The sequence below is a fragment of the Pan troglodytes genome, chromosome X (genome assembly GCF_028858775.2).
Source record: "Pan troglodytes isolate AG18354 chromosome X, NHGRI_mPanTro3-v2.0_pri, whole genome shotgun sequence".
Taxonomy (NCBI): domain Eukaryota; kingdom Metazoa; phylum Chordata; class Mammalia; order Primates; family Hominidae; genus Pan; species Pan troglodytes.
The window spans coordinates 55763417-55835505 of record NC_072421.2 but is presented as its reverse complement, the minus strand read 5'-3'; the positions used below and the strand labels follow the sequence as shown (position 1 = coordinate 55835505).

General features: G+C 39.8%; 1 protein-coding gene across 4 annotated transcripts; it reads right to left on the bottom strand.

The window, feature by feature from the left end:
- Positions 1 to 32902: 32902 nt before the first annotated feature.
- Positions 32903 to 71805, bottom strand: RRAGB (Ras related GTP binding B). Of its 4 annotated transcripts, none has more exons than XM_003317489.6 (11): positions 70961 to 71805; positions 70033 to 70066; positions 67097 to 67196; positions 61998 to 62081; positions 60030 to 60096; positions 57803 to 58025; positions 40480 to 40575; positions 38162 to 38284; positions 35744 to 35835; positions 34346 to 34461; positions 32903 to 33431 (listed from the first exon to the last, which is right to left on the bottom strand). In XM_003317489.6, the coding sequence occupies exons 1-11, from the start codon at positions 71050 to 71052 to the stop codon at positions 33334 to 33336; spliced, it is 1125 nt and encodes a 374-aa protein (XP_003317537.1). In that variant the 5' UTR covers positions 71053 to 71805; the 3' UTR covers positions 32903 to 33333. The 4 variants fall into 4 exon arrangements, with proteins under 4 accessions (XP_003317537.1, XP_016799255.1, XP_001148126.2 ...); XM_016943766.4 differs by having other exon boundaries at positions 71585 to 71728; XM_001148126.7 differs by lacking the exon at positions 61998 to 62081.
- Between the last annotated feature and the right edge of the window lie 284 nt (positions 71806 to 72089).

Genomic DNA, 72089 nt, shown 5'->3' with positions numbered 1-72089 from the left:
GGCATTCCTCCAGGACCGCCTCCCCCAGGATCTTGCTTCAAGCGCCGGAAATCTGGCCACTGGGCCAAGGAATGCCCACAGCCCGGGATTCCTCCTAAGCCATGTCCCATCTGTGCGGGACCCCACTGGAAATTGGACTGTCCAACTCGCCTGGCAGCCACTCCCAGAGCCCCTGGAACTCTGGCCCAAGGCTCTCTGACTGATTCCTTCCCAGATCTTCTCGGCTTAGCGGCTGAAGACTGACGCTGCCCGATCACCTCGGAAGCCTACAGGACCATCACAGACGCTCTGGGTAACCCTTACAGTGGAGGGTAAGTCCGTCCCCTTCTTAATCAATATGGAGGCTATCTACTCCACATTACCTTCTTTTCAAGGGCGTGTTTCCCTTGCCTCCATAACTGTTGTGGGTATTGATGGCCAGGCTTCTAAACCTCTTAAAACTCCCCAACTCTGATGCCAGCTTGGACAACATTCTTTTATGCACTCTTTTAGTTATCCCCACCTGCCCAGCTCCCTTATTAGGTAGAGACATTTTAACTAAATTATCTGGTTCCCTGACTATTCCTAGGCTACAGCCACACTTCATTGCCACCCTTTTCCCCCAGCTCAAAGCCTCCTTCACATCCTCCCCCTGTATCTCCCCACCTGCCCAGCTCCCTTATTAGGTAGAGACATTTTAACTAAATTATCTGGTTCCCTGACTATTCCTAGGCTACAGCCACACCTCATTGCCACCCTTTTCCCCCAGCTCAAAGCCTCCTTCACATCCTCCCCTTGTATCTCCCCACCTTAATCCACAAGTATAGGACACCTCTACTCCCTCCTTGATGACCGATCACACACCCCTTACCATCCCATTAAAACCTAATCACCCTTACCCTGCCACACTTTAAAAGGATTAAAGCCCGTTATCACTCACCTGTTACAGCATGGCCTTTTAAAGCCTATAAACTCTCCTTAAAATTCCCCATTTTACCTGTCCAAAAACCAGACAAGTCTTACAAGTTAGTTCAGGATCTGCACCTTATCAACCAAATTGTTTTGCCTACTCACCCAGTGGTGCCAAACCCATATACTCTCCTATCCTCAATACCTTCCTCCACAACCCATTATTCTGTTCTAGATAAACCTAGCTGACCCCATAAATCCTAAATCCTTTCCCCACTCCCCTTTCCATTCCTGAAAAAACAGCCCTAAAAGCTGCTCCCACACTAGCTTTCCCTAACTCATCCCAACCCTTTTCATTACACACAGCCAAAGTACAGGGCTGTGCGGTCAGAATTCTTACACAAGAGCCAGGACCGTGCCCTGTAGCCTTTCTGTCCAAACAACTTGACCTTACTGCTTTAGCCTAGCCCTCATGTCTGCGTGCGGCAACTGCTGCTGTTTTAATACTTTTAGAGGCCCTCAAAATCACAAGCTATGCTCCACTTACTCTCTACAGTTCCCATGACTTTCAAAATCTATTTTCCTCCTCATACTTGATGCATATACTTTCTGCCCCCAATCTCCTTCAGCTATACTCACTCTTTGTTGAGTCTCCCACAATTACCATTGTTCCTGGCCCGGACTTCAATCTGGCCTCCCACATTATTCTGGATACCACACCTGACCCCCATGACTATCTCTCTGATCCACCTGACATTCACTCCATTTCCCCATATTTCCTTCTTTCCTGTTCCTCACCCTGGTCACACTTGGTTTAACGATGGCAGTTCCACCAGGCCTAATCGCCACTCACCAGCAAAGGCAGGCCATGCTATAGTATTTTCCACATCTATCATCGAGGCTACTGCTCTGCCCCCCTCCACTACCTCTCAGCAAGCCGAACTCATTGCCTTAATTCAGGCCCTCACTCTTGCAAAGGGACTACATGTCAGTATTTATACTGACTCTAAATATGCCTTCCATAACCTGCACCACCACGCTGTTATATGGACAGAAAGACATTTCCTCACTATACAAGAGTCCTACCATTAATGCCTCTTTAATAAAAACTCTTCTTAAAGCCAGTTTACTTCCAAAGGAAGCTGGAGTCATTCACTGCAACGGCCATCAAAAGGCATCAGATTCCATCGCTTAGGGCAACGCTTATGCTGATAAGGTAGCTAAAGAAGCAGCTAGCGTTCCAACTTCTGTCCCTCATGGCCAGTTTTTCTCCTTCTCATTGGTCACTCCTATTTACTCTCCAAATGAAGTTTCCACCTATCAATCCCTCTCCACTCAAGGCAGATGGTTCTTAGACCAAAAAAAAAAAAAAAAAAAAATCTCCCTCCAGCCTCACAAGCCCATTCTATTCTGTTGTCATTTCACAACCTCTTCCATGTAGGTTACAAGCCGTTTAGCCCACCTCTTAAAACCTCTCATTTCTTTTCCATCGTGAAAATCTATCCCCAATCTGCCACTCTTGACTCCCTCTTGGAGTGGATAGATAATCTTTGCTGACAGGACACACTCCAGTACTTTCACCCTGAGGAAGTCCTATTCTTTACTTTTATACTCATTCTTATTCTCGTTCCCATTCTTATGCCACCCTCTACCTCTCCACAGCTATCTCCACAATACTATCAATCTCATTCACTCTCTCCTAGCCGTTTCTAATCCTTCTTTAACAAACAATTGCTGGCTTTGCATTTCTCTTTCCTCCAAAATAGCTGAGGCCTTGATTTACTCACTGCTGAAAAAGGAGGACTTTGTATATTTTTAAATGAAGAGTGTTGTTTTTACCTAAATCAATCTGGCTTAGTATATGACAACATAAAAAAAAACTCAAGGATAGAGCCCAAAAACTCACCAACCAAAATAATTACGTTGAACCCCCTTGGACACTGTCTAATTGGATGTCCTGGGTACTCCCAATTCTTAGTCCTTTAATACCTATTTTTCTCCTTGTTTTATTCGGACCTTGTGTCTTCCGTTTAGTTTCTCAATTCATACAAAACTGCATCCAGGCCATCACCAATAATTCTATATGACAAATGCTCCTTCTAACAACCCCACAATATCACCCCTTACCCCAAAATCTTTCTCCAGTTTAATCTCTCCCACCGTAGGTTCCCATGCTGCCCCTAATCCCACTCGAAGCAGCCCTGAGAAACATCGCCCATTATCTCTCCATACCACCCCCCAAAAGTTTCGCTGCCCCAACACTTCACCACTATTTTGTTTTGTTTTTCTTATTAATATAAGAAGACAGGAATGTCAGGCCTCTGAGCCCAAGCTAAGCCATCATATTCCCTGTGCCCTGCACATATACATCCAGGTGGCCTGAAGCAACTGAAGATCAACAAAAGAAGTGAAAATAGCCTTAACTGATTACATTCCACCATTGTGATTTGTTCCTGCCCCACCCTAACTGATACAATGTAGTCTCCCCCGCCCTTAAGAAGGTACTTGGTAATATTCTCCCCCACCCTTAAGAATGTACTTTGTACGCCTATCCTAAACCTGTAAGAAGTAATGATAATCCTATCACCCTTTGCTAACTCCTTTTTCGGACTCAGCCCACCTGCACCCAGGTGAAATAAACAGCCTTGCTGCACACACACACACACACACACACAAAGAAATGTGTATACATTACTGTTCCTACAGGTGTGAAGGATAATTTAATAAATTCTACAGTTGAACTTCTATATTGTTTCCAACACTTTACCATCATAATCAGCACCTGAAATAAACATATTTGTACACATTTTAATTAATATTTTATTATCAATAAAATACATTCTTTACAATGAGAAAGACTAAGAAATATTTCTTACTAGCTCTTTTGCTCATTCTAGGTAAATTTTGCAGGCCTTTAATTCCAGTCTATTTTTACATGTCCATTAAAAATAATCTGCTCTCTCATTGTCTTATTTTGTGCCTCCCTGCTACATAGGCTCCCAGAAAAGCTGATTTCACTCCTATTCCTAACCTACTCCTTTTTCAGTCTATTTCTCACTCCCTTCCTCCTTGTTACCCTTGCTTGGTCAGTTTCTGGTTATTGCATCTATCAGAGGCCCCCCCGAGGAAGTGAAAAAGGTCGAATCAGACCTCAAAGGCAAATTCTTTCCAAATATTGCCATCTGGGGAAAAGTTGTTCTACGTAAGATCTAAGATTAACACAATAAACACTTCTTTATGCCATAGATGATGAGCATGAGGATGATAATAAAAGAAGCAAGCATTTATTGCACATTTGCTATGTGCCAAATGCTGGTGTGAAACACTTTATGTGCCTCATCCTGTTTAATCCATACAACAACCCTGTGAGGTAGATACCAATTCAACAGACTAGGAAACTGAAGTGTCTAGAGGGTTAAGGAACTTGCCTAAATTCAATTAAGGCAGAGCCAGTATTAGAAAATAAATACTTATTTGATGTAAAGCCTATTATCTTAAACTTTACTTCACACAGTCTTCCTGGTTTTGTCCACAAGTCATGGTGAACAGCTTTCAGGAAAATTGTCTTTGTAGAGAGAGCTTTAGTGCAGTGGTTTTCTAATTATTTTTCCCCCTTTTTGTCATCAGAACTATTTTTATTTAATGAAAATCTTATTCTTAACTGCTGAATCCATGACCATTATTTATTTTATGTTCATTGGCTCAAATAGCACCATTTGGGCACTAAGTGTAGAGAAGGCACATACATGAGTCACACATACCTCTCTCTCAAGGAGCTGCACTCCAGTGGGAAATACCAAAGTGAAAAGGAAAATCATTCTAATAATGTAGGGTAGGGGTTATGTTAAATATAAGCATAGGATGCTAAAGGAATAAGGGTGGAACAGGGGCAAAGCCTGATTCACTGTGGCAGTGTCATTCAAACTGAGTCTTACACAGCAGTAGGTGTGAGTCAAGCAGAAAATTGGAAGGCATGTCTTTTCACTATCTCAGTTTGCTCCAATCATATTGTTGTTTCTTAAAGCAACATGATGTCTCACACCTCCAGGACTCTTCTTACCAGTGTGCTGGTCTCTTTGCTTGGAATGCCCTTATTTTCTCTTGGAGGCCTTCCTCAATGCCTCCAAGCTGCATTAAAGGTCCCTCCTCTGAGCTTTCTGTTTCCTTCTAGCACAATGCTGCTCACTCTCTGGTCTAATGTCTGCCTTTCTTGTAAAACCACAGAAATTTCAATGGCAGAAATGTCAAAGTCCATGTCCTATCCAATCTATGTACTCCCAGTATCTGGCATGGCATGTAGAAGGTGTTGAATAAATGTTTGTGGGGTTTGCTCATTCATTAAACAAGTATTTACTGAGTCCTTTACTGTATGTCAGATTTTGTTCCAGATGCTGTGGATACAGTGGTGAACAAGGTCCCTGCCCTCATGTGGACCTACAATTCTAGTGAGAGCCAACAGAAAATTATCAAATAAATAAAATAATAATTTCAAGTAATGATAAGTTTTATAAAGAAATTACAACAGGATACTATGTTAGAGCATAACAGGGGGTGAGATAGTAGTAGTTATGATGAGGTGTTCATGGAGAAGATATCTGATGTGGTAATGTGAACAGGGACTTCAATAATGAGAATGAACAAGTCATGGGAAGAACATTACAAGTAGGAACAGTTAGAACAAAGATCCTAAAGTAAGAATAAGCTTGATATGTTAAAATTAGCAAGGCCAGTTATGGCAGGAGCAGAATGAATTGAGAAGAAAATGGTAAGAGATGATGTTGAAGAAGTAGATAGAAGCCAGATCACATAAGATCTTTTTTTTTTAATTTTATAATTATTATACTTGAAGTTTTAGGGTACATGTGCACAATGTGCAGGTTAGTTACATATGTATACATGTGCCATGCTGGTGTGCTGCACCCATTAACTCGTCATTTAGAATTAGGTATATCTCCTAATGCAATCCCTCCCCCCTCCCCCCACCCCACAACAATCCCCAGAGTGTGATGTTCCCCTTCCTGTGTCCATGTGTTCTCATTGTTCAATTCCCACCTATGAGTGAGAATATGCGGTGTTTGGTTTTTTGTTCTTGCGATAGTTTACTGAGAATGATGATTTCCAATTTCATCCATGTCCCTACAAAGGACATGAACTCATCATTTTTTATGGCTGCATAGTATTCCATGGTGTATATGTGCCACATTTTCTTAATCCAGTCTATCATTGTTGGACATTTGGGTTGGTTCCAAGTCTTTGCTATTGTGAATAGTACCACAATAAACATACGTGTGCATGTGTCTTTATAGCAGCAAGATTTACAGTTCTTTGAGTATATACCCAGTAATGGGATGGCTGGGTCAAATGGTATTTCTAGTTCTAGATCCCTGAGGAATCGCCACACTGACTTCCACAAGGGTTGAACTAGTTTCCAGTCCCACCAACAGTGTAAAAGTGTTCCTATTTCTCCACATCCTCTCCAGCACCTGTTGTTTCCTGACTTTTTAATGATCGCCATTCTAACTGGTGTGAGATGCTATCTCATTGTGGTTTTGATTTGCATTTCTCTGATGGCCAGTGATGGTGAGCATTTTTTCATGTGTTTTTTGGCTGCATAAATGTCTTCTTTTGAGAAGTGTCTGTTCATATCCTTTGCCCACTTTTTGATGGGGTTGTTTTTTTCTTGTAAATTTGTTTGAGTTCATTGTAGATTCTGGATATTAGCCCTTTGTCAGATGAGTAGGTTGTGAAAATTTTCTCCCATTTTGTAGGTTGCCTGTTCACTCTGATGGTAGTTTCTTTTGCTGTGCAGAAGCTCTTTAATTAGATCCCATTTGTCAATTATGGCTTTTGTTGCCATTGCTTTTGGTGTTTTAGACATGAAGTCCTTTCCCATGCCTATCTACAACTATCTGATCTTTGACAAACCTGAGAAAAACAAGCAATGGGGAAAGGATTCCCTATTTAATAAATGGTGCTGGGAAAACTGGCTAGCCATATGTAGAAAGCTGAAACTGGATCCCTTCCTTACACCTTATACAAAAATTAATTCAAGATGGATTAAAGACTTAAACGTTAGACCTAAAACCATAAAAACCCTAGAAGAAAACCTAGGCATTACCATTCAGGACACATAAGATCTTATAGGCCACGGTCAGGAGACTGCTTGGTGTAAGGGAAAAACATCTGTGGATTTGAGAAGTAGTATCAAGACGTGGTTAAGTACACAGGCTCCAGTATAAATTTCTTAGATTCAAATTCCATCTCTGCCATTTTATTGGCTACCAAATAAAAGAGGCTTAGTCTCTGTGATGGTTAATATTAGGTGTCAACTTGATTGGATTGAGGGATGACTAGATGGTTGGTAAGGCATTGTTTCTGGGTGTGTCTGTGAGGGTGTTGCCAGAGGAGATCAACATTTAAGTCGTGGGACTGGGAGAGGAAGACCCTCAATGTAAGTGGGCACCATGCAATCAGCTGCCGGCACGGCTAGAACAAAGCAGGTGGAAGAAGGTGGGATAAGCTTGCTTGGTGCATTTTCTGGCTTCCCGTGCTGGACGCTTGCTTCTGTTCCTCCTGCCTTTGGACATTAGACTCCAGGTTCTTCAGCCTTTGTACTGTGGGAGTTGCACCAATGGCTTGCAGGTGTCTCTCAGACCTTCGGCTGCAGACTGAAGGCTACAATATTGGCTTCCCTGGCTTTGAGGCTTTTTTACTCAGACTGAGCCACTACTGGCTTCTTTCTTCCCCCACTTGCAGGTGGCCTATTGTGGACTTTACCTTGTAATCATGTGAACCAATTCTCCCTAATAACCTCCCTTTCATATACATATACATCCTATTTGGCTCTGTCACTCTGGAACCCTGAATATAGCCTCTTCGTATCTCATATAGAAATAGAGGATAATAGTAGCATCAACAGCAAAGGTTTCCTGGGGCAGATTAGATGACACAGTCCAGATAAAGTGCTTAAGCAAATGCCTGGCAGAGTGAATGCTCAATAAGTATTAACTATTATTTTAAGCAGAGAAGTGAACGCAGCCACCAGACCACTGAATGCACTGAGAACCAGACTAAGGTTTTGGATGCCTCTCACACATTCCATTTCCTCCTGGTAGAAAGAACACAGAATGCACACAAGCAGAGTATATCAACAGAGAGAAGAATGACTCAGAATAAATGGTCATCTCTCAGAGAGCAAGACTGTGACCTCAGCCGATTAGTAGAAGCTGCTCTTCCTCAATAAGAACACTGATCTCTGTCAACTTAACAATGAGTTTTGCCTCCTGATACGCTCACTGAAAGCAAAGCAAAGGCCCATCCTAGTGCAGCAGATACCTAGGGGGAATGATGAAGGGATCATTGGTCACTTCCAACAGATTTCTCCTCTACACAGTGGCCTTCCTGCTGGCCTTTCATTCTGGTTCAGCATGTCAATGTATCTACACTGACACCAGTGCCTGATGTGTCATAGGTATTAAATAATCACTTACTAAATTAATAATTCATATTTCCTCTATGTGACAGTGTATTGCTAACATCCTGTGTAGAAGAGCATGGTTGGGATGGAGACCACTAGGGAAGACAACTGCTATGGTAATATTAGTAACCATTTCGTAAGTATTATGCCCACTAAATCTCCAACTTTTCCCCAGATGGTTCTCTCCCACTCTGAACAATGGCTATTTAAACCTTTTCTACCCACCTTAAACCTCAATCTCACCTTTAGGTAGAAACTCAATTCCTTGCAATAAAACTTTCAAATATATCTGCAGACTAAGGATTCCAATCCCAGGATTACACATTTATGTTGGCTTACTGCATACTGTTTTCTTGCCTCTTTGCTCCTGATTAAGGTCTGAGTGGAGCCAGACCCTCTCAGTTCAAATCCTGGTTCTACCACTTACTTGCTGTTGCAAAGTAAAGGCGATTTACTTGTTTTCTGCCTTAATTTTCCCATCTGTGAAATGGAATTTAACACAGCTCACATAGCTACATATGCAAAAAAATGACATAATGACATGCAAATTATTTAGCATAGGACCTGGCAGAGAGAAAACAGTCAAACACATAGCTGCTAATAAAGAGAAAAAAATAGAGCAATTAGAAGTTCACTTGTGTGAAGAGGTCAACAACTAGGACACAAGAGAGGGACAGGAAAATAGTTCTTGAAAATCTGCTTCAGAATACTACAGGTCTCAGTCTCATTCTCCTTCTTCATACAGCTGAATCAGGTGTGGGACCACATGTACCACAGCACAACACCAGAGATGCAGCACAGTATAAACTCACTTCACATTGAGCCAGACACAAAAAGCCACTTATTGTAGGGTTTCATTTCGCATTGGTTGGCCTTAGGCATTAGACAGAGAAGCTAACCATTAAACTGGATCGTGAGGAGGTGAGAAGTGCAAAAGAGACCAGAGCTAATATGCTAAGATCCATATAAGAAACTAAGATGACTATTGCTGATATGAAACTATCCATAAGGTGCAGGGAAGTGTGTATGGTGTGATATTATTTGTGCAAAAATAAAAACTAAAGTTGAAAAAGGACACTTATACATAATTAAATGTAAATGTATGAAGTGTCTCTGGAAGGGTACATAAGAAACCATTAATAGGAGTTGCCTCCTGGAAGAAGAAATGGGTTGCTAGGAACAGATGTGTGAGAGCAATTTAGTTTTATTATATTTTCATTCTTATGGCATGGGCATACAGGACATTTTTGGCAAAGAGGTTTTAATTTAAAATTAAATTAAACTAAAAAATCCTATTTCTTTTGGGAGAATCCAGGGAAATATAAGGATATATTCAATGCCAGTTACTGTACAAAGCCCATGATTGAGGATAGGTAGTAGGTGATGTGTTAGAAAAGTAAGAAATAAAAGACACTCCTCTGCTTGAGGGAAGGATTCTGTCTTAAGATCTTGGAAAGGTAATGGCCCAGATGATGACCTTCTTTGATGCTTCTCTTCAGAACAAAAGGCAGTACTATGAGAAAACCCTAGTCCAAGGGCTCAAGAATTACGTTCGGGAGTACCTGAAGCACCTGGAGACGGAAACTGCAGTGGACTAATGAGGCCAGGATCTTGACATTGAGTGACTGCCTCCAGGAATGGGGTTGGGATGAGAAGTGACAAAAAGGCATTTCTGTAAAATATGGTCTTTACAAATTTTTGCTCACATACCTACCCTAAAACCAGAGCTCTCTACTTTAGCTATTAGATTTACCTGGGGAGCTATAAAAACTTCTGGTGCTCAGGCTGTACCACATACCAATTCCGTCAGAAACTCTGGAAGTGGGACCCAGTCATTCATGTTTCGAAGCTCCCCAGGAAACTCCAATGTGAAGCCAAGGAGGAGAACCATTACAAAAAAAGTTTGCAAACTATATAGGCCCTCATATATTTTTAGGTCGACATCTAAAAATGTTTAAGATAATTTTAAATACTTGCAAAAGATATAATTTTGGGTGTGCTATAAATGTTGACATTTTAAAATTGTTACTTCATGCTTTTGACTTTCACTAAGGGAACTAAATACCACAGAATTTTTTTTTCCCATAAGTTATTGGGGTACAAGTGGTATTTGGTTACATGAGTAAGTTCTTCAGTGGTAACTTGTGAGATTTTGGTGCACCCATCACCCGAGCAGTATACGCTGCACCATATTTGTAGTCTTTTATCCCTCACCCCACTATCACTCTTCCTTCCAAGTCCCCAAAGTCCATTGTATCATTCTTATGCCTTTGTGTCCTCATAGCTTAGCTCCCACATTTCAATGAGAACACATGTTTGGTTTTCCATTCCTGAGTTACTTCACTTAGAATAATAGTCTCCAATCTCATCCAGGTCACTGCAAATGCTGTTAATTCATTCCTTTTTATGGCTGAGTAGTATTCCATCATATATATATGATACATATGATATATATGATACATATGATACATATGATATATATGATACATATGATACATGATACATATGATACATGATACATGTGATATATGATACATACGATACATATTATATATGATACATATATGATACATATATGACATATGTATCATATATAATGATATATATCATACATATATCATATGATATATATGGATATATATCTACATATATCATACCTACATATATATCATATCTACATATGTGTATATATATGTACACATATATGTGTATATACACATATATATATATATCACGGTTTCTTTATCCACTTGTTGATTGATGGGCATTTGGGTTGGTTCCATGATCTTGCAATTGTGAATTGTGCGGCTATAAACGTGTGTGCAATATCTTTTTCAAATAATGACTTCTTTTCCTCTGGGTAGATACCCAGTAGTGGGATTGCTGGATCAAATGGTAGTTCTACTTTTAGTTCTTTAGGGAATCTCCACACTATTTTCCATAGTGGCTGTACTAGTTTACGTTCCCACCAGTAGTGTATAAGTGTTTCCTGATTACCACATCCATGCCAACATCTAGTGTTTTTTGAGTTTTTGATTATGGCCATTCTTGCAGGAGCAAGGTGGTATCACACTGTGGTTTTGATTTGCATTTCCCTGATCATTAGTGATGTTGAGCATTTTTCCATATGTTTGTTGGCCATTTCTATATCTTCTTTTGAGAATTGTCTATTCATGTTCTTAGCCCACTTTTTGATGGGATTGTTTGGTTTTTTCTTACTGACTTGAGTTCATTGTAGATTCTGGATATGAGTCCTTTGTCAGATGTATAGATTGTGAAGATTTTCTCCCACTCTGTGAGTTGTCTGTTTACTTTGCTGACTGTTCCTTTTGCCATGCAAATGCTTTATAGTTTAATTAGATCCCAGCTATTTATCTTTGTTTTCATTGCATTTGCGTTTGGGTTCTTGGTCATTAAATCCTTGCCTAGGCCAATGTCTTGAAGGGTTTTTCCAATGTTGTCTTCTAGAATTTTTATAGTTTCCGGTCTTAGGTTCGACTACTTAATCCATCTTGAGTTGGTTTTTGCATAAGGTGAGAGATGAGCACCCAGTTTCATCCTCCTACATGTTGCTAGCCAATTATCCCAGCACCATTTGTTGAAAAGGGTGTCCTTTCCCCACTTTACGTTTTTGTTTGCTTTGTCAAAGATCAGTTGGCTGTAAGTATTTGGGTTTATTTCTGGATTCTCTATTCTGTTCCATTGGTCTATGTGCCTATTTTTATACCAGTACCACGCTGTTTTGGTGACTATGGCCTTATAGTATAGTTTGAAATCAGGTAGTGTGATGCCTCCAGATTTGTTCTTTTTGCTTAGTCTTGTTTTGGCTATGTGGGCTCTTTTTTGGTTCCATATGAATTTTAGAAATTTTTTTTTCTAATTTTGTGAGGAATGATGGTGGTATTTTGATGGAGATTGCATTGAATTTGTAGATTGCTTTTGGCAGCATGGTCATTTTCACAATATTGATTCTACTGATCCATGAGTATGGGATGTGTTTCCATTTGTTTGTGCCATCTATGATTTCTTTCAGAAGAAACATTTTAAGTAACACTATGGCTTATGGAGGTATCATTGAATAGGCAGGTTCATGACCGTCTTATGTGTTGGTGTGGATATTATTTGCCTCGAAAAAGCAGTTTAATACTAAATTTGAAGAGCTTTAAAAATGTTTCTATCCTTTGATCCAGCCATTTCACTTCAAGAAATCTGCACTAAGAAGGTACAGTTAGATAGACAAAGATTTTTGCTCAAGGAATGTTCATTTCTGTGTATTAAATTTCTGTGGTGGAACTGGAGGCCATCACCCTTAGCAAACTAATGCAGGAACAGAAAACCAAATACCACATGTTCTCACTCATAAGTGGGAGCTAAATGATGACAACACATGGACACAAAGAGGGGAACAACAGACACTGGGGCCTACTTGAAGGTGGAGGGTTGGGGGAGGGAGAGGATCAGAAAACGTAACTATTGAGTACTAGGCTTAGTACCTGGTTGATGAAATAATCTGTACAACCAACCCCTGTGACACAAGTTTACTCATATAACAAACCCACCCATGTACCCCTGAACCTAAAATAAAAGTAAAAAAAAATTAAGCTGCTTTTATGTCCAAATTGTCCATTTACCATGCCCCTCCTTAAGTGGGAATGACCCCACAGCACTAAAAACTCCTTCTCTTGAGAAGCTGAACTGAGTAATACTAAAAGCCAATTAGAGTTAGTTCACTGCAGTCTACCAGGAAAATGCCTTATTTCTTTTAGCAGTAGACAATCCCTGCTAAAGAGGCCCCAGGCTATAGACATGAGGGCAAGAGCCAGGAATGTGAGAGCCCTGTGCTACCAGTATACTCTGAGGGCTGGAGCTCCAAAGCACTGTGGGATGAAAATAAATAGCTTGCATATTTTACTCTAGGCACTGGAGGTACTTTTCTTGTGTTAACTCTTTTAATCTTCACATTACCCTAGGAAGTAGGTACTGTTACTGTCCCCATTTTAAGATAATGAGGCTAAAACCAAGAGATGGGAAGTGACTTGCCAACATCACACATCTATTCAGCCTTAGGCAATCCATCCCCAGAGTCCTTGTTCTTAACCATTTTCCTGCCTGCGTTTTTATGCCAAATAGCATAAGAGAAATAACACAGGTTTTGGATTTGGAAGGATATGGTTTGGAATTTCACTTTCTGGCTCTGTGACCTGGGGAAAGTTACTTTGCCTCTCTGAGCTTCTATTTTCTCATCTTTAAAATGGGAGATATTTAATATCCCTATATCATAGGATTGTTGTGAAGATAAAATGAAATCACATAATATTTGCTTATGAAATAAATGTTAGTTCTCCTTCCCATCACTGCTCCTTCTTAAATTACCCAGCACAGCCCCATTGAAGCAACCTATCAAGGTTTCCAGACAGGAGCCTTGTATTGTTTGCCCAGGGGAGTGAGGCTAAGGCCAGATCACCATTCTCCACACATAAGGCATAATCCATAGAATTTGTGTCTGGAATGAGAAGTGTTACGTGGCAATCACACTGACTCTTGACTGATCACCACCCTCTCAGCCCACACTCCAGTTGCTTTTCTAGATCTTCCTGTTTGGCAGTGAGAAGCTGGTCCTTTGTTCCAAGACAGTGGGAATGGAATAGAGGAAGTCACTTCCTTGGTCAATTAGATGACAGCCTTTTAAAACACTTCGCCTCAGGATATTACTAAACATACTATAGTAATTCTATAATTATTATGCAATTATTACAAACATGTGTGTATGTGTGTGTTTGTGTGCATTTGCTAAAGGGATTATAGACCTCTCTTACATGCAGATACACACATACACACCAAATATTGAACCCTATATACCTTGCCAGACACACTGAAAAGTATCTAAAAGAAAGTGGAACATGGTCATTAGGGATCCAGAAAAAAATATTCACATATTACAGAAAAGTGTTTTACTGAACTGCAGAGAGATCTAAAGATTTAGGCAGAATCCCATAGCATATAAGTAGCAATGTTGGTATTTGAAACCATGATGCCTTGGCCCTCCATATGGCACATTGAGCTTGGGAACTGACACAGAAATGCATTTTCTTAGGTTCTCAGGTGATATTTACCTGTCCCTTGAATGGCTGCAAGGTTTCTCCATTCATGCTGAAAGGACTTAAAGGACAATCCTCAGTGGAAGCTGTGAAAGGATATATATCTTGCACCCCCCAAATCACTAAGGAAAATTCAAGCTGGAAACTGCTTAGGGCAAACCTGCCTCCCATTCTATCCAAAGTCACTCCTCTGCTCACTGAGATAGATGCATATCTGATTGCCTTCTTTGGAAAGGCTAATCAGAAACTCAAAAGAATGCAACCATTTGTGTCTCACCTGTGATCTGGAAGCGCCCTTCCAGCTTCCAGTCTTTCTACCGTTGCTTCAAGATGTCCCGCCTTTCCAGACCAAATTAATGTACTTCTTACATATATTGATTAATGTCTCATGTCTCTCTAAAATGTAGAAAACCAAGCTGTGTCCCAACCACCTTGGGCACATGCCTCAGGACTACCTGAGGCTGTGTCACGGGTGCATCCTCAACCTTGGCAAAATAAACTTTCTAAATTAATTGACACCTGTCTCAGATTTTCTGGGTTCACAAAGCACAAAGCACTTGGTCAGAATGTCCAGGACTGCACAATCTCCAAGAGCTGGGACCATAAGCACCTCACTCTGTCTGAGCAAACCCAAAGGGACAGCACAGAACCAAAAGAAGGCCCAGATCAGAACAGGTGACTACTTATCTGTAAGATCAGTTGGAAGCCTTGAAATGCAAAGTAATGTTAACATAGAGAGATCCTGGTGCTTTTTTTAAAAAAAGAGTAAGCCATGGTCTACTCCAAAAGACATAAAGAGTCAGTCTATCACAACACATTTCCTGGCCCCAGCCCTTTCCTGACTGCTGTCCATTGCAACAGCTGTTTCTAACAAGTAATCAGTCTATTCTCTGCCTTCCGCCTGTACTTCGAAAGTGCCTCCAGTTTTTCTAGTCACTTTGCTGAGGTTATCCACGAGTAAACCATATAATCCTTGCTTTTAGTAACCCTCCAATCCTCACACAGTCAAATGTTTATGCATTCCTAGGGCCCTGCCTCGACAACTTCCATCTGTCATTTTTTGTTCTGATTTTGGACATAATTTTTTGAAGCTGACTATCTGACAGAACACAAAAACCAGGACAGAACCAAAACTGAGAATGACAAACTGCATAAGAACAAGATTAGGCAACAAATGGCTCTTCTAAATGAATAGGTTCAGTTTCTACCTACAGGTTCAGCATGCCCCATGCTTCACAAAGTAGTCTGAGAATATGTCTGGTATTACTTATTCTCTGGCCAGGTTTGCCTAATTTCACTTTTTTAAGTCATGGAGGCATATATGTTTGGACAAAGAATAAGGGTAAATCAGACTACACTTGAGTGCATAATAGAATACACAGAAGAAAATACAGACCACTAATTGTGCGTTGAACACTTACTGAAAGCCTACTACTTGCTAGGCACTATGTTAGTACTAAAGATACAACAGTAAGCAAAACAGGCATAATTTCTGTACTTATCAAGCATACAGTTAAATGTAAGAGATAGATTTTAATCAAATAATCACACTAATGAATATATAATTATGTCACAGGTATGAATCTTATTCCACAAAGTTAGATATGTAAGAAATGTCATATATCTTTTATTTTCTTTAAATCAAAATAAATATGACTTTGAGCATCCCATCCCATGCCCCATCCTATCAGAATGGTAGGAACATCAACACAAATAATTAGTAATGCACCGCATCTACATTCCATGCTCTCCTTACTTCTTCAGCATTGCCTAAAGGCATAATACACCTTTAATTAATTAATTCAGCCTCCTAATGCACATTAACAAAGCCCCTGCTAGACTCTGTTCCATAATGGTAAACCTGTATGATCACTTGATATTAACATTTTAGGGAATGCTCATGGATTTGTTTCCAGACTTAGAAAATTTGAGGTGTGCTGAAGATAATCCTAGTGGAGATATCATGTAAGCATTTGCACATATTACATAGGCAGTTGTAGAGATCATATAGGCATTTGGAAGGCTTAGCATATAATGGAATTTGAAGCATATAAACTTGTCTAGGTAAATAGTATAGCTGAGAGAGGCCTTTACTTTTTTGCAAAGGATGCTGACAAGAGCAGCCAAAGAGGTGGGGACAACTATGCTATTAAGAAAGATAAGGGAACAGAGTGTTCCAAAAACAAGTGAGTGCTCAGTTGGCCGAATAGGAACAGCTCCGGTCTGCAGCTCCCAGTGTGATCAATGCAGAAGATGGGTGATTTCTGCATTTCCAACTGAGGTACCTGGTTCATCTCATTGGGACCGGTAGGACAGTGGGTGCAGCCCACGAAGGGCAAGCCAAAGCAGAGAGGGGCATCGTCTCATCCAGGAAGCGCAAGGGGTCAGGGGATTTCCCTTTCCTAGACAAGGGAAGATGTCACAGACTGTACTGGGAAAATCAGGACACTCAGGACACTCCTGCCTTAATACTGTGCTTTTCCAATGGTCTTAACAAATGGCACACCAGGAGATTATTTCCTGTGCCTGGTTTACTGGCTCCCACACCCACGGAGCCTTGCTCACTGCTAGTGCAGCAGTCCAAGATCAAACTGCGAGGTGGCAGCCTGGCTGGGGGAGGGGCGTCTGACATTGCTGAAGCTTGAGTAGGTAAACAAAGTGGCTAGGAAGCTCGAACTGGGTGGAGCCCACCGCAGCTCAGTGAGGCCTGCCTGCCTCTGTAGACTCCACCTCTGGGGGCACAGCATAGCTGAATAAAAGGCAGGAGAAACTTCTGCAGACTTAAATGTCCCTGTCTGACAGCTCTGAAGAAAGCAGTGGTTCTCCCAGCATGGTGTTTGAGCTCTGAGAACGGACAGACTGCCTCCTCAAGTGGGTCCCTAACCCTCATGTAGCCTAAATGGGAGACACCTCCAAGTAGGGGCCGACAGACACCTCATACAACCGGGTGCCACTCTGAGACAAAGCTTCCAGAGGAAGGATCAGGCAGCAATATTTGCTGTTCTGCAGCCTCCGCTGGTGATACTCAGGCAAACAGGGTCTGGAGTGGACCTCCAGCAAACTCCAACAGACCTGAAGCTGAGGGACGTGACTGTTGGAAGGAAAACTAACAAACATGAAGGAATAGCATCAGCATCAACAAAAAAGAAATCCACATCAAAACCCCATCTGTAGGTCACCATCATCAAAGACCAAAGGTAGATAAAACCACAAAGATGTGGAAAAACCGGAGCAGAGAAGCTGAAAATTCTAAAAATCAGAGTGCGTCTTCTCCTCCAAAGAATCACAGCTCCTCGGCAGCAATGGAACAAAGCTGGACAGAGAATGACTTTGACGAGTTGACACAAGTAGGCTTCAGAAGGTCGGTAATAACAAACTTCTCTGAGCTAAAGGAGGATGTTCAAACCCATCGCAAGGAAGCTAAAAACCTTGAAAAAAAGTTGGATGAATGGCTAACTGAATAAACAGTGTACAGAAGACCTTACATGACCTGATGGAGCTGAAAACCATAGCACGAGAATTACATGACGCATGCACAAGCTTCAGTAGCTGATTCAATTAAGTGGAAGAAAGGGTATCAGTGATTGCAGATCAAATTAATGAAATGAAGTGCGAAGAGAAGTTTAGAGAAAAAAGAGTAAAAAGAAACAGACAAAGCCTCCAAGAAATATGGGAAGATGTCAAAAGACCAAATCTACGTCTGATTGGTGTACCTGAAAGTGACAGGGAGAATGGAACCAAGCTGGAAAACACTCTTCAGGATATTATCCAGGAGAACTTGCCCAACCTAGCAAGGCAGGCCAACATTCAAATTCAGGAAATACAGAGAATACCACAAAGATACTCCTTGAGAAGAGCAACCCCAAGACATGTAATTCTCAGATTCACCAAAGTTGAAATGAAGGAAAAAATGTTAAGGGCAACCAGAGAGAAAGGCTGGGTTACCCACAAAGGGAAGCCCATCAGACTAACAGTGGATCTCTCGGCAGAAACTCTACAAGCCAGAAAAGAGTGGGGGCCAATATTCAACACTCTTAAAGGAAAGAATTTTCAACCCAGAATTTCATATCCAGCCAAACTAAGCTTCATAAGTAAAGGAGAAATAAAATCCTTTACAGACAACCAAATGCTGAGAGATTTTGTCACCACCAGGCCTGCCCTAAAAGAGCTCCTGAAGGAAGCACTAAACACGGAAAGGGACAAGCGGTACCAGCCACTGCAAAAACTTGCCAAACTGTAAAGACCGTCAATGCTAGGAAGAAACTGCATCAACTAACGGGCAAAATAACCAGCTAACATCATAATGACAGGATCAAATTCACACATAACAATATGAACCTTAAATGTAATGGGCTAAATGCCCCAATTGAAAGACACAGACTGGCAAATTGGATAAAGAGTGAAGACCCATCAGTGTGCTCTATTCAGGAGACCCATCTCATATGCAGAGACACACATAGGCTCAAAATAAAGGGATGGAGGAAGATCTACCAAGAAAACGGAAAGCGAAAAAAAAAGCAGGGGTTGCAATCCTAGTCTCTGATAAAACAGACTTTAAACCAACAAAGATCAAAAGAGACAAAAAAGGCCATTACATAATGGTAAAGGGACCAATTCAACAAGAAGAGCTATCATAAATATATATGCACCCAATACAGGAGCACCCAGATTCATAAAGGAAGTCCTTGGATACCTCCAAAGAGACTTAGACTCCCACACAATAATAATGGGAGACTTTAGCACCCCACTGTCAACATTAGACAGATCAATGAGACAGAAGGTTAAGAAGGATATCCAGGACTTGAACTCAGCTCTGCACCAAGCAGACCTAGTAGACATCTACAGAAGTCTCCACCTCAAATCAACAGAATATATACATTCTTCTCAGCACCACATCGCACTTATTACAAAACTGACCACATAGTTGGAAGTAAAGCACTCCTCAGCAAATGTAAAAGAACAGAAATCACAACCAACTGTCTCTCAGACCACAGTGCAATCAAATTAGAACTCAGGATTCAGAAACTCACTCAAAACTGCACACAACTACATGGAAACTGAACAACCTGCTCCTGAATGACTACTGGGTAAATAACGAAATGAAGGCTGAAATAAAGACATTCTTTGAAACCAATGAGAACAAAGACACAATGTACCAGAATCTTGGGGACACATTTAAAGCAGTGTGTAGAGGGAAATTTATAGCACTTAATGCCCATAAGAGAAAGCAGGAAAGATCTAAAATTGACACCCTAACATCACAATTAAAAGAACTAGAGAAGCAAGAGCAAACAAATTCAAAAGCTAGCAGAAGGCAAGAAATAACTAAGAGCAGAACTGAAGGAGACAGAGACACAAAAAACCCTTCAAACAATCAATGAATCCAGGAGCTGGTTTTTTGAAAACATCAAGAAAATAGACTACCAGCAAGACTAATAAAGAAGAAAAGAGAGAAGAATCAAATAGATGCAATAAAAAATGATAAAGGGGATATCACCAATGATCCCACAGAAATACAAACTACCATCAGAGAATACTACAAACACCTCTATGCAAATAAACTAGAAAATCTAGAAGAAATAGATAAATTCCCAGACACATACACCCACCCAAGACTAAACAGGAAGAAGTTGAATCCCTGAATAGACCAAAAAAAGGCTCTGAAATTGACGCAATAATTAATAGCCTACCAACCAAAAAAAGGCCATGACCAGATGGATTCAGAAGAATTCTACCAGAGGTATGAAGAGGAGCTGGTACCATTCCTTCTGAAACTATTCCAATCAATAGAAAAAGAGGGAATCCTCCCTAACTCATTTTATGAGGCCAGCATCATCCTGATAGCAAAGCCTGGCAGAGACACAACAAAAAAAGAGAATTATAGACCAATATCCCTGATGAACATTGATCCAAAAATCCTCAATAAAATACTGGGAAACCGAATCCAGCAGCACATCAAAAAGCTTATCCACCACGATCAAGTTGGGTTCATCCCTGGGATGCAAGGCTGGTTCAACATATGCAAATCAATAAACGTAACCCATCACATAAACAGAACCAAGGACAAAAACCACATGATTATCTCAATAGATGCAGAAAAGGCCTTCAACAAAATTCAACAGCCCTTCATGCTAAAAACTCTCAATAAACTAGGTATGGATGGAACGTATCTCAAAATAATAAGAGCTATCTATGGCAAACCCACAGCCAATATCATACTGAATGGGCAAAAACTGGAAGCATTCCCTTTGAAAACTGGCACAAGACAGTGATGCCCTCTCTCACCACTCCTATACTGTTGGAAGTTCTGGCCACAGCAATCGGGCAGAAGAAAGAAATAAAGGATATTCAGTTAGGAAAAGAGGAAGTCAAATTGTCCCTGTTTGCAGATGACATGATTGTATATTTAGAAAACCCCATCATCTCAGCCCAAAATCTCCTTAAGCTGATAAGCAACTTCAGCAAAGTCTCAGGATACAAAATCAATATGCAAAAATCACAAGCATTCCTATACACCAATAACAGACAAACAGAGAGCCAAATCATGAGTGAACTCCCATTCACAATTGCTTCAAAGAGAATAAAATACCTAGGAATCCAACTTACCATGGATGTGAAGGACGTCTTCAAGGAGAACTACAAACCACTGCTCAATGAAATAAAAGGGGGCACAAACAAATGGAAGAACATTCCATGCTCATGGATAGGGAGAGTCAGTATCGGGAAAATGGCCATACTGCCCAAGATAATTTATAGATTCAATGCCATCCCCATCAAGCTACCAATGACTTTCTTCACTGAATTGAAAAAAACTATTTTAAAGTTCATATGGAACCAAAAAAGAACCCACATTGCCAAGACAATCCTAAACAAAAAGAACAAAGCTGGAGGCATCACAGGACCTGACTTCAAACTATACTACAAGGCTACAGTAACCAAAACAGCATGGTACTGATACCAAAACAGAGATATAGACCAATGGAACAGAACAGAGGCCTCAGAAATAATACCACCTATCTACAACCATCTAGTCTTTGACAAACCTGACAAAAACAAGAAATGGGGAAAGGATTCCCTATTTAATAAATGGTGCTGGGAAAACTGGGTAGCCATATGTAGAAAGCTGAAACTGGATCCCTTCCTTACACCTTATACAAAAATTAATTCAAGATGGATTAAAGACTTAAATATTAGACCTGAAACCATAAAAACCCTAGAAGAAAACCTAGGCAATACCATTTAGGACACAGGCATGGGCAAGGACTTCATGACTAAAACACCAAAAGCAATGGCAACAAAAGCCAAAATAGACAAATGAGATCTAATTAAACTAAAGAGCTTCTGCACAGCAAAAGAAACTGTCATCAGAGTGAACAGGCAACCTACAGAATGGGAGATAGTTTTTGCAATCTACCCATCTGACAAAGGGCTAATATACAGAATCTACAAAGAACTCAACACATTTACAAGAAAAAATCAAACCACCCTATCAAAAATTGGGCAAAGGATATGAACAGACACTTTTCAAAAGAAGACATTTATGCAGCCAACAGACACATGAAAAAACACTCATCATCACTGGCCATCAGAGAAATGCAAGTCAAAACCACAATGAGATACCATCTCACACCAGTTAGAATGGCAATCATTAGAAAGTCAGGAAACAACAGGTGCTGGAGAGGATGTGGAGAAATAGAAACACTTTTACACTCTTGGTGGGACTGGAAACTAGTTCAACCATTGTGTGGCAATTCCTCAAGTATCTACAACTAGAAATACCATCCAGCAATCCCATTACTGTGTATATACCCAAAGGATTATAAATCATGCTACTATAAAGACACATGCACATGTATGTTCATTGTGGCACTATTCACAATAGCAAAGACTTGGAACCAACCCAAATGTCCATCAATGATAGACTGGATTAAGAAAATGTGGCACATATACACCATGGAATACTATGCAGCCATAAAAAGGATGAGTTCATGTCCTTTGTAGGGACATGGATGAAGCTGGAAACCATCATTCTCAGCAAACTATCGCAAGGACAGAAAACCAAACACCACACATTCTCACTCATAGGTGGGAATTGAACAATGAGAACACTTGGACACAGGGCAGGGAACATCACACACCAGGGCCTGTCGTGGGTTGGGGTGATGGGGGAGGGATAGCATTAGGAGAAATACCTAATGTAAATGATGAATTAATGAGTACAGCAAACCAGCATGGCACATGTATACATATGTAACAAACTTGCACATTGTGCACATGTACCCTATAACTTAAAGTATAAAAAAAATTTTAAAAAAAGAAGTGAGTGCTCACCAGAGCCAGATATTGCTTTAATAGTCAAATAAGATGAATACTAAAACGTGTCCATTGAATTCCATGGCATGGATGGCACTGGTGTCCTTAACAAGAGCTATTTTGGTGGAATGGTGAGGACAGACGCCAGAATGGAGTAAGTAGAGGAATGAATGAGAGTTGAGGAAATAATTGCTTTTTAATAAAACTAAAAATAAGTTAGCAACTTAATAATGATGTCTTTTAAAAATAATTATTCAAGTCATGTTTTGATCTTTTTCAATGTACATACTTGTGTAATTAGTATTTTCAACTCCCTGAAAGTCTAAGACTTAGTAATTGGTCATTTTCCTCTGGTACAAATTTGAATTATACAAAAGCAAGTCACCCTCCCCTGTTAAAAATAACCAGCATCCCTAATTCTTTTTTTTCCTCTGTACTTGTTGTTATATAGGCAGCACTCTTATCAAGCGAGAAAAATAATTCTTTCTGAAAAATAGTTATCGAGGAAACTTAACGAAATTGAAAGGGATTAACTTGTGTTGTGAGACAAAGCATAGGAAATACATAACTCAACAGAAATGATTCCAGAAAAAAGCCAGGCACTTAAATCAACATTTTCACTTTTACAGATCTAGAACTTTTAAGATCTCTGATGATACCCCCTCATAAATGCCAAGAGTCGGCTATGCATATCTCCATTTATCAACTCAATCCATAGACATAACTATAAGTAGCAGCTTGTGGCAAAATCTATTTTCCTACCACAACATCCATTCTTCCCTTGCTCCTTAGTAACAAAACATTGTTTCATTTGGGGAGGCAATGTACCTAACTAAAAGATGGCAGCTGGGCACAGGGGCTCACTCCTGTAATCCTAATACTTTGGGAGGCCGAGGCAGGTGGATCACTCGAGGTCAGGAGTTTGAGACCAGCCTGGCCAACACAGTGAAACCCCACGTCTACTAAAATACAAAAATTAGCTGGGTGTGGTGGTGTGTGCCTGTAGTCCCAGCTACTTCAGAGGCTGAGGCATGAGAATCGCTTGAACCCAGGAGGCGAAGGTTGCAGTGAGCCGAGATTTCGCCACTGCACTCCAGCCTGGGCGACAGAGTGAGACTCTGTCTCAATAAATAAATAAATGAAATAAAAGATGAAATTTCTGAATCTCCCTTGTAGGTACATATGATCGTGTGACTAGATTCTGGACAGTGAGATATGAATGAGTGCTGTATGTGGTTTTCAGGAAGTCTGCTAAAATATTCTGCTGGCTGAAATGTGGATGTGATGGCTGGAGTTTAAATAGCCATATCGGACCATGAGATAACATTTAAAAGATAACAAAGCAACAACTAGAAGGAGCCTGAGTCTCTGATTTTACCATACAGCCAAATCTTAGAGGATCTATCTCCAAACTTCTATTATTTGAGAAAAAAATAAAGTCTTATTTAAGCTACTCCATTTTGGGTTTTTTGGTTATCTGTAGCCAAACATAATCCTAGACAATATGATACTCTACTGTATTCCATTAAGTTGCTGCATCAGATGTACATCTTTAATCCACTGTTAGGTATTTGAAATGTTCCTATTGTTTGCTATTATTTATAGTGCAGCATTAGTCATATTTAAAAAATTTTCCCTCTAAAACCACATATACTTTGGATATTTTCTTAGGATAGCTTGCCAAAAAGGAATCATCACCACATCAAAGGGTAAGAAAAATTTTGTAATATTATTTTTGCCAGATCCCCTGTCAGAAAGGACCGATTTGGAGCTTTCAGCAATATACAAAGTATATTTCAGCAATATGCTGACAATAGCCCTGTCATTTTTTGCATTTGAATGGTACATAATGGTACCTTAAAAATGTATTTTTGATGGCTACATAGGCAATGCATTTTTTTCTACTTCAGGATCTACTTTGTGTATCACCTCATGCATTCTCCCCTACTTGAAAGGAAGCTCCCTAATGAGGCTGAAGCAAAGCCAGTGCATCTTTGATTTCCCTAGTATATTAGATTTTATTTCTGTGTAACAAATTACACTAAAACTGAATGGCTTAAAACAATAAGCATTTATCATTTCAGTTTCTGCAGGTCAAGAAACTAGGTGAGGCTTAGCTGAGTGTCTCTGCCTCAAGGATTCAAGATCTCTTACAATCTGGCAATCAAGGTGTTGGCTGGGGCTCTGGTCTCATCTGAAGGTTATACTGAGGGAGGATCTGCTTCCAAGCTCACTTATGTGGTTGTTGGAAGAATTCAACAACCTTGTGAGCTATTGGACTGAAGGCCTCAGCTTCTTGCTAGTTTTTGGCCAGAGGCCATCCTCAGTTCCTCAGTTCTTAATGCTAAACATGCAAGAAAAGGCAAGCAAGACAGAAGCGAGTCTTTTTGTAACCTAATCTAAGCGACATCTCATCATTTTTGCAAAATTCTGTTTGTTAGAAGAGAGTCACTATATCCAGTCTACACTTAAGGGGAAGGGATAACACAAATGCATGGAGACTGCCTATCACAACTACTGAGGGTCCTGGAGTAAGCATTTGTTTAATTTGTAAACTGTCAAGTAAAATTTGGATATTAAACAGAGGTGACCATTTAGATTGTTTACCTACTCTAACTTTTACTTGTGTCACACATTATTTGTCCTTTTGGTGTTTTTTTCTATATAGCTAAATTTATATTTATTTTAATAAATATATTTATTATAATTTTAAATAACCACTCTGTTATAACAAATTTAAGCTGAAATTTCTACTTGATGATCATGTGGAATACTTGCAATGTGTGGTTTGCCAAGCCTATTTAGAATGACTGATGTTCATAAGTTATGATCAGCCTGAAATTTTCATTTGTGGTAAAGTTATTTTGGGGTTTGGGGATCAAAACCTTATTTGTCTCATCAACCTAGACAGCATAGCATCCTTTTCTGTATTTTGAAATAGTACAATACAGGATTAACTCTTCTTGAAACAGTTGGAAAAAATTCACCAGGGTCTATTTGTGACACAAAGAGATGTGGAATTCCATAGTAACATTTTCATATAATCTTCATTTGCTAATGATTATTCATATTCTTCAGCTGCACTAGTCACATCTGGCTATATTCATTTAAATTTAATTAAAATTAAATAAAAAATTACTTGCTTAGTTTTGTTAGCCACATTTTTTTAAATTTTATGTTCACTCTTTTTTTAAGTTTTTTTTTTCTTTTATTATTATATTTTTTAAGTTTTAGGTACATGTGCACATTGTGCAGGTTAGTTACATACAATGAGATCACATGGACACAGGAAGGGGAACATCACACTCTGGGGACTGTTGTGGGGTGGGGGGGAGGGGGGAGGGATAGTATTGGGAGATATACCTAATGCTAGATGACAAGTTAGTGGGTGCAGCGCACCAGCATGGCACATGTATACATATGTTAGCCACATTTCAAGTGTTCAATAGCCACATGTGCTGAGTGGCTACCATACTGAACAGCACAGATTAGAAAATTTCCATTTCCATCATCACAGAGACCTCTATTGGACAGTGCTGTCTTAGAGCAAGTTTGTATGGCATGTATAGGTGAGGTTGGCTTGGAATCAGAACTGGGGTTTAAGTGCCAACTACACTCTTCACTAATTTGTGATACTGGATAAATCACAACCTTGTTGATGCTCACTTGCCTTATCTATAAAACTGTGCTACTACCTTTCCTATCCATTTCACAAGATTGTTGGGAAGAACAAAAAAGACAATGTATGAGAAACTAATGTGAGAACTACGAAATATATTCACAAGACAGAATTATAAGTTTAGAGGGATTTTTGATTAAAGTACAAATTGGTCTCTTCATACAAAATAAAGAAATAACAATACCCATTTCATAAGGCTGCTGTGACAGTTAAGTGAGTGAATACATGTAAAAACAATTAGATCCTATGCCTGGCACGTCTTAACAGATCAGTAAATATTATTTGCTATTCTTGTTGTAGGCATTCAGCCAATCAATATTAAGGACATATACAGGCCTGAAAGTAAGCTTAAGGAGTTATCCATTTCAATCCCACAGTTTTTCAGAAAATGACAATATAGTTTTGCATTGCTTAATGATGATATGTTCTGGGAAATGGATCGTTAGACAATTCTGTTATTGTGCAAACATCATAGAGTATACGTACACAAACCTAGGTGGTATAGCCTAGTATACACCTAGACTATATAATATAGCCTATCACCCCTAGGCTACAAACCTGTACAGCATGTGACTGTACTGAATACTGTAGGCAATTGTAACACAATGGCATTTGTGTATCTAAATATAGAAAAGTTAATGTGTCATGCTACAATGTTAGATGGCTACAATGCCACTAGGCAATAGGAATTTTTCAGCTCCATTATAATATTATGAAGCTTCCATCATATATGTGGTCTGTCATTAACCAAAATGTCATTATGTGGCGCACGACCGTATATATACAAGAGTCTGAGATTCTACAACATCAGCTATCTATTCTAATGCTTGTGGCAAGCTATTTCCTCCTTTCTTTATAAATTTTAAATAATTATTTAATTATTTTCTTTATCTACACTTGCCATTGAGTTGATCTCATCCAATGTCAAAACGAAATTTGAATCTGTAGCTCAACCTCTCCTCTAAGTTTGACACTTATGCATCATACTCATATTCATACTCATACTCAGCAACTCCATTTGTGTATTACAGGTATCTCAAGCTTACCATACCATGTGCAAAACTCCCAACCCTTGTTTTCTTCTTCAAGCCAGGTTCTCCCTCAACATTCTCAGTTTCAGGCAGCTTCATTAATCCAGTTGCTCAAGCCAAAAACTTTGAAGTTATCTGATTCCTCTTTCTCCTACACACTTCATTAAGAAACCCTGTTGGCCTGACATTAGAAACTTAGCAAGAATCCTACCATTTCTCATCACTTCCTCTGGTACCATTCTAACCCAAGCCAAGTCACCATCATCTCTCACTTATTACTTTAATAGTTGTATTAGTCAAGGTTCTCCAGAGGGACAGAAACAACAGGAGATACACACACATATACACATGTACTCCCCTGTGTATATGTGTGTATGTGTATACACACACACATATGCTCCCTCATGTGTGTATATATGCTCCCCACATACACGGGGGAGCACGTTAGGGAAAATTGGCTCACAGTTACAAGGTGAAGTCCCACCATAGGCCATCTGCAAGGTGGGGAAAGAGAGAAGCCAGTAGCATGGCTCAGTCTAAGTCTGAAAGCCTCAAAACCAGGGAAGCTGACAATGCAGCCCTCAGCCTGAGGCCAAAGGGCCAAGAGCCCCTGGGAAGCTGCTGGTGCAAGTTCTAGAGTCTAAAGGCCAAAGAACCTGGAGTCTGATGTCCCAGGGCAGAAGGAAAGGAAGCCAAGCATCGGGCATAGCATGCGAAGAAAGAACAAGCAGACTCAGTAAACAAGCTGCTTTTATCCCCCTTCTTCCGCCTGCTTTGTTCCAGCAGTACTGGCAGCTGACTGGATGGTGCCCACCCACACTGAAGGTGTCTTCCTCTCCCAGTCCACTGACTCAAGTGTCAATCTCCCCTGGCAACACCCTTACAGACACACCCAGAAACAATACTTTACCAGATATCTAGGCATCCCTCAATCCAGTCAAGTTGATACCTAATATTACGTATCACAGTGGCTTCTTCACTGGTCTCCCTGCTTTTACTCTTATCTCCAAATTGTCTATTCTTTAGCTGTGATCTTTTTTAAAAAGTTAAGTCTGATCACATCACCCCTCTGCTCAAAACTTTCTAGTGGCTTTCCCATCTTACTGGTAGTAAACACAAACATCCTTACAATGGCTTACAGGGCCCTACACAGTCTTCTCTTCCACCCCATCTTTATCTAATTCCTCACCTCAGTCTCCTATTCTTCTTACCACTCTTGCCTCCAGTCCTGCCACATTGGCCTTGCTGCTGCCTCTCTAATATTCCGAGAACCCTCCCACCTCAGGGACTTTGTACTTGCTGTTTTCTCTGCCTAAAATGTCTTTTTTTTTAACGTGCTATACACATGGCTCTCTCTCACACTTTATTCAGTTCTTTGTTCAGATGTCATCTCATGTTAGAGGCTATCTCTGATCTCCCTAACTAAATAAATCCTTGGTTAATTTTACATGTTGACTTGACTAGGCTGCAAGGTGCCCAGATATTTAGTGAAGTATTATTTTAGGTGTGTCTGTCAGGGTGTTTTTAGATGAGACTAACATTTGAATGGGTAGACCGAGTAAAGCAATTGCCCTCTCTAATGTGGGTAGGCCTCATCCAATCAGTTGAAGGCCTGAATAAACAAAAAGACTGACTCTCCCATTAGTAAGAGGGAACTTCTCCTGCCTGACTGCCTTGAGCCAGGACATCAGTCTTTTCCTGCATTCAGACTTGAACTGAAACACTGGTTCTTTCTGAGTCTCAAGCCTGCCAGCTTTTGAACTGGAACTTATATTATCAGTTCTCCTGGTTCTCTGGCCGTTGGACTCAGACTTAACTACATCATTGGCTCTCCTGGGTCTTTAACTTGCCGACTGCAGATCTTTGGATTTCTCGGCCTCTCTGGAGAACCCTGATTAATATAGTTTCCTATTACTTCTCTAACAAATTACCACAAACTTAGTGTCTTAAAACAATAAAAATTTATTATATTATAGTTCTTGATGTCAGAAGTCTGATGTGGGTTTCACTGGGCTAAAATCCAGACGTCAGCAGGGCTCTGTTTCTTTCTTGAGGCTCCAGGAAACAATCAGTTTCCTTGCCTTTTCCAGCTTCTAGGCTGCTCACATTTCTTGGCTCATGGCCCCCTGCCTCCATCTTCAAAACAAAGAACAGCAAATTGAGTCTTTCTCATGGCAAGTCATTCTGACACTGACTCTCCTACCTCCCTCTTCCACATTTAAAGGACCCTTATGATAACATTAGGCCATTTGGATAAACCCAGATGATCTCCTTATCTTGGGGGCAGCTGATTAGTAGCCTAAATTCCATCTGCAACCTTACTTCCTCATTGCCATGCAACAAAACATATTTATAGGTCCAGGGATTAGGATGTAATCCTCTATGGGGCCATTACTCTGCCTGCCCCCAGCCCCTTCCCACATTACTGCTTAAATTTTCTTCATATACCTGTCTTTCCTAATATATTATGTTTACTTAATTGGTTGTCTGTCTCCTCTTCCTAGAATATAAACTCCATGAGTACAAGGGCTTTATTTTGTTCACTCTCATATCCTGGGCTTCAAAAACAGTGTCTGAAACATAGTAAGTATTGAAAAAATATCTTTTGACTAAACTAACTAATGAGGCCAGAAATTTTGTCAGTGAGAGCTACAGGAGGGCCCTAACTACTTCTTGCTTTATAATGAAGAGTTAGGAATTTGAGTGGGAAATATTAAACTGGCCTATGCAAAGCACTGTTGTAAGAGACCTAAAAAAGTTACAAAGTTACACACTTTCTCCCTCTTATTTTTATTAACAAATGGCCCCAGAGAAGTAGAGGCTATAACTGCTTACAGTAACCCAATTCAGGGACAAAACTTCTAAATATTAAAAGACTGTTTAGGTTTGACCTAAATCATTCAAGCTGGAGGGATTTTTGCTTTGTTTTCTTGGTGACTGCTTTGTACTGCCTACTGTGGTAAGGCTTCCTATGCTCCAGTAAAACCAGGAGTAAGACAGGTTCACGAGTGTTTGCTTTACTATTTCATAGTAGCCAAATAGTGGTAGTCTCACAGTGAGGTACCACACCTGGGTGCACCTCATACTCTCCACCCTGAATAGGCCCTTACATTCAGGAAGGCCATATAACTTCAAGGTTAAGAATAAGTACATGAGCTCCAGTTAGACCGAATTCAAATCCCAGCTTTGCCATTACCACAATAACTATTAGCAAGTTTCTTATCTTCTCTGAGCCCAGTTTCCCCATCTTCAAAATGGAGACAGTGATAGTACTTATGCCATGTAGTTCTTGTGAAGATTAACTTAGATAATCCTTATAAAGCACTGATACTTGGTAAGTACTCAACTAAAGGATAGCACCATTTTCATTTGGCAATCTACCTAACTTTTCTTGGTATCCTATTGAGTTAGCAAATAAAGCTGGATGAAACTGGAACAAGCTAGGTCGTCCCAATACAAATCAGTACCCACAGTCTCTTTATACTAGCAAGGGTTTCCATTTGAACATATTACTTATGAAACACAAGCTTCCCAGGCATTGCTTTTGTCTACAAGAGTGCTTCTCAAACTTATAGATCACTTTGAGAATTAGTGGTTTAAAACATATATATTGTACTTGGTATAATGCCTTCACTTCAGTATTGCCAAAGTGGTAAACACATGCTTTTCCCATACTTGTTTCCTGTCTACATTTCGTCTTCCCTTCCCTAAAGCAGTGGTTTCCAAAGTGTAGTCCCTGGACCAGCAGGATCAGCATCATCTGGGAACATGTTAGAAGTGCAGATTCATGAGCCTCACCCTAGACCTGCTGAATCTGACACTTTTGGGGTGGGGCAGCAATCTGTTTTAATAAGCCCCCCTCCAAGTGATTCTGAGGCATGCTCAAGTTTGAGACCCACTGGCCCCTATCCTACTGACATAGGTAACACGGCCTATAAAAAGCATTATTTCATTGTATCATTTCATCTCTAATTTTGATTTCTTTTCTCCATCTGTTTCTGTGTGCATGACTTCACCATCCACCTGATTCCACTTCTGTTTCTAAGTGACTGCATCTTTGGATAAATATATATCTCAAAACTCTTTTGTCTTCAGTGACAAAGACAGCTATCTGGCCATCACCATAAGAAGGATTAAGTCTAATCAGAACCTCATTTGTCTAACCTTTCAAAACATCTATGTCCAAGTTATAACTATAATCTGAGCAAGGACTGAATGAACTAAGGGCAAATAGGATAAAGACATAACCTTATGATTTTTCTGGGCTCATCTAATTTAATGTCTCTATATGTATCAATATCTATCCACCTTATAAAGAACACATTCAAGTAGTGTGAATGTCTGATTTAGAAGTGAATCCCACTTCTAAATCCCACCCCAGATATTGAAAATAATAACATGCCAAATAATGACTCATTACTAGTCACAGAATACACCCCTGTTCAATGACTCTTCACCTTCCTGAACTCTTTTCATTTTCCTAGATGCTAATAGGATAAAGACTCTGGAACACTTAAATCTCTCCTTCTGCAGAAGATTAACACAGCTGTTGATAGAAATATTCCCATAAAACTGTTTTACAAGTTGAGAGTTTTAGTCTACATAACATAGGTCACGTAGCAAAAAAACATGTTTTTTGCTGCTCAGTGAAAACTCTACTTATCCCTCAACTAGGACTATTAAACTAAGATGAGAAAAGGTGAGAGACCAGTGGTTTAGAAGAAGTTCCCTAATGACATGCAGAAGAAGAAATGAGATGAGTCTACTGTCTACTGTACTATAGATTCCCTAAATGGTTCTGTCTTCTCTTTTCCTGCAAATGGAAACTGAAAAGGTTAGGGCTTTGTGTTATCAAACTCCGTTTCTCACAGTTCACAGTGCTTCATTTTTTCCTTAGCGGACAAAATTAAAGACAACTGCCAGCTTGAAAAAGGTTTTAATACTGCTTGATAGAATAATGAAGGTACATCTCATTAGGTGTTATGGAATTACACCTAATTAACCACTCCTGGACCTCATGAATCCTATTTTCCCTCCACTTTTTATGCATTCCTTCTCCAGTTGCATCCTGAATAGACTTTAAATATACTTCAGGCATGGATTACTACCAGAGTTTCCCCAGCTGCTATCAGTCAGTACATATGGTCTAATTAACTTTCTTTCAAAATTGCTTTCACATAATTCCCTTGCTCAAAGGCCCACAATGCTTTCCTATATCCTATCGCATTTAGATGTCTTATATCTGAATTCTTCTGCCTCGCTTTAAGGCCATAATCTGGCTACATTCTTCCCATCCAATTTTATTTTGTGCCTTCCCAACCAGAAGGTCCCCTTCACCTAGGATAACTGTGAAATTCCTTTACTCTTTCTTAGGACAAAGTTGAAGAAACAAGGAAAAGAAAAATAGACACTGAAATCCCTAACACCAAAAGTTTATTTACAATTGAAGTTAAGGAATATTTTTAATGCATGCTGAGAAAACAGTAATACTCCAAACTTACAGGTTACTTACTATCTGATAAGGAATACAAGATGATGCCGAGAAAGGCTTGGGCAAACACAACTATTGGAACCAGGTTGCCAGTACATTTAAACACTATTAGAACCTTGTTATCAGAAAACTTACATATCACCTACTTTTATGTAACACTGACTTCATGAACAATTCATCTTCTAACTCCTCAATGGCTATTTAAGTTAATAGCATTCAAGGTTAAACATTAAGACTAGGGAGTAGAGAAGAAATACAGAAGCAATAAGCATCACAACATTTCAGAGCCTACATATATGAATACAACATTAATTAGGAAACTTTTAATTTTTGTGTGAAACAATATTCATCAATGTTTAGCGCATGAGAAGACACTGCTTTGGTCCATCCACTCTTTCCAGCTTTTCAAAGTGTTTCCTGGCATTGCGGATGTTGATCAGAGTAGCTGCAGAAGCTGAGGGCGGGGGCGGAAACACCCAACAGAATTAAGTATGGGCAGCCAAAGGAATGTCTGACTAGTAAAACAAATAAACAAAAGAGAGCCAAATCCCTCAATGTATGTCAGAGAACATACAGGAATAGGAGGTCCCAAGTTATCAAGGTTTAATTTTTCTGAATAAGCAGATTTATTCATATTCTAAACACAAAATTTCCAAAATAAATTTCCAAAATCTTTTGGTTTGGAGCTAACAGCATAAACCCCAAAAATGTATGTTATGTTTTAATATTAACCTAAAGTTGCAAAAGCCAATGGATGAGAGATTAATTTAAATTTCTGGGACCATCCTGAAAATACTGCAAGAACCTTTATTTCAATGGTTGTGATAGTCATGGTTATTATGGTATGGAAGCATCAAACACCCCTTCATGCCCATAACAGAAATATGAGAATGTGGTACATAGGAATATGCAATGACGTATGAAATGGTTTGTCATTTAATAGTTTAGAGCTTAGACTGGCTAGTCTTTTAAAAATCCATACCAGATGCAGCATAAATCATGTATTTGGGTTTTTTCTTTAAAATTCTTGGATTTAGTGACTTGCTTTTTGAAGTTCCCATGAAGAAAAACGTAATACCCTAGAAGCTAAATTATTTTTAAGCTTTAAAATATAAGTCTATTAAATAAAAACTATTTACCACTAGTACTAAAATACTTTTTCTTATTGTGGTAAAGTATACATAACACAAAGTTTATCATTTAAATTATTTTTAAGCATACAGTTCATTGGGATTAAGTGCCCTCACATTGTTATGTAACCATCCCCACTATAAAATAGCTTTTAAGTATCTAATAAAGTACTACCTCTGGGACAATCGTTTAAAGAGTATGTGGCTTTGAACCTAGGTCAGCTAAGTTTAAACTTACGAATGGACGGATCAGACATCACAACCATCACATAAGTGTTGGATGTAAAGATGTCAATGAAAGCAGCGAAGTTAGAGTTCCTGACTTCCATACTCTGGAAAGAGGCAGCCAGCTTGCTATAGGAAAATGAAGAAGAGAGGTTAAAGAATGAAATAATAACACTACAACAAGCTCTTATTTATGTTAAACATCTTTTGATGATTGAGGTATAGCATTATACCTCAATTCACCACTTCATTAAGATTGTTAATCACTAACTCTACTTTTTCCAAGGAAACTCTTATACTGAATTTAACATGTTTTGAAAAGTAACTGGGACAAAAGTAGGCTAGGACTTGACTTTTAAAATTTTTTAAATTTCAATTTATTTTTTTATGAGTCAAGAGTTTCGCTCTGTCACCCAGGCTGGAGTGCAGTGGTGCCATCATGGCTCATTGCAGCCTTGAAATCCTGGCTCAAGTGATCCTCCTGCCTAAGCCTCCCAAGTAGCTGGGACTACAGAGGTGCATGCCACCACATCTGGCTAAAGCACTTGAAACTGACTGTGAAATGAAAATTGGCTTAGACCTAGATCCATGTTTAAAATCATGTTTCAGAAGACTTCTTCAATATTTAATAAGCATCTTAAGTTGAAATTTCCTTATCATTGAGATTAATATAACTTTTCAGTTACATTTAAATTCAAGAAATGATCTTTTTTCTTTGAAAACAAACAAGGCAACTATATTTGCTTGTCATTGGCTATTTCTTCTTCAAAATGTTAGCATAAACACTCCAGAAAGTCTCAAAGTGTGCTAAGGCATAAAGAGAGTAAACTTATTCCTGCTGTTCTGGAATCAAACTTTTATCAGGGTAAGGATTTTGATTATTAAATCTTTGCTAAATTATGATGTTCGGCCATTCCTTTTTCCTAGATTCACAATGCTATGATTCAAACTTTATTTAACAATAGCTGACACAATGTGATTAAACATTTCTAGACTCTCCATTCTGTGCCATTTCTGAATCAGTACCTCACTATTTTAAAGTCAAATAGTAAATACTTAAAGTAGTAGTTTTAGAGTAAATTTTGGTATTCAGTAAGGCAAATTCTCCTTCCTCCTTCTTTTTCAAAACTCCCTTGGATATTCTATTTATTTCTTCCCAAATAGTATCAATCATCTCAAAAGAATATTCTGTTTGGATATTTTTCATACGCTTCTGTACCAGCTGAGTTTGCATTAAAGGACAACGACCTGCATTTCAGTCAACTGGAGGCCCCTTAGAATTTAGCTTTGTCTTTGATTGAAGGAACTATTCTGAATATAGAAGTACAGTTAACTATAGTTATTTGAACTTCTAAAAAATGACAATAATTTTTTCAAGAGATAAACAGATCATTCCTACTAGATCTCTTACCTGCAGCTCAGCTTGAACTGCTTAATAATGTTGCTTATTTTCTCAAATCTATGGGCATCACGCTGCTCTTTACACTGATAGTGAGAAATTACCTATGAAAAAGAATATTGTCCTTTGAATCCATGCAAAATAGTTACATCATCCTCTGCTACTCCTCAAAGCAGACATTTGTCAGTCCCTTGGTCACTGGTTTTTAGGGTAGACTTGGCACCTGGCTTATTGTCTCTTTTCCTCTGTCCTATATATTATCAACATTCTGTGTGGTTTCAACGTCCATTCAGATGGCCCATCTAGTACCATTTGGTTATAATTAAATCATTTACGTATTGCCTATTTTGGTTCACTGCTATTTTTTCTAACTTTAATCACTAAATATTCATTTTATTTCAATATTTCGCATGATGGTCTTCGATTTTTAAAAAGTATCAATCAAAAAGAAAAACAAATAAAAATTCCTAGCTGTTCTTGAGGTATACTTCATGTGTTTAATTTTAATAAAGGCCAAGCTAACCAAATAGCTTTTGGAATTGTATTTTAAAAGCTTAACTGTTTGATTCCAATCCCTGAGGAATATTTACAAATGAACTTATTCAGGATGGACACCCACACCAGCTGAAAATAATTTTTCTAACTTTTTCAGATTTTAATAAAACCACACAAGTATTACCTATAGGCTGAATATACAGATGCAGAGTGTCTAGTAGGAAGCAAAACTGAGTCACTCACCAGAAGAAAACTCACAGGGAAATTCCATGAGACAATGTGAAAATTTCAAAACATAATTTCTATACCAGTGGAAGAACAAATCCCCCTTGCTTGACTTCACCCCGCTCAGTGAAAATGTTCAGTCACATCTAAACTTGGTCTCAAGAGAAACAAAAACTACCTGTTACTATTAGTAAGGAACAGGGAGCTTATATTAGGTTAACCTCTACAACCATGTGTGGCAGACATAGTAGGGGAATACTGCTGAAGCAGGTTTCGGTCCTGCCACGTACATCAAGACAGAATAGCTTTCTTGCTCATTGTTACTCACACTAGCAGGAAAAACAGGCTCACGGTAGCACAATTCCAAGCAAGTGACCTCTGCCAGTGGGCTGAGACAGAAAGATACTCTAATTAGGACTCCTTGCCCCATCTATACCAGCTAGAAAGATGGCTCCCAAATACCTCTGGGGTTACAAATAATATTTCCACAAAGGAAGAGGGAAAAATTGTACTTTGGATTCTCTGCCCTGTTGCTATAGTAGCAAAAGGAATCAATATTTAATAGTTTGTCAACTAAATGCCAAGGCTTGCTGGGTGCTCAATGTTCCTGTGTCCCATTTTCATCTGCACAATAAATCTATGATATAGATATTTGTAGAAGGAAAACAAGCCCCTAGAGATTAAGAATTGTTTCTAAAATCACCAAGCATTGGCAGGGCTCAGAAACAAATTATTTACTGGGAACTGCTCTTAGAGTTACATTTACCAAGGCTAATTAGCAATTACTTATGCAGTGTGTTGTGACACCTTAGTTTCTATTATTGCTATTTTTAAAATGTATTTACAAATACAATACTGGTTTTTGCATTCCCCTTTCAGGGTTATACAAACAATAGGCTCTAAAATAGTTGCTAAGTTCAATTTACAAGAAAAATAAAAATACCAACATGCCTCTTTCCCTCTCCACTTCTTCATGTGAACTCCTATGTCACTGAGATGACCATAACATCTCTTCTACATTAAAAGTTTTCAATGAGTCTTTTAGAGAAAAGGATAGGATGTGAGTTTTCTCAAAAGGAAAATATCCCACATTTCATAATAAAAGTCCACAGGAAATAGGAATCCTTTAACATAAATGAACAGTTACTAGCATAAATAATCTGAACTCTCTTTTTTTTTGAGATGGAGTTTCGCTCTTGTTGCCCAGGCTGGAGTGCAATGGCATGATCTCAGCTCACCCCAACCTCCGCCTCCCGAGTTCAAGCGATTCTCCTGCCTCAGCCTCCCAAGTAGCTGGGATTATTGGCATGCGTCACCACACCTGGCTAATTTTGTATTTTTTGGTAGAGACGGGGTTTCTCCATGTTGGTCAGGCTGGTCTCTAACTCCCGACCTCAGGTGATCCACCCGCCTCGGCCTCCCAAAGTGCTGGGATTACAGGCGTGAGCCACCATGCCCAGCCAACAATCTGAACTCTCTAATAATACATACCTGGAAAAATCTAAGTTTCACTAACTTCCAAAGAGCTACACACCAAAGGGCTTCTTTCAGGTCACTTGCTGACAATACTATTTTATAAATAAGTCTGTACATGCTAAAGTTGACAAGAGGGAAAAAGGTTCTTCCTGAAAGTAGTGACATGCTGTTCTCTGTTGCTGAAAACAAAGAACGTACAGTGTGAAGTACATCTGCAAAGCAGAAAGTTCTTACCAGAAAAGTAGCTCTCTCAAAAAGAAGTACTTCATCAGCTTCGATAATTTCAGCAAAATTCCTTAGGTTCATTTCCAGCTGCTGAACATTGGGAATCAGCTGATAAACTATGCTGGACCAAGCCTAACAGAACAGAAACACAGTGTACTATTATTAACAGCTAGTCAGTCCCAGACCTTTGAAATTAGTAAGTACACTATAACATGTGGACAGCAAAATATGATGATAATCCAGTCCCAAACAAATACTGACATTAAATATGATATAACACAAATGAAATGAGAAAATGAAGCTAGCATCTGATTTTTACCCTTGAGTTGAATTTTTTTTAAGTTCAAACACTTTTGTAAAATGCTGGAGAAACTTCTTTCCATTGATAATTGAAAGCAAACAAATATTTAATGCCATCATGTTGCCTTAGGAAAAAAGTTGAAAAATATGATCTACTTTGCTAAAAAGCTCCTAATCTAGTCACAAATATTTAAGTCCAACAGTGTAGATTTCTCTAAAGATCAGAACCTAATTATGCTATATTTAACATATACCTAAGAATCAATTTTATGAAAGTAGCAGAGCCACATAGACAAATGGCCCCTCCCCTCAATAGAATAATATACCATTAAAAGAGAAACTAGTGGCATTATCATTCCCAAAGGTTTGTTGTTATCCGCATAAATTATTGATCCAATTGAATTCAAAATGGTCTACTGTGTTTTTGCCTAAAACTGACTTCATCCAGGAGTATGACTAATGTAAGCAGTTGAAATTAACCACACTCTCCCTCTATTCTTGTAGGCTCTTTTATTTGTATTTTCACTATAATACTTCCTTCACTCTCACTCCAATTTGTCTGGTAAGGTGTACTTTGTTCTTCTCTCCCCTACAAGAGGGCAGGAACCTGGTCTTAGTCATTTGTGTATCCAACAGCATCAAGCAGGTATGTAAAGAGTGCTTGTTGAATAAAACTTAATATAAAAATTTAAGTTAGCTCTATGCAACATTGATGTAAGAGACAGAAGTGCCATGTCTCTGTTCCAATTAGTTTTATTACTTAGGCATGAGGGTTCAGGTTCCAAGTTCCCAGGTCGGTGTTAATGTCACTGCTGAATTTACCTTGGAGAAGGCACCAAAGCTAACCACAGCAGAGACATTGTCACTCACAGCAGTGTTGTGATTAGCCAATTGTCTTTGGTCGTGTTATGTATTGCCATCCTTCACACCGCAGTTGGTTCTTATCAGTGCGTCATGTCCATCCTTATTCACGGTTACCTGTTCTATGGGAATAAGGCTTTGAGAGAAATTCGGCCCATATTAATCTAGAACAGTATTTCCTAGACAGGTATCTCAAAATGATCTGTTATTAGAGTGAGGCTGGGTCAACATAATATTGGGGAAAATGAATTAGTTAAAAAAAAAAAAAGCAATGGCTATTTAAAAGTCCAATGGTTTTTCTCCTTGCCACATCAGGTTTCTGTGCTTCTGGTTGTAGATACTTGTCAGATGCTGTTGATACTGAGGCTGTAGCTACCAGTGACAGAGAAGGGTGCTTTCCTACCCAGAGTCAGACTTGTCAATGGATACCAGAAACAGTCTGAAGGGAAGGGCTAACTACAGAAGGATCCAAAAGGACCTAGTCCTTCAAATAACTAGATCAGTAGGAGAAAGGGAGGAATCAGAATAAGGAGCCTATGTGCCAATGAGGTAATTTCAGCTTCATCCATAACAAAGCTATTGTTGTAACCTCCATAATTAGTGTAAGCAGTGTGGTATCCATTCCAGCAATGGGAACAGTACTTCTGGTTGAAAGAATGCTTGTCTCCAATTTGGCATGAAAGTTGAAGCTATTATACCATATGCTAGGCATAACATGTCTGATTCTAAGACTCCTTCTCCAATCTCTTCCCTAAATATTTTCATTTTATTGCCATCCAAACTTAGGCAGACTAGTTTATATCATGTAGAAGTACCTGAATACTAGATACAACTCCAATCAGCATTGAGACCACAACAGGTCAAAATGGATGATGGCCAGTAAGTGAAACCTCTGCTATTACAAAGACCAGTATCAAATTAATCATGACCAAACTGGCTAATTCAGTGTGACTTGGTAGCTATGTCAACCCAATCTAAGATCAAAACCCAAGTCTCTTAATGTTAAGTTTGATATTCTTCAAACAATTTGTTGCAGGTTATTTTTCTTTTTAGTACAACAAATCTAGATGGCTATGAAATAGTTTAAAATCTTTTAGTTTTGTTAATATCCTTCTAGGTTTTTTTTCATGCTCTTAAAATGAGGGGACTCAGGGAGACATACACACCTTATAGAGGGTTTCATCCCAGATAGATGTTCGGAAACAAGAACATTCCAATGGGCGAGACAAACGCCTCAAATCTTCTTCTCGCTCTTTAAAAATCTAAATTAAAAAGCCCAACATACTGATCAGCATATAATAGTTCCCATCTTTCAAGCTAAGATGTAGTTATTTTATCATATTTTAACCAGGAGCTTTTGTTCCTTTCTAAGAGGAATTTTAAGTATGTCTATTTCACAAACTAGGATGGCAGAAACTGTTTCTGGTCAGGTCTAAAAGCACAATAGTTAGAATTCTTCAGGCCTATCCTGCTTATGCTGAATACTCAGTACGAGCACTATGTTTATAAATAAAGCTTATCATACAGAGGAGTCTTAATAAAATACATCAAACACTCCAAAGCACCAAATCTGGGTCATTTTAAGATAGTTATACAGATACCAAGAATATATAAATGAAAATATTTTAACCCTTGTATATATCTTTCTCAGACACATATATAGATATGGAAAAATATCTATATAAATATATATACACAGATATTTTCCCAGGAGTCAGTGGATTGTTGTTAAATATGTACATACACACTGTTATGGTTAATTTTATGTGTCAAGTTAGCTAGGCCATGATACCCAGACATTTGGTTAAACACCAATCTGTATGTTGTTGCAAAGGCATTTTTTAGTTAAGATTAACATTTGAAACAGTAGACTCTGAGTATTATTCTGTATAATGTGGGTGGGCCTCATCTAATCAGTCGAAGGCCTTAAGAGAAAAAGCCTGTCATTTCCCCAAGAAAAAAGAATTTTGCCTCCAGATTGCTTTCTGACCCGAACCACAAAATTAACTCCACATTAACTCTTCCATGGGTCTCCAGTCTGTCAGCCTGCCCTGCAAATTTTGGACTTGCTAGTCTCTACAATTAGTTGAGAAAGTTCCTTAAAATCAATCTCAATCTTTCTCAATCTCTCTCTCTCTAAACACACACACACACACACACACACACACACACGTATGTATGTATGTATATGTATATTCACATATTCTATTAATTCTGTTATTCTGGAGAACCCTAACACAGACTTCCGTACTGAGAGTGATTCTAGAGAATAATCTTAAGGATGAGTTTTCTAAATTGGTTCTGGGGTTGGTTCTCTAATCTGATTAGATTTAAAGGCCCTAATGACTCACTTTCCAGTAGAAAAGACAGTACTGATAATCTATAGTGTGATGTGGCAGCAGAGATACACAAAATACCACCACTGGATATTCCTAATAAAATACTTTTAAGAGGCAAGGTTCCAGGTGACCACATACATAATTTCGAACATTTTTGTCAAAATAACAAATATGAGATTGGCTGGCTGATCCTAATTGTGCTGAACAAAGTAGAGAAAGAATGAGCTCAGAGATCTGAATTATCAGTATAAATACTTTATAAATGACCACAAAGTTTCTATGACTGCCCTGAAAAAAAAACTCTTACCCCCTATAGCTGCAGAGCTGAAACTGATGAAACCAAATTCAGAATCTCATCCTTTAAGTGGATGAATTACAATGCGAACTGAATTCACAACCTCACAGGGCATCTGCTAATAAAGTGAGGGCATTGACCAAGAAGAAGTAGGATTCTAAAATTTGGAATGGAGGTTATTTGGGAAGATCCTGATGAAGCTGGCAAAATTGAAACCTTAAATTCTCAGTCTTCTTTGCCAGTAGAAGCAGCCACTCCATCCATATCTGATATTAACTCTATTTGGCCTGAGAAAACTGCAATGGTCTCCTCTGAGGTATCTGCCATGCAAGACACTCCTGATTCACTCCCACTACCCCTCTTTGCTTCTACACTTGTAACTAGTTCAAGTCTCAGCAGACTCCTAAAGGTGACGTGTGAAGTATGACCCATGAGGAATTATGCTATACTCCAAAGAACCACATAATTTCTCCAATTTACAGACAAAAACCAAGGAAATATGTATGGGAATAGATATTAAAGGTATAGGATAATAGTGGAAAAAATATAAAGTTGGATCAGGCTAAATTTACCGATAGCTCATTAAGCAGAGGTTCCACACTTAATGTTGCAGCCCATGGGGTAAGAAAGAGCTTTTAACAGTTTGTTTGGATGGTTGGATGAAACATGGACCAAAAGGTGGCCTAAACGACATGAAGTTGAAATGCCAGAACTGCCTTGGTATACTCTAGAAGAAGAGATCCATAGAAAAAGAGGCTTTAGGGACATTGTAATGTTCAAGTATTAACAGATTCATTTAAGGCCTACTCACCAAACCTGCGAGGTTCCAGAAGACACACCTTTCTTTCATCATGACTATGAAAAATAAATTTGTAAGGGCAGCCCCAGCTTCTTTCCCCAATTATGTGATCATTCTTCTCTGTAGGCTAGAACTTTCAGTGGGAACTGCTGCCACTGAATTGGGAAACCTAAATGCGACGGGAGTAGTTGGATCCTAGAATGGCAGGAACCAAGTGGGGGCACTTAATCACCAAAGACAAGGTGGTCATAGTACCATAACTGAAGCAGAGTCAAAGCATTAATCAGAATAGTCTGACTCGTAGAGACCTATGGTGTTGGCTAGTTATCATGATGTTCCTAGAAGTGAAATGGATGGGAAGTCTACTAATTTTTTACTTGATCTGTATACGTGGAAGAATTCTAGGTCAAGTGATAAAAAATTTAATTTGGATTATTAAATTGGAGACTCACAGCTTCTCAATCAATACCCAGACTTCTACCAGTTTACAAACCCAGACCCCTTGAATGAAGGGGAGCCTGGGTCCCCTTGAGGAAGGACAATGCCAAGTATTTATACTGTTAATCTTCCTCCCAGCCTCCTCCAAATGGACCTATGTGGCCTTTTAGCAGGGTGACTGTGCGTTACAGAAAAGGAAATAATCTACTACTGAGCATTAGCTCTGAATTGACCCTAATTCTAGGGAGACCTAAAATGTAACTGTGGTCCACCAGTCAAAGTAGGGCCTTATAAAGGTTAAGTAATCAATGGAGTTTTAGCTCAGGTCTGTCTCATGTAGGCCCAGTGGGTCCTTGCAACCTTCTTGTGGGTTATTTTCCCTGTTCCAGAGTACAAAATTGAAACACACATGCTCAACAACTGGCGGAATCCCTCATTGGTCTCTTGACCTGTGGAGTGCAGGCTGTTGTGGTGGAAAAGCCAGGTGGAACCCATTAGAATGACCTCTACCTAGGAAAATGGTAACCAAAAGCAATATTGCATATTCCTGGAGGGATTGCAGAGGTTAGTGCCACCATCAGACTTGAAAGATGCAGAGTTGGTGATTACCACCACATCCTCCTTCAAATCTCCTATTCAGCCTGTGTAGAAGAAAGATGGCTCCTGGACAGTGGACTGTCATAAACTTAACTAGATGGTGACTACAATTGTAGCTGCTGTGCCAAATGTGGTTTCATTGCTTGAGCAAATTAACATATCCCCTGGTACCTGTATGCAGCTAGTTTTCTAACAAATGCTCTTTTCTCCATACCTGTCTTTATTAAGGCCCACCATAAGTACACTGTAAGTTGTTTGCTTTCAGCAGGCAAGGCCAGCAATACACTTCACTGTCCTGCTGCAGGGGTATATCAGCTCTCTAGTCCTATGTCATAATTTGCTTCACAAGAATCTTGACCACCTTCACAAGAATCTTGACCACGCTTTTACAAGATATTAGGCAGATCCATTACATTGATGACATTATGCTGATTGGACCTAATGAGCGAGAAGCAACAACTACATTAGACTTACTGGTAAGATAGCTGCATGTCAGAGGATGGGAAATCTGACAAAAATTCAGGGGCCTTCTACCTCAGTGAAATTTTGAGGGGTGCAGTGGTATGGGGAGATACCCCTTCTAAGGTGAAGGATAAGTTGTTGCATCTGGCCCCTCCTACAACCCAGAAAGAAGTACAACATCTAGCAAGCCTCTGAATTTTGGAGGCAACACAGTCTTCATTTGGCTGTGTTACTCTGGCCCATTTACCAAGTGACCCAAAAACCTGACAGTTTTGAGTAGGTCCCAGAACAGAAGGTTCAGGCTGCAACTCAAGCTGCTTTCCACTTGGGTCATATGATCCAGCATATCCAATGGTGCTTGAAGTGTCAATGGCAGACAGGGATGCCATTTGGAGTCACTGGCAAGCTCCCATATGTGAACTGCAGCACATGCCTTCAGCATACTGAAGCAAAGCCCAGCTGCTGTTCACAGATAACTATACCCCTTTTGGGAAACAGTTCTTGGTTTGCTATTAGGTCTTAGTATAGACTGAACACTTAATCATGGGCCACTAAGTAACCATGAGACCTGAGCTACCCATCATGAACTGGCTATTATTTGACCTACCAAGCCATAAAGTTGTGCATACGCAGTAGGACTCCATCACCAAATTAAAGCGGTATATATGAGATCAGGCTCAAGTAGGCCTTGGATGAACAAGTAAGGAACATGGCCACAGTCCCCATTCCTGCTATACTACCTTTTTTTTTTTTTTTTTTTTTTTGGCTCACTCTGTCACCCAAGCTGGAGTGCAGTGGCGCAGTCTCAGCTCACTGCAACTTCCACCTCCCGGGTTCAAGCAATTCTTGTGCCTCAGCCTCCTGAGTAGCTCGGACTACAGGCGCATGGCACACACCACCACGCCTGACTAATTATTGTATTTTTAGTAGAGATGGGGTTTTGCCATGTTGGCCAGGCTGGTCTTGAATTTCTGACCTCAAGTGATTTGCCCACCTCAGCCTCCCAAAGAGCTGGGATTACAGGCATGAGCCACCATGTCCGGCCTATACTACCCTCTCTTTTCTAGCCTGCAACTATGGCCTTATGGGGAGTTTCCCACAATCAGCTGACAGAGAAAGAAAACTCAGGACTGGTTTACAGATAGTTCTGCATGATACGCAGGTGCCATCCGGAAGTGGACAACTGCAATACTACAGCAGCCCTGTAAGAAAGTGGTAACTTTCTTTACAGAAAGAAAGTTATGGGACAGCCCTGAAAGAAAGTGGTAAAGGGAAATCCTCCCAATGGGCAGAACTTTGACCACCTGGTTGTTCACTTTGCTAGGAAGAAGAAATGGCTAGATGTACAATTAGTTATCAATTCATGAGCTATGGCCACTGGTTTGCTGGATGGTCAGGGACTTGGAAGGAACATGACTGGAAAATTGGTGACAAAAAGGTCTGTGGAAGAGGTATATACACAGATCTTTCTGAATGGGTGAAAAATGTGAGGATATTTGTGTCTCATATGAATGCCACCAAAGAATGACTTCAGCAGAAGAGGATTTTAATAACCAAGTAGATAGGATGACCTGTTCAGCCCCTTTCTCCAACCATGCAGGTAACTGCCCAATGAGCTCATGAATAAAGTGGCCATGGTGGCAGGGTTGTTATATATGGGCTCAGCATCAGGGACTTCCACTCACCGAGGCTGATCTGACTACAGCCATGACTGAGTGTTCAATCTGTTAGCAACAGAGACCAACACTGAGTCCCTGATATGGCACTATCCCCCAGGGTGATCAGCTAAGTACCTGGTGGCAGGTTGATTACACTCATCTGCTTCCATCATGGAAGGGACATGATTACTGAATTACACATTCTGGATATGGATTTGCCTTCCCTGCATCCATTTCTTCTGCCAAAACTACCATACATGGATTTACAGAATGCCTCATCCACCATCACAGTATTGTACACAGCATTGCTTCTGATCAAGGAACTCACTTCACAGCAAATAAAGTGAGGCAATGGGCTCATCCTCATGAAATTCACTGGTCTTACCATGTTCCCCACCATCCTAAAGCAGCTGGCTTGACAGAATGGCAGAATGGCCTTTTGTTTTGTTTTAATTAGAGATGCATCTCACTATGTTCCTAGGCTGGATTTCAACGAGGCTAGGCAACCCTCTTGCCTTACCCTCCCACAAGGAGATAGAACTACAAGCATGAGTCATCATACCTGGTTAGAATGGCCTTTTGAAGACTCATTTACAGTGCCAACTATGTTAGATAGTTGCAATACTTTGCAGAGCTAGGCAAGGTTCTCTAGGAGGCTGTATGTGCTCTGAATCAGCGTCCAGTAAATGGTGCTTTTAATTTTATAGTGAGGATTCATGGGGTGGAAACTGGAGTGCCACCACTCACTCCAGTGACCCACTAGCAAAATTTTTGTTTCTTGCCCCTGTGACCTTATGCTCTGCTGGCCTAGAGGTCTCAGTTCCAAAGGCAGAAATGTGTCTACCAGGAGACATAGTGATTCCACTGAACTGGAAGTTAAGACTGCCAACCAGCCACCTTGGGTCCCTCAAGCCTCTGAATCAACAGGCAAAGAAGGAAGTTACTATGCTGACTGGACTGACTGATCCTGACTACTATGGGGAAACTGGATTGCTCCTCCAAAATAGATATAAGGAAGAAGAGTATTTCTGGAATATAGGAGAGCTCTTAGGATGTCTCTTAGTAATACCATGCTCTGTGATTAAACTCAATGGAAAACGACAATGCCCAATTCAGGAAGGTCCACTAATGGTCTTTGGGTCACCCCACCAGAGAATATACAACAAGCTGAGGTGAGTGCTGTGGGCAAAGGTAATCTGGAACTGAATAAGGCAGTTATAAAGACCAGTTAAAAATCACGTGACCAGTTATACAAATGAGAATTGCAATTGTCATGAGTACTTCATCTTGATTTTGTTATGAATATGTATATATAGTAAATGTCTGTTTTTTCCCTTTTAATCCCTTATCATGAACATATCATATGATATATCATAATATTTAAGTATTGTTAACTTTACATTATAATGTAAAAGAAGAGTAAACATTAGTCAATAACTTTACATCCTCTTCTGGGAAAATGATTATTGCATTTTTGGTTGTATGCAGGATTACTGTATCATGTTAAATGGAAGTATGACCTTGTTATTGTTTTTATTTGAAGATTAGGTATGGTTTCAGTAGATGTGTATGAGTGCCAAGTTGACAAGGGGTATGACTGTAATATTTAGTTTTATGTGTTAACTTGACTAGGCCACAGTATCCTGACATTTAGTCAAACAGCAGTCCAGATATCACTGTGAAGGTATTTTTCAGATGAGATTAACATTTAAACCAGGAGACTCTGGGTAAAGATTACCCTCTATAATATAAGTGAGTCTTATTTAATCAGTTGGAGGCCTTAAAATAAATACCCCTCTCTCTGCGTGTGTGTGTCTCTTCCTGTCTTTCTATGCACGCGCACATACACACACACATGATTAGTTAGTTCTGCTTCCCTGGAGAACCCTAAGATACACACATAGAAGAAAATAACTAGGTGCGGTTTTTGTATTGTTGCAATTTGCCATTTGATTTTGGAATACATTCTTAAGTAAATGTGGTTATGTTAGACATCATTTTAATGTCCATTTTTCGCTTTATGTTTTTTTGCTAATGACTTATTACTTACTGTTTATTTTATATTTATTTTAGAATATGGAAATGATGTTAGACAAAAAGCAAATTTGAGCGATTTTCTTATTCGAGTTCAAAATGGGTCGTAAAGCAGTGGAGACAACTCACAACATCAACAACACATTTGGCTCAGGAACTGCTAACGAACGTATGGTGCAGTAGTGTTTCAAGATGTTTTGCAAAGGAGACACAAGACTTCAAGATGAAGAGCATAGTGGCTAGCCATCAGAAGCTGACAATGATCAATTGAGAGCAATCATCAAAGCTGATCCTCTTACAATTACATGAGAAGTTGCCAAAGAAATCAACGTCGACCATTCTACAGTTGTTCAGCATTTGAAGCAAATTGGAAAGGTGAAAAAGCTCAAAAGGTTTGCTCATGAGCTGAGCAAAAAAAAAAAAAATCATTTTGAAGTGTTGTCTTCTCTTATCCTATGCAACAACAAATGATCTCTCAATTGGATTGGGATGTGCACCAAAAAGTGGATTTTATATGACAACTGGTGACAATTGGCTCAGAGGATGGACTAAGAAGAAGCTCTAAAGTACTTCCCAAAGCCAAACTTGCACAAAAAAAGTCATAGTCACTGTTTGTTGGTCTGCTGCCGGTCTGATCCACTACAGCTTTCTGAATCCCGGGGGAACCATCACATATGATAAATATGCTCAGCAAATCAACGAGACACACCAAAAACTGCAACGCCTGCAGCCAGCACTGGTCACAGAAAGGGCCCAATTCTCCATGACAACACCCGATCGCACATTGCACAACCAACACTTCAAAAGTAGAAGAAATTGGGCTATGAAGTTTTGCCTCATCCACCATATTCACCTTACCTCTTGCCAACCAACTACCACTTCAAGCATCTCGACAACCTTTTGCAGGGAAAACACTTCCACAGCCAGCAGGATGCAGAAAATTCTTTCCAAAAGTTTGTTGAATCCCAAAGCACGGATTTTTGTGCTACAGGAATAAACAAATTTGTTTCTTGTTGGCAAAAATGTGTTGACTGTAATGGTTCCTATTTTCATTCCAAAAGATGTGTTTGAGCCTAGTCATAATGATTTAAAATTCATGGTTCAAAATCACAATGATTTTTTTTTTTTTTTTTGAGATGGAGTCTTGCTCTTTCGCCCAGGCCAGACTGCAGTGGCGCTATATGGGCTCACTGCAAGCTCCGCCTCCTGGGTTCACGCCATTCTCCTGCCTCAGCCTCCCAAGTAGCTGGGACTACAGGCGCCCGCCACTGCGCCCAGCTAATTTTTTGTATTTTTTAGTAGAGACGGGGTTTCACCGTATTAGCCAGGATGGTCTCGATCTCCTGACCTTGTGATCCGCCCGCCACGGCCTCCCAAAGTTGCTGGGATTACAGGCGTGAGCCACCGCGCCCGGCAAAATCACAATTATTTTTGCACCAGTCTTAGCTGAAATGGATATTTAGGGAAGTACACTAACCATTTTACCTTAAAACTTCTAAGTACATTTTTAATAAAATAAAGAATATACTTTTCTTAACTAAGCTTAAAGTATCTTGAAGAATATTAATCTATCTTTGGAAATCTTTATATACGCATTTAGAAAATAATAAGACGATTAATCAAAAGTGATTTGTTTTTTCCAAGATGGTAGACTGAAGGCTTTGTTAGCGGACCTCACCTGCTTGGAAACAGCAGAGTGGTGTGTAGAGATTCACAGTGTAAATTTTTATCCAAGAAGGAACACAGGAACTCAACAGAAAAACTGAAAGAAGCTTCAGACACTTTGAAAGAAGTGGTGGGCAGCAACCTACACCATGAGCCAGGCAGACCACTGTGAGTCTCCAGAGCATGAAAGGGGGAGACAATGTCTCCTTGATACACATTCCCACTGAGAAGCTGAGCAAGCCAGGCCACAGGGGAGCACCTTAACTCTACCCAGCACTGCAGTTGATTTGGTGAGCAGTGGGAAGTATATGAAAAAGAGCGGTATTGAGAAGTACTTTGCATGTATCCTGAAACCCCAGTGGGGACAGAAGGAAACCATTCCTGATAGAGGAACCTCACAGCTAACTCAGGCAGTGGTCACAGGATGGGAGAAGCTCCCAACTGAGATTTGCAGTCTAATCTCTCGAGTGAGGACAAACTCCCCTGGCCAGAACTGAGGGGCGAGTGGGAAGTACGCTCTCGCCACAGGAGCAGCAGCCAAGTGCCCCAGCTTCGTGAACAAACAGGGAGAGGTGAGGCCTGAAAGGCATAGTTTCTGTCTCAGGCAGCAGGAAGGCTTATGGCCTGGGGCAGTTTTGCATTCTTAACACAGACTGCCTGGGATCCAGCTAGCTGCTGCTAGCAGAAGACTGTGGATGTGATACCTACCTTGTCAAAGCTGTGGGAGTTGGGTGGGTCTCACTGACACCTGCTACTCCTTCTCCCAATGTGGATTCTTTTGTGCAGCAGAGTCAGTTGTGCTTCTCCCTGGAACATTACCCTAGTGGCCAGGGAACTGCCCTCCAAGCCCCACTGGGACCACTGCTTGTGCTTACACATGGGGAGCCAGAGTGCAAATCTGTTTGACCCAGCCCAAACCCGGTTTGCCCCTCCACCTGCCCTGGTAGCATAACACAACAGACAGGGACTTTTGGGAGTTCCATGGCCTTGGCCATCGCCTGAGACACAAGTTCTTCCCCTGAGTATCATAAGCCAGGCACAAATCCCATGGCCACCATCACAACTGGCTCTCTCCTACAAACGCCACCTCCTGGCTAGAGGGCAACTGGTGCAGCCCATTACAACATCTGCTGACACAGTAACACACCACTTGAGAAGGAGAAAACTTCTGCGTGACCTCAGCTAACATCATTTACCCACACCATCCCAGCTAATCGGGAGGTCTTGAGCCTACTCATGTGCCTAGTACATTACTACTATAGCTGGGATTTGAGAAAGCCATCACACTAAGGCTATTTTTAGCCAGGGAAATCTTTCAGAGTCTATGTCACTCCCCTGCTACCCTTATCATAGCTTGTGCTTACACCTGCTGGGAGACCAGAGGGCAGGACAGCTTGGTCCAGATCCACCCAACATTGTCCCCCTCTGAAGCTCAGAGCAGAGCCTAAGACACTGCACATCCTGCAGACCTGTCCCACAGCCTTTGGCATCAGAGAGCTTCTCCACTTGGCTGATAAGAAGCATCAGTGACCAATTCTCCTCAGAAGGAAGAACCAAAATTACAGGTGAATAATCATAGCCCAAATAGAATGTTAAGCGGAGAGTGCTGGAGCTTATCAGAGAGTTCAGTGGAAGAATCTGTGACACACCAAAAAAGAAAAAAGAAAGTAACAAGAAGCTGGCAGAGATCAAACCCTCAGAGACTTAATAATCTGCGGACAGAGGAGGTGGGAGTGCTCTTGGCCCTTGCAGCAGACTGCTGGTATCCAAGCTCAAAGAGGACTTCTTTGCACTCACGAGCACAAGTACCAGAGTGGGCTGCGATTTAGGGACTCCTCAAGGGCATTACCTTGCTCACACAAGGTCCCTTCACACTTTCCTCCTGGACCTGAGCTATAGCAGTGGGTGCCATGCTGGATGTGCACCCATTGTGAGACTTTGTTTTGCTCAGGGACCTTCAATCCTTGTGTCTTCACATCACTGGATGCCTTGCACATATTCCCCCAGCACCAGCTTAGAGTGTGGAAGCCCCACAAGGCGGCTAGACCAGATGCGCAGCAGGATTTGCAGTAGTCTGGCCCTGAGGGACTGCCACACCTATGGGAACAGGGAGTGCACCACATCAAGGGAGCACCCTGTGGGACAAAAGAAACCAGACTGCAGGCCTTGAGTCCCAGAAGTTTCCACTTGTGGGAAGTTTCCTTCAGCAGAGACACAGGTGCAAGGCCATGCTCAGTGGTGAAAAACTGCAGTTCTACCCCAGCAGTCAGGCAGCTCCAGTGCTCATGAAGGGACCCAGAGAAGGAAACTTCTCTCCCTTGCCCACCACTTGCAGATACAGCTGGGGCTTCTCTTCCAGGAACTCAGCATGAGTGTGCCTATAGACAGTCTTTCTGGAGCACTTCAGGGTGACTACATCTCCACAAGAGGAGTGCCCTCTGGGTTCAGGCTTGCACAAGAAGTAAAGTCACAACCCCTCTTTACATGGAATGTCAGCATTCCTGCAGATGGACAGAGGTGCTTGTCTGATCTGAATATCCAGAACACTGGGACAAGGGCATGATGGGGAAGCAGATGGCTTTCCTGCTGGCCTGGGAGAGGAGCTGAGGTGGCTCCCTTCTGTCTCCCTGTAAAGACCTCAGTACATTTCACTGAGAGCTCCCCCAGCCAGCTCAGTCAAGGCTGGGCCTTCTGCCCACAAATGGGGTACTGCATATACCCACCTACTTCAGCTGCAGCTGGTTTTTACCTGTGGGTGCCTGTACTAGCATGAAGGCTGAACTATTCAATGGCAGAGGTCTCATGAAGCTTATCTCATTCCCCAGTGGTATGCACTTTGTTATTTTTTTCCCCAGTATATTTTTCACAAAAATAACAAAATATACACCACGGGAAAATGAGATAAGCTTCATGAGACCTCTGCCATTCTGGCCCATGGGAGACAGTGAGCCTTCTCACACACCCAGCACACTGCTACTACAACCAGCAGCTAAGAAAGCCATTGCACAAAGATTCTCTACAACCAAAGAGCTCATACACAGTCTTTGCCACTGAAAGCACCCAGAGCCAAAGCTAGGTGACCATACACTACACACATTAAAGTCACATACTCAAGGGGAGAAAAACATTTAAAAACCCAGTAAAATCAGAAATAAATTCAAAAATAATAAGAGGAAATTGTCCACCCAGATGAGAAGGAACCAGAAAAATGATTCTGGCAACATGCAAAAACAGAGTTCTACAACACCCCCAAAAAGATCACACTAACTCTCCAGTGATGGATCCAAATCAAAATGAAATCTTTGAAATATCAGATAAAGAATTCAAAATGTTAATTATTAGGTTGCTAAATGATATCCAAGAGAAAGTTAGAAACCAACATAAAGAAATAACTGGACCAAGTAGAAGAAGAATTTCAGAGCTTGAAGACAAGGCTTTCAAATTAACACAATCAGATAAAAATTTTAAAAAAGGAATTAAAAGAAATGAACAAAGTCTCCAGTAAATATGGGTTTAGGTATAAAACATCCAAATCTAAGAATCACAGGTGTTCCTGAGGGAGAAGAAAAAGCAAAAAGCTTGGAAAACCCATTTGAGGAAATATTTGAGGAAAACTTTCCTGGTCTTGCTAGAAATTTAGACATCCAAATACAAGAAGCTCAAAGAACTCCTAGAAGATTCATTATAAAAAAAGACATTACCAAGTCATCAGGCTATCTAAAGTCAACATGAAGGAAAGAATTCTAAGAAGAGTGAGACAAAAGCATTGGATAACTTACAAAGGAAAACCTATCAGACTAACAGCAGACTTCTCAGCAGAAACCTTACAAGCCAAAAGGGATTGAGTCCTATCTTTAGTCTCCTCAAACGGAATAACTGTCAGCCAAGAATTCTGTATCTATCAAAACTAAGTTGCATATGTGAAAGAGAAATGAAGTCTCTCCCAGACAAGCAAATGCTGATGGAATTTGTCTCCACCAGACCAGACCTATAAGAAATGCAAAAGGAGTTCTAAATATCTAAATGAAAGGTCATATGCACCAGTATAAAAACACTTGAAGGCAAAAAAATTCACAGGACTTACAAAACTGTAACACATTGAAGAAAACCAAGCAACTAGGTAGCAGCACGATGACTGCAACAGTACATCACATGTCAATATTAACATTGAATGTAAATGGTCTAAATGTGCCACTTAAAAGATAATAGATGGACAGAATGGAAAAAAACACAAACCAAATATCTGCTGTCTTCAAGAGACCCAGTTAACTTGTAAAGATTCTTATAGACTTAAGGCAGATGGGTAGGAAGAATATTCCATGTTAATGGAAACCAAAAGCGAGTGGGAATAACTATTCTTAGATAAAACAGACTTTAAATCAACAACAGTAAAAAAGACAAAAAATGTCATTATATAATGATAAAGAAATCAATTCAACAAGAAGACATAACAACCCAAAATTTATGCACACCTAACTCCAGAGCTCCCAGATTCATAAAAACAGAAACTACTAGACCTAAGAAAAAGAGATAGAAAGCAATACAATTATAGTGGAGGACTACAACACGCCATGGACAGCACTGGATAGATCATTGTGGCGGAAAGTCAACAAACACTGGACTTAAACTGGACTCTAGAACAAGTGGATTTAACAGACATTTACAGAACATTCTACCCAAAAACTGCAGAATATACATTCTTATTGTCAGCACATGGAACTTTTTCAAGATAGACTATATATCAGGCCACAAAAGAAGTCTTAATAAATTTTAAAAAATCAAAATCATATCAAGTATCACATCAGCCCAAAGCAGAATAAAACCAGAAATCAATTCCAAGAGGAATTCTCAAAACCATACAAATATATGGAAATTAAATAGTCTATTCTTCAATGATCTTTGGGTCAAAAATAAAATCAAGATGGAAATTATAAAATTTTTTGAAATGAATTAAAATACTGACACAAGTTATCAAAATCTCTGGGATATAGCAAAAGCAGTGCTAAGATCAAAGTTTATTGCACTAAATGCCTACATCAAAAGGACAAAAAGATCACAAATTTACAACCTAACATCACACCTCAAGGAACTGGAGAAACAAGAACAAGCCAAACCCAAAGCTAGCAGAAGAAAAGAAATAAGAAATAACGAAGATTAGAGTAGAACTCAAGAAAATTGAAAATAAATTAAAAAAATACAATGGTCAATGAAACAAAAAGTTGGTTCTTTGAAAAGATAAACTAAATTAATAAACCACTAGCTAGATAAAGCAAGAAAAGAAGATTCCAATAAGCTCTATCAGAAATGAAAATGGAAACATCATACTGATAAACACAGAAATACAAAGGATGACTGAGACTACTATGAACACTTCTATGCACTCAAAGTACAAAATCTAAAGGAAATGGATAAATTCTTGGAAATATACAACCACACAAGCTTCAATCAGGAAAAGAAATAGAAATCCTGAACAGAGCACTAACAATTAGTGAGACGTAATCAGTAATAAAAAAAAAAAAAAAAACCCAGCCGGGCACGGTGGCTCAAGCCTGTAATCCCAGCACTTTGGGCGGCCGAGGCAGGCGGATCATGAGGTCAGGAGATTGAGACCATCCTGGCTAACATGGTGAAACCCCGTCTCTACTAAAAATACAAAAAATTAGCCGGGTGTGGTGGCGGGCACCTGTGGTCCCAGCTACTCGGGAGGCTGAGGCAGGAGAATGGCGTGAACCTGGGAGGCAGAGCTTGCAGTGAGACGAGACCACGCCACTGCACTCCAGCCTGGGTGAAAGAGTGAGACTCCATCTCAAAAAAAAAAAGAAACAAAAACCCAAAATTTCCCAACCAAAAAAAAAAACCCCGGGACCAGATAGATTCATAGCCAAGTTCTATGAGACAGTCAAAGAACTGATGCCAATCCAACTGAAACTGTCCCAAAAGATTGAGAATGAGGGAATCCTCCTTAACTCATTCTACAAAGCCAGTGTCATCCTAATACCAAAGCCACGAAAGGACATAAAAAAAGAAAGCTACAAATCAATATACTCAATGAACATAAATGCAAAAATCTTCAACTAAATATTAGCAAACCTAATCTACCAGCACATCAAAGAGATCATTCACCAAGATCAAGTGGGCTTCATCCCAGGGATGCAAGTATGGTTCAATATACACAAGTCAATAAATGTGATTTGCTATATAAACAGAATTAGAAACAAAAACCATATGATCATCTTAATAGATGCAGAAAAAGCATTCAATAAAACCCAGCATCCCTTTATGATAAAAAACCTCCAACAAACTAGGCACAGAAGAAACATACCTCAAAATAGTAAGAGCCCTTTATGAGAAACCCACAGCCAACATCAAAATGAATGGAGATAAGTTTAAAGCATTCCCCCTAAGAACTGGAAAAAGACAATTATATCCACTTTCAACACGTCTATTCAACATAGTACTAGAAGTCCTAGCCAGAGTAATTAGGCATGAGAAAGAAATAAAGGGGATCCAAACTGAAAAAAGGAAGTCAAACTATCTCTTGTTTATAACTCTGGAATGGAAAACCCAATACTGCACATTCTCGCTTGTAAGTAGGAGCTAAGCTATGGGTACATAAAAGCATACAGAGTGGTACAATGGACACTGGAGACACAGAAACGGGGAGGTTGGCGGGGGTGAGGGAAGAAAAATTACCTATTGGGTATAATGTACACTATTCAAGTGATGAATGCACTAAAAGCCCAGACGTGACCATAGTACAATTCATCCATGTAATCAAAAACCACATATAACCATAAAGTTACTGAAATAATAAAATAAATTAAAATACTAAAAAAAACCCCACAAAATTACAAGTGAATAAAACACTTCTAAATGTTTAAAGGAGCTCATTTATTGGAATGCTGTAAGTTTTTCTACTGCAATTTTGGATAGGAAATAAAGTGATTTTTAAAGGAAACGAGAATAAAACAGCAAGAGCAATAACAAGGCCCTCACAAACTCAAGACCCAAGCTGCGTACATGATTTTCTGCTGAAGTAAAACCATATTAATTATTAGGTATTAAACAGTAATTAATACTTCATGACAGAAGTTGAGGGAGAAAGAGCTAAAAAGACTACTAAATAATCAAAAGCAGTTTTCTGAGTCAAATATGGAACCCTTCAAATGGTTTTTGAAAGCCTATAATAAGCTAACCTATAAATACCAAAACACTAGAACAGTGGAGGCAATCCTGTAACTAGTCATATAAAAAAAGTATTCCTTACCACAGCAATTACCAAAAAATCCTTTCATTAAAGGATTTCCTTAGATTCTTATACTCCAACTCAAAGAGAAACTGTATTCCTCTATATGACCAGCATATCCTAAAACTGCTTTCCTTAGTTTTATACCCTTAGAAATAGAGGAGGATCTTCTCTTTTAGCATAGACCTTAAAATCCAATCCTCTTATTTTATACTGAGCAAACTAGACAGACTATATTGCAGCTAGACTATATGACTTGCCAATCCTGGAGTCTCACAGCTAAGCAGGAATTTACCCATTTTACTATGTCTTTCTATAATGGGCCTTGGAGCCTTCTCAGGGCTATTTTGGTTTGTGGATAGCTATCTATATTTGTTTTTTTGTAGGGGAATGAAGACTGGTTATCTCCTACTCCACTATCTTGGTGACATCACCGCTACTGTGCCTTCTCTGGTTTAAATTTGTGTGTACTAACTCCCATGTCAGAAAAGAGAAATCTAGTAAATCAGTGAGATTATGAGGGACCTGGCATAGTGCCTAACACACTGTGGTTGGCACTTGAACTGGTACATACCAGTTTCCTAAGTCAATCTAATGAAGCAGCAACCTCTCTTCATCTCACTCCTAGTGGGTCTTAACCTTGACACTATCTCCCTGCTTTGAAGGACAATAAAACTGGGGCAGCAAATATATTTTAAAAATAAATAAATGCTGCTTAGTGAGATCACTTGGACAGATTCCTTGCCTAATTCTGAAAATTATTTACTAATAAATCTTTCCCTTATTGAAAATGTGTTTAAAAGAGTGTTTAGTTAAAGTAAATGACAAAACTTTACTTTGAAAACTTCTGCTGACTTTTTATTCCTGAAAAAATGGTACAAATTTACCTATACCTCTACAAAATAAGTTTGCAAAGCATGTCGAGCATTTGGTGCAGCACTTCTTCTGTTTCTTACCAGGTCCCGTTGATCCTCCTGTACCAGATCCATTTTGTGTACCAAGCAAAATATTTTGGCATCTGGAGAATTCTGCAGAATGGCCTCCAGGCATGATTGGTAATAGTGCATGTCCTTTTCCAGTTCGCGGCTCTCCACATCAAAGACATAAATCAGAACCTCCACATTTCGGAAGATGTTGTCCCGTTGGCTAGTGAAATAATTTTCCATGAAGGTGTCTTGCCTGATAGAAAAAATATATATATAGTAAGCCAATCCTCAATTCAATCACTCCTCCTTATAACCTATTTTTGTTGGCTTGATCAATGTGAAAGATAATCTTAAGGCTTCAATTTAAAGGGCAAATCATAACAAATAAGTCTGGCCTTACCTTCTCACCTCTTGAGCCACAACTTGAGCCAACAAAAGAAGTTTGCAGAGCATATCAACCATTTGGTGCAGCCCCTTTTCTGTTTCTTACCCGGTCTCATTGATTCTCCTGTACCAGATCCATTTCTCTGCCCCTCTCCTTATGTTCTAAACACACTGACTTTTTCTCAATTCCTCAAGTGGCACATGGTTTATCCACTATGTGGCCTTTACACATGCTGTTCACTCTGTCTCAGATGCTACCCCCCACCTCCTCATCTAGTTAACTCCTGCTTGTCTCTTTAGATTTCAGTTCAATCCATATTTCCTCACAGAAACTACCCATGGCCTCCTGACAGGTCAATCCACTAAGCATAGGTTCTTATATCAATACATTCCTCTTACTTCTAACATTTACCACAAGTTATTACACTTGTTTGTGAGTTTTTCATTAACACCATTCACTTCCCTAGACAGCAAGTTCCATGTCTGTTACTATCCTTCATTGTTTCCCAGCTTCTAATGGAGTGTTAAGTACTCAATGAAAATTTGCTGAATGAATAACTCAATAGTCAAATATTCTAAACTACATTAAAATGACTCCAATGGTAACTTTTTAACAGAATGTTGCTCTTTGCTCGTTAGGCTAAGTGCTGCTTTCCAGGAAGTTCTCAATTACCACTTGGCCGGCAGAAAACAGTAGCATCCGGTAGTAGGAGAAAAAAATCAGGAACCTAGGTTCTAGTCCTGTACTTTGCTATTAATTAGCTGTGTGAACTCAGCAGAATGATAATCTCCCTGGACCTCAGTTGCCTTATCTCTAAAAATGAAGATCATCACATCTTAGTGCCTAAAAGCAAGGGACTTGGGACTAATGTCTTAACACAGATTAGAAAATTAGAACCAATGATAATGAGGAAGGATTTGTATGGAGATATGTGTTAGGATGTTAAGTGATCCATCTGCTAGCAGGAATGGAGTCATTTTCTTAAAGAGTATTTAGCTATTGCATTATTCTTTCAACAAATATTCACTGAGCACCCACTCTATGGCTGGCTCTATGCTAAGAGCGAGATACACTGAGCTAACAATATCTATGTATTTTGTGAGGCACTCTGCTATGCAACTTTGTATAAATTATCTTACTTAATCATCAAAACAACCCTATGAGCTGGTACCATTGCCTTCACTACTGTACAGATGAAGAAACTGTGGCTCAGAGAGTTTAAATGATTTACCCAAGATAACACAGCTAACAGAGCTGAGGTACAAACCCCAATCTGACTCCAAAACCTATGCTCCTATCCACTGTGCAGTGCACACTGCTCCTTCAGCACAGAGATGTACCACAGCCAGCATACATCCACAGTGTGTGTACATTTCTCATGGAATATGTGGTGAATATTTTGCTCATAAGAGGAAGAGCTAACTCCTACTCTTCCAAAAAGTAGGTAACTTAGCTAGAGAATGTGTGCTCAGTGTCTGATCTACAGTATTGAGACTGCCTGGAGAAAATTATTGACGTATTATAACTAAGAACAAAGTAGTATGGTGTGACAGCTAAGAGCTCAGCACTGGTGTCAGGCTGCCTGAGACAGAAACCTAATTTATTCCTCCACGAAAGGGGATAATCTATCCCAAACTACAGATACCTAGATGGAGCTTGGATTAGCGCTATTTAAACATGTCACATACAGAGGGCATTTTCACAATTCCATAAAAGTCAGAGATGTTTATTGACTCAAGTGTCAATTTTAAAGTAATTTCTATCCAATCTATTACAAATGATAGTTACTCTAGGTGTATTCGCCATGCTGATATACTAGATGCCACGATTACTGACATCGGCTTCACAAACAAGTAAGCAGATGGTACTTACCCACCACAATCCCACAGGTTCAATACCAGGTTTCCCAGAAATCGAACATGAGAATGTTCTACATCAACTGGAAGACAAATATGACAAATCTAGTAATTATAACAGGTGAAGTGAAATTCAAAATAAGCGAAGCACTAACCCATGAAATTTAGAAGGACCAAAGTGGAGTGAAATGCTCAAAGCCACAACAAGAAGGTGATTTTCAGCTGAGTAGTGTGGTTTAGTGGCAAGGTAGGCACCTAAACTACCCTGGGCTATAGAACTGGCTCTCATATTAAGTCATTTCACTTTTTAGTAGTTTAATACTTAGAGCAGAAACAATCTCCAACTATAATACTGTTAAAATTTCAACATGTAATAGATATATACCATATAATCAGTCTTCCCTGTCCCACTTGCCCCCACCAACCTCACATACACACAAAAATTAAAAAAAAGTAACAAAAAACAAACATAAAACAATAGCCAAATGAACTCCTGCTATTGATTTCCTTTCCAGTTAATGACCCTAACTTTTTCCCACTTTTGACTCCTCTATCCACATTCAATACATTGCTAATCCTTTGTAATCTCTCTCAAATCCATTCCTTATTTTATAACCTACCACAAACATTAAGGAAGCCCCTTATCATCTCAAGTCTACACTACTACAATAGCTCCATAACTCACCTCCCCACCAAAAAGCCTTACTCAATTTTACTTCATCCGACAGGCTACTGCCAGGCTCATCTTCTTAACACTACTTTGAACATGTCACTCCCCATTCAAAACACTTTCAATGGCTCCTCCATGCCTATGGGGAGGCATTCAAGGTCCTTCACAATTTGGCTTCCAATCTACCTATACATTCCCCAATGATCCACATTAATAAAGCCTTTCACTCCAGCCCAATTTGGTTTATTCACAGTCCTCCCAAACCCCACTGCCTCCCCAACCCCCAAAATACTTTACACCAGGGGTCGCAAACTTGCTAACAGGGGCCAGGCCAGTAACCGTACATGAGCAAAGTTGGCCACATATGGAGTGTAAACATCTACCCAATGAGATAGTAGAGTGAGCAGCAGTTACTCAGCTCTGGTTCATTTGCCATGCAGGAATGGGGACTCTGGGTTACCAGATCTTTAAGTTTTTCAGCAGTAGTGGGAAATCCATATTTTTATGAAAACTTTTACATGTTGATAACTAATTCCCATTTTTAGAAAACATCACATGGGCCAAACAAAACACATCTACAGGCCTTATCCAGGATATAGGCTGCCTGTTTGCGACCTCTGAGTTACACTTCCCTCCCCTCTATTCTTCACCTACTCTGTTCATCTGCCTGGAAATCCCTCCCCATCTTTCTTTCAAAATATATTCATCTTTTAAGAGCCAGCCTAAATCCCACCTCCTCTAAAAGCCCTGCCTAGCTACCCCTACTTACCATCATCTCTCCCTCTGAATTCATTCAAACACTCATTAAGCATCTACTCTCTGCCAGGCACTAAAAACCCCAAGGAGTAATAATGAAAGATTTTATCCTGAAAATTTATCAAAGTCTAGGAATTATCATCTATACAATTTGTGATAATCAATCACACAGTGATATCTCTCCTATGACTATCTCAAAGCTGTTGCTTAAATTGACTGCTATCTAACTTTTGTGCAATTTTATCTTCTTATAAACTACATCACAAGCAGCAGAGCATTATTTTAAAAAGCACAGGCTTTGGAATCGAACAAATCTTCATTCAAATATCAGCTCTACCTCTCTGTGTGACCTTGGGCAAGTCACTTAAGCTCTGGGTATTAGTTTCCTCTTCTATTAAAAAAGAAAGCGGGGGGGCGGGGCATAGCACTGACCTCACAGGATTACTATGAGGATTCAATGAATTATCATACATAAAGTGCCTGGCACATAGTAGGTGCTCAAACTACTTCCCTTCTCCCCTTTACTTCCCCCTCCTTGGAAAAGGAATCATATCTTACATGTCTTTGTATTTCCAACAGAGTCTACGAGAGAGTAGGTGCTCAAACTGCTATTAATTTGAAGACTATGTATACGGTCTAGTACTAAAAAAAAATGGAAAGAAGTGCTACTGAGAAAGGGAAAGACAATAACAAAAGAAGTGACAGGAGTCAGTGACTGTTTAGACATGGGGCACATGGGATAGAAATCAGGTTTCTACTCCCATATCATAGAAATTATTCTCATCAAGTGACCAATGGCCCCATAACCAAATCCAGTGGACTTTTTAGTCCTTGTCTTACTTTCTGCAGCATGACACTGTTGACTACTCTCTTCTCAAAAAATTCTCTTCTCTTGGTCTCTGATATCATACCTACAACTTCTCTGGCAGATCCTCCCTTACAATTCCTATTCTTCTTTCTGTCCCTTAAATGTTGGAGCTCTTCAGGACTCCATCCTTGGCCACCTTCCCCAAGGCAAGCTAGTCTATTCTTATTATTTTATTTGCCATTTGGACACTGACGACTCAGAAACAGGTATCTCTAGGACAGATTTCTCTACCTTTCTGACATATATTACAAATCTCCATTTGAATGAACCACAAGTATCCAAAACTCAACGTATCCAAGTATATGTAACTCATCATCTCCCCTTTCTTCCTACAAAATCTATTCCTCTTTCAGTCTTATCTTAGTGAATTCAACCTGTTGCCTAAGCCAAAACCTCAGTTTCAACCTTCAGTCCACTTTTTTCCTCATCATTCTCCCCAAATCTACCAGAAAGTCCGGCTGACTCTATCTCTTAAATAGATCTCAAATCCATTTGCTTCTCACCATATCCACTATCATCACCCTAGCCCAAATCAAGCCCCCATCATCTCTCACCTGGTCTATTAAAATAGTTTCCTAACTTACCAACCTGTTTCTAGCCTTGCCTCCCTCCAATCTATCCTCCATATTACAGATAGAGTGATCTCTCTCCAAAATGCAGATTTTTATTCTTCTTTAAACAGAAAAAAACCATGTCTCTCCGCATATGCACGATTGTATACACCCAGAAAAGAAAGGGCCAGAAGGATAACCTCAAAACTACTAATTGTGGTTGTCCCTAGGAAGCAGGCCTGAGAGTGAGGGAGAAAAGAGGCCTTTTACACGTCTGTAATGTTTGAATTTTTCACAAGTACTACTTTTGTAATTAAAACTGAAAATTAAAAATAATAAAATATAAATCAGCTCATTTTGCTTTTCTTTTTTTTTTAACATTTTCCTTAATCCCTGGGACCTGTAAAATATCGCTCTTCTGTTTAAAACTCTCTTTACCCTCAGTTCCTACTATCTAACTTGGCTTACAAGACATTTTATGATCTAACCACCCACTTCCTGCTTCCCTCTTTAGTCTCATGTCTTCCATATATGGATCTCTAGCTCTCCTAGTCTTCCTACCCTATTATCACAAGAACAACTAAAAAGAACCAAGAACAGAGCTTTGGGGAATGACACACACTTACGGGGCAGAAAGAAGAAAATACTATGATAAAGATTTTTTTTTAAAGAGGGATGGGATGATTAAAGATAATGGAAGAAAACCAGGGTAATAGAGCATTAAATAAAAGCCAAGGGAACAGAGAATTTTGAGAAGGTAGGAAATCTTGGAGCCGTCAACAGTGTTTGAGACTAAAATACTTCATAATCATTTTTATTGACAAGTTTACTGTTCCAACAAATACATTTTAGCAGCCCCCTAATAAGTTAATAATATCACCATCATGTATTCTTACTTCAAATTTCAAAACACAGTAGGCTCTAAGTTTAACAAAATAAAACTGGACTATTTTCAGCAATAAGAAACTAGAAAAACACTAAAACATTAAAATCAATGCAATATTTTAAAAGTACTCTTACTACTTTTAAAGAAAATCAGCAACTACATAAAGAGGACTATCAAGTAAAAAGCAATGCACTATATATGCATTTTGAACTTGTCTATAAGTTTAGCAATAGAACGCAGGTATTTCTTTAGCAATGACAAACTAGCTCATGATGATATCCTAAAGCCTTAAGACCAACATAATATTTTAAAGTATACTTTCACTACCTGTAAGGAGATACAGTGATTACTAACAAAGTATTAGTAATAAAGGTCCTGCTTGAGATATTCTTAAGGGCAAGAGCTCTGTCCCGTTCTCTGTGCCTGCTACATAAAAAGTTTCAGAAAAGTACTTGCTGAATAAATGGTTTGCCTTAATGTATGGGGTTCATATAATTTGCAAAATTCTGTTCACAATAAGGCTGCTAGGTTATGTCAAAACTATTTCAAGCAGTTTGAATAACTCTGAAATGCTGGTTGCAAGACTGTTCTCTGGATTCAGGGTAATAAGTCAACTCTGATCAGCTATATAAAAACAGCAACAGCAATTGGACTAGAAAAAGATGCTTCAACAAAAGTGTTCAGAATTTAAAACAGAAATAAAAATAAGTCTGCCGGGAATTGTTAGCAGAGGGTAAGCTAGATAGAATGTGGCATAAGGAATAAAGGAAGAGCATAGATTGACATTCCAGCTCTGATACTTCCTAGCTGAGTAATATTAACTTCTAAGTTGTACCTCCTTCTTTATTCTCTATAAAAATGAAGTTAACATGAGAACTAAAGTAAATAAAACAGTAAACAAAAGTCTGGCAAATAACAGTTGTTCAATAACCATTAGCTTCCTCTAATCTACTGAAATCATAAGGGTAATTAGGCCCAGATATTTAACTTGAAAGAAAAAAAAAGTTTTAATCTATCAAATCAAGCAGAGAGAAGTTTGGACAGGTAGACATTCCAGAGGCCAGAGCTACAGATGTCAATTATAGAGGCATGACAGGCCATAGGACACTATCCTGACCAAAACTTTTGATCAATGACTTAGATGAAAACTAGATGAGATATTCATCAAATGTACAAACTCCATGGAGTTACGAAAGATAGCTAATGTATCAGATATTAGAGTTAGGAAAGATAGCTAATATATCAGATAAGAGAATAAGTAGCTAAAATGAAAATAGGATCCAATCCCTTTTTTTATGGATGAGGAAAAAGGGATTGGACTTGTTCTGGATTTCACAGTTAACAAACAAAGGGTACAGGAACATATCATGGGCTAAAACAAAACTAAATGATTTAATAGAAGTAAGCATTTATTCTTTGGTTCAAAATATTAACTGCACAAGAGCTAGAAGGGTATGTGTTTTAATAACAATATATCTGAAAGGGAATTTGAACTATTTGAAAGAGTTTTTTAGTAAGTCTCCTCATAACGAAAGTTACTCCAAAAAAGGAGGATACATGTTAGACTGTGCTAACAGCAATGTAATGTCCTGAATAAGAGATGTGATAGGCCCACTCTGCCCTGATCAGACTCCACCTGCATCTAACTCTCAATACCATAAGAAAAATGTAAACAAGTTTGAACAAGTCCCCAAAAATGTTTCAAAATATGTCAAATGAGAAATAGATGGAAGAGCTGGACATTTTTAACTTAAGGAAGACATGATTTGTGAGGCAAGATGGCCGGGCATGGTGGCTCATACCTGCAGTCCCAGTACTTTGGGAGGCCGAGGCAGGCGGATCACCTGAGGTCAGGAGTTCGAGACCAGTTTGGCCAACATGGTCAAACTCCATCTCTACTAAAAATTAAAAAAATTAGCTGGATGTGGTGGTACACACCTGTAGTCCCAGCTACTTGGGAGGCTGAGCCAGGAGAATCCCTTGAACCAGGAGGTGAAGGCTGCAGTGAGCTGAGATCATGCCACTGCACTCCAGCCTGGATGACAGAGCAAGACTCCGTCTCCAAAAAGAAAAAAAAAAAGATTTGTGAGGCAAGAGATCGCTAGGACAAACTGAGACACTGACTATCCTCAAATATTTGTAGAGGCTTAAGAGAACAGAAAGAGAACAAGCTAACAGAAAAAAAAAAAAGAAATAGGCCAGGCACGGTGGCTCACACCTGTAATCCCAGCACTTTGAGAAGCCGAGGCGGGCAGATCACTTGAGGTCAGGAGTTAGAGATCAGCCTGGCCAACATGGTGAAACCTCATCTCTGGTAAAAATACAAAAATTAGCTGGGCGTCGTTGTGGTTGCCTGTAATTCCAGCTACTCGTGAGGCTGAGGCACAAGAATCACTTGAACCCAGGAGATAAGACTGCACCACTGCACTCCAAAATGGGCAACAGAGCGCAAGACTCCATCTCAAAAAATACATATATATACATTCAAGAAACAGCTTTCTAGTCAACAAAGCTGCCCCAATTATGAGAGTCTACACTTACACTCCAAGCACGATAATAACAGAAATGAGGTTTCCTTCTCCTTTATTTCCTAGGGTCTGAAACATACTGTGTTTTTAAAATGTTGTTCTTGAAACTTAAGGAACTGTGTAGAGTAGTGGGTGGCCTTTCCCTAAAAATCAAGGACCAAGCAGAATCCAGAAATGCTTGAATGCTGCAGAATGAAATGGCAGTACAACCCAGAGACAGAAGGGCTCTCCCAGGATCCTACATTCACTGTCCATGGCAGCCCAATTAGTATATACTAACACTCAAACTATAAAAGGCAACAACATATTCCCTAAGTCAGAACCAAAACTCTAATGAGATCATCTATGTGTATCCAGGAAAAGAAGTAGCAGAGTACAGATCAAGTTAACTTCTTTCCTTCCCACCACCGTAATTTACCTTTCAACGAAGACAAGGTGTAACTACTGCTTTAAAAAATCTTAGGATATTTTACTGTTATGCTTGTTAATACCTATGGATTTCCCTTTGTATAGGAGTTAAAAACACTCTCCCCACAAGACAAACAAACAATGCTTGTTTAAGAAATAGCAGGATAAACAAAAAGTTGGACAAGGGCAATCCACTTCATAAACAACCTAGAAAGAAAAGAACCTCCCCCAAGACAACAAGCAGTAGTAACTGGAATTAGGCCACACCTCTTTGAAAACGAATGCAAAAAGGGTAAACATGCTCCATAACAAATCCCCCAACCTCTCTGCATCCCCAAGGTACTGAAACCAAGTGTGTTATGCAGATTATTAATAGTTAAGATCACCTGACTTTACAATAAGATAAAACATCTTACTTGTTGCGCCAAGGCGACGTGTGTCTCTGGCAATATAATTTGCAAAGATAATAGACCTCATGCTGGTCTTACCAGACCCACTTTTACCCATCAACAGCACCTAAGGACAAAGTAGGGAAAAGGAAAGGAAAAAAGTTAGCAATCTAGAGCAAATCAAGTCTAAAGGGATCTATTTCTCTCCTGGATTTGATATTTTCCTGAACTGACAGTACCAACAACCTGGTGCGCATACTCACAACTAACTAAACTCTTCCCAACGAAGGGTGAATGCAGAGATACTTAGAATTCCAGGAGCCAGGTACTTACCTGTCACAGGACACACATCCTTTAGGTGACAGAATTACACTGAATTTATGCTATTAAGATGCACCATTAATATGTTCAGAAACAGGTTAGAAAAATACCAAGTTTAGAGGAAACTAAACCCTGTTCTATTATAACCCAATGTTTTGTTAACTGAATTACCTAGCAGAGGATTGCAACATAACTGAAAGTTCTTCCTCCTGCTCAAGGTCAATCTTTCCACCTCTGCCTTTGATCTCATCCCTTCCACTTATCTCTATGCTCTTATTCCATTTATTACTGTCCCTCCTTTTTCTTTTCAAAAGCTTCCCATGGCCTGCAGGATGAAGTCCTTAGACTACATATAAGACCCTCCTTGATCTAGTCTATTTACTTCTCATCCCTCATCTCCTGTCCCTCCTGGCCTGAAACTTTTAGCTTACAGCCACACTTAATTGAACTGCTGGTAGTCCCTCTGATTGCTCCCAGCCGTCTGGGAGGTCCTGCATCTGTGCCATTGTTTCACGCAGTACTCTCTGCCAGTAAACTATCCATTCTCTTTTCTTCCTTCAGCTAAATTGCAGTTATCCTTCAAGACTTGGTTCAGTAATCATTTTTGGAAGAAGATATTCTGAGTCTAATGCTCTAGGCTGACTTAAGTGTCTTACCTCTGTCCTCCCATGGCACTGTTATTTCATTGCAAAGACTATAATGCATTGCAGTTACTTATTTTGGGGGGTCTGTCCTTCTCTCTCAGAAGACTCTGTGCTCTGGAAGGGGAGAGAAAGTCCCCTCATACCTCCAGTGCCTAACATACAACAGATGCTCAAAGTATGTACATCAAAAGAACAAGTAAGTTATCAAAACAAATATAGAAAGCAAGAGAGTATCTGACAGTGAGAACTGTCCAAGGGAAAGGGTAGCCTCATGAAGGTAAGCAGCCTTCCTGTCAATGTCAGCATGTCACACAGAGAGCACTTGTCAATGATGTTGTATACTCTCGTACTAAAAGGGAATTTAGTAAAGTGACTTTTGAGAGTCCTTTCAAACCTAGAATTTATGAAATATAGTTCCAATTACCTTGCTTTCCTTTTCGTTCTTTCTTTTTTATTTTATTTTTTTTTGAGACCAAGTCTCGCTCTATCATCCAGGCTGGAGGGCTGTGGCATGATCTCAGCTCACTGCAACCTCCGCCTCCCGGGTTCAAGTGATTCTCATGCCTCAGCCACCCCACCTGAGCCCCCCACCTCAGCCATCCCATGCCTGGGATTACAGGCATGCACCATCATGTCCGGCTATTTTTTTTTTTTTTTTGGTATATTTAGTACAGACAGGGTTTTGCCATGTTGGCCAGGCTGATCTTGAACTCCTGGCCTCAAGTGATGCACCTGCCTCAGCCTCCCACAGTGCTGGGATTACAGGCATGAGCCACCGTGCCCAGCCTTAACTTGCTTTTCAAATGAAGGGAACCTATGTTCTACCTTCAATCCCAAGATATTTTATACAAATTTCTAATTACTAATATAAGAAGTATTGATGAAAATATACTACACTCAGACTTGATTTAATCTAAAAATGTAGCTATATAACTTTATCTCACTAAGGAAATGCCACTGCTGAGCCAGTCTAAAGTTGCTACAAAAAGTTTGCTTTTGTACTTTAAAATTTTAATTGAAAAACAATAACTCTTTATATTTAGGAGGTACAAAGCAATGTTTGATATATGTATACAATGCAGAATGATTAAATCAAGCTAATTTTTGTTCTTAATCATGTAGAAATTTCTGTATTTTTAGGCATTCTCAATGAAAGCAACTTCAGACAGGCTCATCAAGAACATTCTCTTAGCAAACTGTAGTTACAGAACTGAATTATTAGATGAAGCTAAGGCTAAATATGGTACATTTCCTTCGGTTATTAATTTATACAGTGTACCTCTTTCAATTGCCTATGAAAGACTTACCAAGGCTAATCATGTTAGGTACTGATCTAAGTGTTCTACAGGCATTTACTAATTTAAACGTCACAACAATCTTACGATACAGTTAATATTATTACTACCATTTTACAAATGAGGAAACTGAAGCCCCAAAAGGTTAAGAAATTAGCTTGAGCTGCACTCTTACCAATTCTGCCTAAACCCCAACGTAGGGCACAGTACTATGAGAGCACAAAGGAAGGTGTGTCCAATTCTATCTGAAGAACTCAATAAGACCTTATAGTGGTAACACTTGAGTTAGGTTAAAAATAAATGTGCAGACAGAGGCCTGTATGGTGTGTGTATATGGCTTACACAAAGTGCAAATTAATTTGTAAATCTGGAGAACAAGAAATTCTGTAGGGCTGTGATAGGGTGCATAAGTGTGGCACAGGGTTTGGTCAGGAACAGATTTTAAAGGGCCATGAAATCATTTGGATTTTATTCCATGGGCTTAAAGAAGTTACTAAAGGTTCTTAAGTATGTAGATGACTCAGTCGGATTTTCATATTAGAAAAATTAAATCTGATAGCATACAAGGAGAAGAGAGTCAGACAGACCACACAGAAGGCTCCTGCAATAGTCCAGAAAAGATGGTGTATATATGTCACAAAGTTCCTGAATATCAACTTCTTACCTTTACCTTCATGGTTTTGACGTATCTAACACGTCTTACCTTTTTCTTCATGGCTGTATTTGGTAGCACCCACCTGCAGATATAAACCAAAAAACAGTTTCCATGATCTAATTCCCTTAGAAATTGAAATTAATGAAGTATAAATAAACATGGAGGTACAAAAGAGCATGTTTAGTACAACGTCTGAGTACAGCTGTGTGTGTGGGACCTCAGATGAATAGAGGCCCCATTTTCCTAAATTATAAAACTGTGTGTATACTCTCTATCTCCTAATTAGAAGTTCAAGAGAGAACTCCTAGGAAGATTTATTTAGGAATACAAATGAGCCATTAAAATTCAAGATTCAATTTTTCATCATCTTAATCAAAGCAACACAGCTGCTTTAATCAAACAATATCTTCTATTTCTAAAAAAACAGAATATATTGATATCCTCTACTTGAGGACTGAGTATTGAATATCTTCTATGTATAAAAAACATTCAGCCTCCTAATTTTAAAATCTGGAAGTATCTTTTTAGTCCTTCAGCTGTCCTTCCAAGCCCTATTTCACTCATCACAGACACAAGGTAGATGTAAGTCTCAAATTCAGGTCCAAATTGGCACAGAAAACACCCTCAAGCTCTGACCTGGAAATGCAAATCTTCTTTCTAGTCTTTCCATCCCCAACCTGGTGACAGCAAATCTCCTTTACTGATAATTCAAAGCAACTCATAACTGCTTTAATTAGAACACTCCCCCAGCACCACCACCAGGAATATCAGCCCCTTCCCAAGGGTTGTTTCTGATCAGTTAGCACCAATTCGCTTTCCAGTTTATCCTGTCGTCCAAAGCATAATACCAATCAACATTACTGGTAAATCAAAGCAATTTATCATGGGGCGGGGTGGGGAGAAGTGTTCTAATTCACAATACTCTCTTCAATTTGAACACCCCCACTTCCAGGTTTGACAAATACCCTTCACCCACCCAAGCGATCCTTCCGGTTCCCCTAGTGGTGGATCCATTCTCGGCCCCAGATTTTCTTTCTCCGTCGTTTTCTCAGAGTCAGATTCTTCCATTGCGCAACAAGTCCTTTCCAGTCCCTTCTAAATCTTCAGTACTCTTCAGGGTTTGTTGTTGTTTGTTTTCTTTTTCACCCCTCAACCGCCTATTCTCATCGCCTATGGCCCTCAGGCTTGCTCTATTCTTGCCTCCGCCTTTGTCCACTGGGGGGCCGCTTTCCCCACGGTTACCTTTATCTCCCGAACCTGGCCTCAAGGCACGGCCGAGCTGGCTAGCTTTAAGGCCAAGTGATTCCGTGGTACAAAGTAAGAGTTGGAGAATGACAGGAAAAGAGAGGTGGGTTAGGGGTTCGTCCCGAGTTTGGGCCTCAGGCCCCCAAGGTCTGGAAACCCAAAGGTAACTTCACCCGCAAAGAGGTGAGGACCGCGAAGGCGGAGGTGGCAGAAAGAGCTGACCCATGCCGTAGGCACTAAGCGGAGAACGCCTCAGCTGGCTCGTGGCTTCCGAGCCCGGCCGCTCGGAGAGTCAGCCGGCGGGGGCAGTAGTTACGACCTAACCACCCGCCCTTCAGGAACCCAGGTATCTCACCGCAGCCACCCGACTGCAGGCCAGGATCACGTGGGCATCTGCCTTAACCCGGAGTCTGTCACGTGACTGCCGCTACCAAAGGGACGGGTGGGCTGGGAAGAATACCATAGAGACAGCTCCAGGAAAGCCAGAGTGCCGTCTGTCATCATCACGTGGCCTTGGCTCAGGCTCCGCGCCTCGGGCGGGGTAGGGCGCTGGGAGCCTTCAGCCTCTCTAATGTGGGTGGGCCTGGCCCCACCCATCCGCTATGGAGAATTAAAGGAGCCGGTTGCAATTTCAGTGCCTCTGAGCTTCTCTTTTTTACTGCTGGTTACCGGTAATGGTTTTTGACTGGGAAGACCGAGCATTGTCTTTGCCTTCCTGCTTTTTATTGTTAATTCTTGCAATCGAGTTTGTAATTAAATGATTAATACATCCAAAGCGCTTAGAACTGTGTCTTCCACATAGCAAATACTGTATAAATTATCGTTATTGCTGAAACCAGGGATTCATCAGGAATTTTAAC

What these genes read in the sequence shown, in the direction of transcription:
- RRAGB (XM_003317489.6), bottom strand. Translation starts at nt 71,052, where the DNA reads ATGGAAGAATCTGACTCTGAGAAAACGACGGAGAAAGAAAATCTGGGG. An exon ending in AACCTGTGGGATTGTGGTGG is followed by an intron (nt 58,026 to 60,029) that starts GTAAGTACCATC and finishes TTTTTCTATCAG; the next exon opens with GCAAGACACCTTCATGGAAA. An exon ending in GGGATGAAACCCTCTATAAG is followed by an intron (nt 38,285 to 40,479) that starts GTGTGTATGTCT and finishes CTGTTCTGTTAG; the next exon opens with GCTTGGTCCAGCATAGTTTA.